The sequence below is a fragment of the Medicago sativa genome, chromosome 7 (assembly GCF_051527215.1).
Source record: "Medicago sativa cultivar Bolivia chromosome 7, Bolivia_mono, whole genome shotgun sequence".
NCBI lineage: Eukaryota > Viridiplantae > Streptophyta > Magnoliopsida > Fabales > Fabaceae > Medicago > Medicago sativa.
In genome coordinates, this window is record NC_140755.1 from 25,996,623 (window position 1) to 26,068,711 (window position 72,089).

General features: G+C 34.9%; 5 protein-coding genes, 1 long non-coding RNA gene and 3 pseudogenes across 7 annotated transcripts; 6 read left to right on the forward strand and 3 right to left on the reverse strand.

The window, feature by feature from the left end:
* Nucleotides 1-1,114: 1,114 nt before the first annotated feature.
* Nucleotides 1,115-5,965, forward strand: LOC146905189 (uncharacterized; annotated as a pseudogene).
* A 1,308-nt stretch (nucleotides 5,966-7,273) lies between these two features.
* LOC146905190 (uncharacterized) lies at nucleotides 7,274-8,160 on the forward strand. The gene is made up of 3 exons (XM_085728478.1): nucleotides 7,274-7,382; nucleotides 7,476-7,826; nucleotides 7,912-8,160. The coding sequence occupies exons 1-3, from the start codon at nucleotides 7,314-7,316 to the stop codon at nucleotides 8,158-8,160; spliced, it is 669 nt and encodes a 222-aa protein (XP_085584604.1). The 5' UTR covers nucleotides 7,274-7,313.
* A 10,129-nt stretch (nucleotides 8,161-18,289) lies between these two features.
* LOC146905191 (heat shock 70 kDa protein 4-like) lies at nucleotides 18,290-20,532 on the reverse strand. The gene is made up of 2 exons (XM_085725822.1): nucleotides 20,309-20,532; nucleotides 18,290-20,055 (listed from the first exon to the last, which is right to left on the reverse strand). The coding sequence occupies exons 1-2, from the start codon at nucleotides 20,526-20,528 to the stop codon at nucleotides 18,428-18,430; spliced, it is 1,848 nt and encodes a 615-aa protein (XP_085581948.1). The 5' UTR covers nucleotides 20,529-20,532; the 3' UTR covers nucleotides 18,290-18,427.
* A 3,126-nt stretch (nucleotides 20,533-23,658) lies between these two features.
* Nucleotides 23,659-24,645, forward strand: LOC146905192 (uncharacterized). Its single transcript, XM_085727855.1, has 2 exons — nucleotides 23,659-23,972; nucleotides 24,132-24,645. Exons 1-2 carry the CDS (start codon nucleotides 23,759-23,761, stop codon nucleotides 24,557-24,559), a joined length of 642 nt encoding a protein of 213 aa, XP_085583981.1. The 5' UTR covers nucleotides 23,659-23,758; the 3' UTR covers nucleotides 24,560-24,645.
* Nucleotides 24,646-33,521: 8,876 nt separating this feature from the next.
* On the forward strand, nucleotides 33,522-34,337 carry LOC146905193 (uncharacterized; annotated as a pseudogene).
* A 2,772-nt stretch (nucleotides 34,338-37,109) lies between these two features.
* LOC146905194 (uncharacterized) lies at nucleotides 37,110-40,228 on the forward strand. Its single transcript, XM_085728479.1, has 2 exons — nucleotides 37,110-37,734; nucleotides 37,806-40,228. The coding sequence occupies exons 1-2, from the start codon at nucleotides 37,110-37,112 to the stop codon at nucleotides 40,226-40,228; spliced, it is 3,048 nt and encodes a 1,015-aa protein (XP_085584605.1).
* A 792-nt stretch (nucleotides 40,229-41,020) lies between these two features.
* Nucleotides 41,021-41,655, forward strand: LOC146905195 (uncharacterized). Its single transcript, XM_085728480.1, has 2 exons — nucleotides 41,021-41,504; nucleotides 41,570-41,655. The coding sequence occupies exons 1-2, from the start codon at nucleotides 41,021-41,023 to the stop codon at nucleotides 41,653-41,655; spliced, it is 570 nt and encodes a 189-aa protein (XP_085584606.1).
* Nucleotides 41,656-57,910: 16,255 nt separating this feature from the next.
* Nucleotides 57,911-70,415, reverse strand: LOC146905196 (heat shock cognate 70 kDa protein-like; annotated as a pseudogene).
* LOC146905197 (uncharacterized) lies at nucleotides 60,685-63,481 on the reverse strand. Of its 2 annotated transcripts, none has more exons than XR_015018215.1 (6): nucleotides 62,956-63,481; nucleotides 62,744-62,853; nucleotides 62,411-62,496; nucleotides 61,712-61,781; nucleotides 61,525-61,592; nucleotides 60,685-60,791 (listed from the first exon to the last, which is right to left on the reverse strand). It is a non-coding gene; the product is annotated as an uncharacterized LOC146905197 (long non-coding RNA). The 2 variants fall into 2 exon arrangements; XR_015018216.1 differs by having other exon boundaries at nucleotides 61,676-61,781.
* Nucleotides 70,416-72,089: the final 1,674 nt, after the last annotated feature.

A 72,089-nucleotide genomic window follows, 5' to 3' on the forward strand; every position in this document is an offset into this window, starting at 1 on the left:
AATGTTGATGCTCAAATTAAGAGGAAAAAAATCATGCTTGACAAGTCAATCCCTCAACCAGACAACACTCAGGTTCACAATAATACTGACTTGCCTGCTGTGCATTTTACTCGCCCAAGTTCTCATGATACTGGTCGTAGAAGGGTATCTGGCACCAATCTGCTGAATCCTCTATCAAGTCTCAATCAACCAGGTCTTAATTTTTTTACATCCGATCAGCTTCAAACCAAGCTCGATGTGGCTTCTACTGTTGCAAACAAGGGAGGAAAAAAGGCAAAAAAAATTCCAGATATCTCACCTCTAACCAAGCATACTCCCAATTCTCCTGTTCATAAAAAGAGAGGAACAAATACATCCAAAATAACGTTGGATTCTGGTCAAAATCAGCACAATGTGGAATCTTCTCAAACTTCCAACACTCAATGGACATCAAATAACGAGCCTGCAAAATTTACATCATTGCTAGATTCTATTCGAAAGTCTGCTGCACATACCAATCCCAATTATAGAAACAATAAATCAGATCAATTTGATCAAGGACAAACTTCAGCTCAACATACACCAGTTGTTGTTTTAGAACCTCAGGTTCAAAAGAAACACTAACGAATTCAAACAGATGCTGAATACTTTTCTGCTATGTCAATCAATATTCCACCAACATCTCCGGAAGAACAAGATGAAGATGAAAGTTCATATGATAATGACTCTATTCAATCTGACGATACACGGTCAGATAGCAACAGTGATGAAGAGAATGAGGATATTGATGAGGATTATATGCAGGGTATGTGGTTTTTGTATAGTATCCATGTAATTTTTAAATAATTGTCTATTTACATTCATTACTAACAGGTTCTCTGTCTGTAATGGTTGAACTGTACTTTCAGTCTACGGTGATATAGGTTATCCTACATGGGAATGTTCAAAATGTGGAGCCTTAATGTGGTATCAAGAAAGAAAAGAGAAATCAAGGAATACCTCAATCCCCAAATTCCAATTATGTTGTGGTAATGGAAAGGTACAACTTCCTTTGTTAGAACAACCTCCACAACTTCTTCAGGATCTATTATTTCAAAATCAAACTAAAGCTAGCAAGAATTATCAGGCAAATGCTAGAACATACAATGCGATGTTTTCATTTACATCTCCGGGTATGAACTTAGACCAAACCACCAACAAAGGGGGAGGTCCACCTACACTAAGGTTACAAGGACAAGTTTGTCACAGGATTGGCAGTATGTTACCACTACCAGGTGTACGTCCTAAGTTTGCTCAACTTTATATATATGACACGGACAATGAGATTGCAAACAGGATGGATAGTTTCAGGTAAACACCGACACACATTTTTATTATTTGAGTTGCAAATTAGAAGTATGCAAATGTTATCTTTATAACTTATCTTCATCTAATTAAAACAGGGACAACAAGAATATTGATGAGAACTTAGTCCGACAGTTTAAAGAAATGGTTGATGAGAATAATGTTCATGCCAAGGCATTCAGAATGGCCAGGGATCTGTTCAAGAATGGTCCTGTTCAAGATGTCAGATTGAAGCTTCTCTCAGATAGAAACACAGATGGTCGAGTTTACAACAAACCAACCGTTTCAGAGGTAGCTGCACTCATTGTGGGCGATATTGACTCTGCAGCCAGGAGAGATATTATTATGCAAAGCCAATCTGGGAATTTGCAAAGAATAGATGAATTTCATGCAAGTTATCTAGCCTACCAATATCCATTACTTTTTCCTTATGGTGAGGATGGATACCGACCAGACATTTTGCATCGCTACAGAGAAGATATTGTTGTCACAAGCAAGAACAGATTAACAATTAAAGCTTGGTGTTTATTTCGATTACAAGGTCGATTGAATGAGCCGATGACTTTGCTATGTTCTAGGAGACTTTTTCAACAATTTTTGGTCGATTGTTATGCAATGATGGAGTCAGAAAGACTGAATTGGCTCAGGAGGAATCAATCAAAGTTGAGAGTTGGCAAATATAGGCAACTAAGTGATTCAAATAATGCCAACAACCAAAACCAACCTACAATTCAAGGAAAAAGAGTTGTTTTACCATCAACCTTTGTAGGAAGCAAAAGATACATGGATCAATTGTATTTTGATGGTATGGCCATTTCTTCTGTTGTTGGATTTCCTGATTTGTTTATAACATTTACATGCAACCCAAACTGGCCGGAGATCACCAGGGAATTGAAAAAGAACAATTTGAAGCCACATGATCGGCCAGATATCATTTCAAGGGTATTTAAAATAAAGTTTGATGAGCTAATGAAAGACCTTACCAAAAGACATGTTCTTGGGAAAGTCTTAGCATGTAAGTATTATATACTAAGCCGAATCCACTTCTAACGATACAATTCAATTGTTCATTCCTTTGTATGCATATTAATTAGCTTCCTTATTTTCAACAGATATGTATACAATTGAATTTCAAAAAAGAGGCTTACCACATGCCCACATTTTGATTTTCCTACAACCATCAAACAAGTATCCAAAACCAGAGGATATTGACAAAATCATATCTGCCGAAATCCCAAATCCAGCAAGGCATGTTGAGTTATACAACTTGGTAAAGAGTCACATGATGCATGGTCCATGTGGTCTTGCTAGATTATCATCACCCTGCATGAAAAATAATAAATGTTCAAAATACTTTCCAAAAAAGTTTATTGAACGTACTGTTGTTGATCAAGATGGTTATCCAATTTACAAGAGAAGTGCTAAAAGTCATACTATTGTCAAAAATGGTATTACATTAGACAATCGACATGTTGTTCCATATAACACAAGATTGTTATTGAAATATCAGGCTCATATCAACATGGAATGGTGTAATCAGAGCACTTCCATAAAGTACTTATTCAAATATATCCACAAGGGGTATGATCGAATAACAGCAAGACTTCTTCCATCAGGAAACCATACCAGATTATTACAACAGCCTATAGATGAGATTAAACAGTATCTAGACTGTAGGTATATCTCTCCAAGTGAAGCATGTTGGCGAATGTTCTCCTTCTCTATTCATGGCCGAAAACCAGCTGTTGAACGCATGTTTTTCCATTTAGTTGGAGAAAAAGTCATTTACTTCACTGATCATTCTAGCATGGAGAATGTACTTGAGAAAGCAAGTGTCACCGAGTCAATGTTTACAGCTTGGCTACAAGCAAACAAGGATTATGAGGCAGCAAGACTACTCACATACGCACAATTTGTAACCAGATTTGTGTATAAAAAAAAGGATAGAGTTTGGAAACCAAGGAAAAGGGGTTTCACTATTGGGAGACTGATATGGGTTCCCCCAACAACTGGAGATTGTTCTTTCTGAGGTTAATGTTAACTGCTGTTAAAGGACCTAGATCGTATGAGGAAATACGTAAAGTAGGTGATATGCAATACATGAGTTTCAGAGATGCTTGTTTTGCTATGGGGTTCCTTGATGATGACAAAGAATTCATTGGAGCCATTAGAGAAGCATTTCAATGGCGATCGGGTTATTTCTTAAGAAGGTTATTTGTTGTTATGCTACTCTCTGGCACAATGAATAGACCAAGACATGTATGGCACAACACTGTCCAATGGTTGTCTGACGGGATATTGCACAATCAACGTGTTCTAACAAACAATAAAGGCATGTTGCATAATATCCCAATACTCTCATCATGGTCTATATTAATGTTGGCATATTTTCTTTAAATTCATTAATTTTCTTCAATTCTATGGTCAACAGATTTACTCCTCACTGAAGAGGAACTCCAAAATTATACTTTTCTTGATATTGAGAAGTTAATGCAATCAAGTAGGAGGACATTGAAAGATTTTCCTTCTATACCTTATCCAAAAGGATATATTCTCGAACAATTGGGCAATAGGCTGATTTTAGATGAGCGTAGTTATGACACTGCAAGCCTAAAAATTGAGTTCCAGCAATTGTTTTCCTCACTTACAGGTACAAATAATTCTCCTAATATTCCTTCACTAAAGTTCCTACTATCAATAGACAATAATGTTGCTCATGTCCAAATTATTTATAATGTTCCTATTTTCCTTTCCAATATTTTACAAGATGAACAAAGAATTATATATGACAAGATCATGCTGTCTGTTACAAATCAAAAAAGAGGAGTTTTCTTTTTGCATGGTTATGGAGGTACAGACAAAACTTTTATGTGGCGTACACTTGCAAGTGCTTTAAGGTCTCAACATGAAATTGTTTTAACAGTCGCCACCAGTGGTATTGCATCTCTACTTTTACCTGGAGGCCGAACTGCACATTCTAAGTTTAAAATGCATGTGCCCACTTTAGATAACTCTACCTGCAACATTGATTATGACAGTGATCTGGCTGAACTTTTACGGCAGACAAAGTTAATCATTTGGGATGAAGCACCAATGGCCCATAGATATACCTTTGAATGTCTAGACAGAACTTTGAAAGACATTATGAGTGAAGAAGACAAACCTTGTACAACTATTTTTGGGGGAAAGGTCGTTGTTTTTGGAGGAGATTTTAGACAAATACTACCGGTTATACCCAGAGGTGATCGATCTGATATAGTACATGCTTCAATCAATTCTTCATATATCTGGGATCATTGTCAGGTTCTTACCTTGACAAAAAACATGAGATTGAAGCAAGGTTCTGATGATCAGGAAAACCAAGAAGTATCTAAGTTTTCAGAATGGCTTCTGAAGGTTGGTGAGGGAAAGATTTGCGAACCAAATGATGGCTATGCTGAAATCCCCATCCCATCCGAAATGTTGATCACTAATTATGTTGATCCAATTCTTGCCATTATAGAGAGCACTTATCCTAATTTTTTGGAACAGTTCAGTTCTTATGAATACTTGAAAAGCATAGCAATATTGGCATCAACGATTGAAGTGGTTGATCAAATCAACGACCATGTCCTTAGTCTAATGCCAGGTAAACTACACCTAATTAATATGGTTCTAACATTATACGTATCTATTTTTATATTAATTCTGTTATATGTTAAAGCAATCATATCTACAACTACTTATTATGGTTACTAACATTACACTTATATATTTTTATTTTAATTCTGGTCTATACTATATTAAATATATAGGTGATGAAAGAATTTATTTCAGTGCCAACTCAGTTGATAGATCAGAGATTCATGATAACAATATTGTTGATGTGCTTACACCGGAATTATTAAGTACACTACGCACTTCAGGGCTACCAAACCATCAAATCAAATTGAAAGTTGGTTGCCCTATTATGCTACTTAGGAATATAGACCAATCTGAAGGGTTGTGCAATGGAACAAGATTGATTGTCACAAAAATGGCCAACCATGTTTTAGAAGCTAAAATAATGGGTGGCAAACATCATGGTAATATTATTTATATCCCAAGGATGGACATGTCACCTTCACAGTCTCCTTGGCCTTTCAAATTGACTAGAAGACAATTCCCAATTGTTGTTTCTTATGCAATGACAATTAACAAATCACAAGGTCAGTCATTGGATTGGGTTGGATTATATTTACCAAAGGATGTTTTTAGCCATGGTCAGATCTACGTTGCAATTTCTTGAGTCACAAGCAAAAAGGGTATTAAAATTCTAATTCATGATGATAATAAGTTGCCAAAGAACACCACGACTAATGTGGTATACAAAGAAGTTTTTGGAAATGTTTGTTAGGTAAGTATTATACGAACTGTTCTTTTTTGTTTATCAAATCATTATATAACCATTTTCATCGTCTTAACTTACAGTCTGAATTTGACAACATCTGCAGGATTCAAGTGACCAACTGTAGTAGCATTGCAACCGTTTTGAGGTTCAACCTGAAATTGTTCAACATTGCAAACTGTTAACCTTTATACAAACCTGTTTTCATTTTATGTTTAGTAACCTTCAGATTTTAACTCATGTTTGCAACAACTTTAATGCACTTAATTTATTGACCTTTTATTTATATATCTATTACGCATTCCTATGAATTTGTTTTTAAACTCATGGCTTCATTTATGCCTGTGGCCATAAGAGCTTAACCCAACTAATTGTTAATCAAAAACTTCTGGATCTAATTATGCAGAAATATATAGCTTACTCAGGATCTAATGTTTCATTGCAACCTACACATGCGTTTAATCAGGTTTCATTCACCACAACATACTTACATAATATTGAATGAACAAATTATTGTCTTATTACCTGCATGACGAACACATCACAGATCTGCACCACCTTCAACTTCATCAATGATTCGGTTTATACATGCAATAATTGATAGTGGTTTATGTATCATCATGTTAGTTGCTTAAATAAGATGATAAAAGATAGTTCAACTACAAATTTTTTTTTTGGGGACTATAAACGATACATGTGTAGTGGAAAGGGACAAAACCAAATAAAGTCATGCATGTGCTAAGTAAAGTGATAAATGTGCTTTTTGAATACAACAACTACTTAGATCAAATCAATTTAAGATTCTCTCTATACAGTCAACACACAAATTATTGTCTTTATTATTGTCCTTTATAAGATAGAATTTGTTGCACCCACTCCTTTTCACAATAATAACATTATACATTATGTAACATTCGGTCAATAATTAATTCATAATTTTCTTATATGAATTCACCTGTTTACATGATTTAATTATATCTTTTGTATTTTTAGATATATATATATATATATATATATATATATATATATATATATCAACATGAACTACTATAATCTGATATACAATATTGCTAACGAATACCTTCAGTCACAAGTTATGAAGCCTGTTCTATAATCTTAATTCTACCCATAATTCATTACATGTCTTATAATGTATCAACATTTATTAATGCTATGGAAGACTATTATTTTATTTAATTTATTATTTCATTAACTTATACTATATAGGCAAATTAATGTTCACAATTAAATACATGATTCACAGTATCAAGTTTAATAAAACTATTGACTAAAAATAAGTGTAGAATCTCGAGATTGTTATGCTTGTGCACTAAATAGTTGAGATTCCTGCAAAAGCATTATATTCCTGCTAATCTTTTTTACACGCTACACGTTATATAAAACAACAATTTTGGGAGATGCTACACGTTATGGTCCACGGACTACTACCTTTGAAAATATTTCAAACCAACCACTTTTACAACATGCATGTTACATTGCGTGGTATTTAGGTCTTTCTGCTATAATAATATGCCAACATAAATAACCTTTCCCATAACATATGCTTATTCATCCTCTTCTTACAACATCATCATATATTGTTACACAAACTTCAATCACAACTATGTCTATCAAACTTCTGCTCCAAAAGGATCCAATGTTTACCTTTTCAGTCATTAAATTGGCATTTCAGGTTAGCTTTTGTGTTGTAATATGGATGTTTTTTATCATTTTTGTTAACATTATGTATTATCAGTTTTTAAAGCCAACTTCCATTTATCATTAGTCGCATGCAGAAATTGATCCCACTGTTTTAGAAAAGTTTGATAACAATGTCAGAGATCAATGGAACATTATCAATGAAGATGGTGGTGTCCATCCAATGATATTTGATGCTAATGTCTTTAATCCAACATTGTCCTACGGTTGGACACAACTTCAAAAATATAACAAATTTCATGACAATGTTGAAGTTGTTTTTGGATACTATGGTAACAATCTATTTGGGGTGGTCATGTTCAGAGAAGTTGGTTGTTGTACGGAAATTCCAAGTTTTCATAGTCGTAGTCTAAAGGGAGATGAAACAAAGACTTTTGACATCAAACTCACCTACAACGACTTCACATCTGAAATAGTGGTATGTTTTTTATACTTAATTCCCTTATCATTTTGCTACTAAATTTTTAATTCTTTTTTTTGTCTACATGTGTTATTTAATTCAGATTTTGCCACATGATTTTGGTACGTTTGTGAGGCAAAATTTGTTGCACACCATTAGACTATGCTGTGATGATGGGAAGAACCACCTCTTCCATTTCTTTTTGAGGAATGATTCAAATTTCACTACTACCTTGGGACTAAAGTGGATGGATTTTCGCAAGACCAATTACTACCAACCTGGACAAACAATTAGATTCAAATTCTGCATTTCCAATACAAAAATGTGTCACGTTTTCCCTGTTGCTATGTAATTCGAACTTTAGATTTGTAATATTTTCCATATTTCTACTATTTCCATTGCTGCTACTTATTGTATGACTTAAATAGTTTTATCTATATATTTTTATTATGTGTCATATTGTTTTTCATATTGTCAGTTTTAATCTCTCATGATTCTCTACATTTATTATTAATCAAATCATGATACACAGATTATACACACTATAGATCTGTATGTATCTTATATATAGGGGGGTTTTAATTAAGGATATTTAAAATGAACTATCAATAGACCCATATATATTATTATGCTCAAACCATTATATTTAAATGGATCATATCATCCGAACCAATTCAGGTTTACATGTCGTTGTGCATGATTGGGTTTAAATTTTCCAAAACATCATTTTCAAATATATTACGCCGATATAGCAGACAACAGGAACTCAATTTAGGTTACCTTTTCTAAATTTCAAATAATCTAAACTATTTTTACAAATCAATTTATACAAACTTATATGTGGTGGTTCCTATCAGCCTAACTTATTTATTTTCAATTCTATTTTATATAATGAATAAATGGAACTGATAGATTCTACATAGGTTGTTGATGGCACATTTTTTCTCTGACCCTCACCCTCAATTACACATTTTTTCTCAAATTACCATCAACAATATATATTACCACACTGGACTTTATTAATTTCAATGAAGTTTTTTATATTTATCCGTATGTTTTTTAAACATTTTACTTTAACATAATAATCCCTCCGTCCCGCAATAGATGAAACATTTGAAAATGTGTAATTTTGACCTAAATTGCTTTGATCATCTTTTTCTACTAATGTACAAAAATAAATCATATCATATAAGATGTCGTTAGATTTGTTTCGATGAGTATTTTCAAAATATCAAATCTTCGTATTTTTTTCTAATGTATTATTCAAGATATTTAAACTCAAAATTATGCATTCACATGTGTAATAATGTGAACTATGTCAAGTATTAAAAGATGTAGGAAGTATGAAGTTTAATCACAGTATATGTGTACAAATTTCAATTAAGCATTAGTCTAATTTCAATATTAATTAATATTGTGTACATTCCTACATGTTCAAAATCAAGTCAAAGTATATGTCATCATTGCTTTATGTTTGGCAACTACACGACAACACTACATACAACAAAACCAATGTTCATTTGTTCCCCACCAATACAAATTTCAACTGCCCAATGATTCACGCTACATTACAGATTTATGCGAATCTAATTATTCAAATACTCAAAACTGAATAAAAAAATTATTGCACCAACTTGTGAAGCATGTGGGAGCATCGATAGAAGAATATTCCCAACCAAGACACAAGACTTTTTTTATATAAACAAATTTAACACTAATGTGGTAGTGCATATTGAATATAAATACTCATCCTTATCCTCAATAATTGCAAAAACCAGATAGACTACCACATTGTAGTAATTCCATCATGAACACCAACAGACCTTATTTCATCACTGTATGCCAGAAAGATCAAGTATTTGTTTCATCCATTTCCATTTTATGACTTTCTATAATTCACCCCAATATTTATTACTATATACCTTGTGCAGATCATTGCAGAGTTAGATCCAATTTTTATTGCAGAATTTTACAACGAATTAGATGAACAATGGCTCTTGGTTGATGAAAATGGAAATCAACACATTGTTGAATTTAACCAATGTCTAACAATGCCTCATCTTACTACTAGTTGGGGACCATTAGGAAATTACTATCAAATAATCAATTATGGGCTCATTTCCTTTACATATTTAGGGGAAAGCAAGTTTCAGATACATATCTTCCATGGTCCAATCCAAACAAATGAATTCCCACGATTTCATCGATCAACAACTTCTATCGCCCGCAACCCAATTTTTGTGGTTTTTATGCCAGATATTGATGCATTTGATACAAAATTGGTTAGTACATGTAAATATATTTATGTTTTAAAACTTGTCCCCATCCGCCCCATTATCATGTCTAATTGTATCTTCTATACACTTTTTTACAAATATGATCTCACGTCAAATTACCTTTTATTTATGTACTTTCAGATATTACCACCTGACTTTGGATCATTCTTGAAAAGGAAAAACCACACTCACTTAAGATTATGTGGATCATCAAATACTATAACTACTTGCAAATTGTATTTCACAGCTAATGAACATCAAACAGAAACTATTGTTAAGATCGGCCGAAGCTGGACTACATTTATGCTAAACAATAATATATATCCTAATGATATATTGGAATTCAAATGTGACTCAATCATAGCAACCAACATTGTGATTGTATTAAAGTATGATGAAAGTTTAAGACACCATTTTTAATTGTTATGTATTGTTGTGATATTTCCTTATATTATATTCAAATATCAATATAAATACACTATTATCATCAAACAGAGTTGTCATTCATTTACCACGATGGGATAGATCTTAAATTATACATTTAATTATTCATACTTAACCCTGCCGAATTTCTTTCAAACCTCTACTGTCGTGTTGTACCAAACACAGTTCAGATTCGATTCTTTTATTTCCCATGCGAAGACTGGGCATCAGCTTTTAAATATATACCACAACCATATATTGTCTAATACACTACACATACTTTATCAAACTTTCATTCCACTTAGTAAGTCTACTTAATATTCAATTGCAAAGATGGCATACTTGATTAGTATATTTTGCATTAAGTACTACTTGTACAAGCCTTAATAACACGATGGGATGGATCAACCATACGCTTGAAATTTTTGAGCTATTACAACAAGCTTATCTAATAACTACATGTACAATCCATTAAAAAACGATGGGATGGTTCAAACATAGGCTTAGAAACTGTGAGATATTACATCAAGCTTATCTATTTACCTCTACTGCCGAGCTACACAAATTAGAGCTGCGATTATGGTTTCGATAATAAGTAAAGTTTTTGTAAACCATACATGAATTGCGCTCAGCTTTAATAACCTGCACAACATAAATGAATAAGTGAAGTAATATGGACTATTACTATATATACATCTTTTTGTTACACAATATCTACTACTTCACTTCATAATTTTATCTAATTATAACTAAGACGAACACATAATGGCAGCACAACAAATTATGATTGAGAAGGGGCCGCTACAATACTTTTCAGCAATTAAACTAGCCTTCCAGGTTTTAATCTTTTATTATCTTGCACACTATATCATATATTTGAAATCACAGTTTGTATTTTACATGGACTTTTGATATTACTATGGATCATGGAATATTGATATTAACTATTATGACATACAGCCAAATGCAGAAGTAGACCCAATGTTTATAGAGAAGTTTACTTCAGATTTCATCAATCAGTGGAACATTGTCATTGAAGATGGATCTATTTTGCTTCTTGCTTTAAAAAAAAACTTCTACAATCCAACATTAACAAATGGTTGGAATGCACTACAACAACACTACCATTTACCCAGTAATGTTGAAGTCATTTTTGCTTATTATGGAATGAATCTATTCAAATTAGCAATGTTTACTGAAGTATTTTCTCCAACTCAAATTCCAATTTTCCACAGCCGTAGTTTAATCGAAAATGAAATTAAGTTTTTTGATATGAAGCTATGGAGCAATGACTTAAAAAACACAAACTTGGTAAAGTCAACTATAGTTCTACTACTATATATATTACTACCTCATTTTTTTTAATCCAACCTTTTTTTCCTTTATTATATTATTCATTTTATTCCTTTTTCAATGCAGAGACTACCAAGGGGCTTTGCTAATTTCCTCAAATTCAACGTATGCAACAATATCATTTTCTGTGGAGACAATGGAGAAAATCAATCTTTCAATCTCATTTTATTACAATGATGGAAAAAATTCTACACATATAGGGCCTATGTGGAATTTTTTTTTGCCAAAACAATGCATTTCTACCCGGATGCACTGTTAGGTTCAAATTTTCTATATATAATTGTTATGTTTGTCATGTATTTTGTGTAAAATAGGTATTCTGTCATACCTATTATGTTATAAACTTATGTTAGTTCTGTTTGATGTTAGTTATGTTTCTTAGTTATGCCATAGCTATTATGTTATAAACTTATGTTAGTTTTGTTAGTAATGTCATAGGTATTATGTTTGAAGTTATGTACTAAATATTATGAACTACTTTGCCTACTTTACTTAATTTAATTTACTGATTGATATCTAAATACAAAATTCCACCTCTCTACCATTTTTTTAACAATTCAATGATAATAAGTCCTCGTGAGCTTAACTAAGTTGGTTGCGACAATGTCATGAAATATGTAATGTCCGGGGTTCAAACCCCGACCATTACCAACAAAATTTAATGACAATATACAAAATTCATTTTCAATCCAATCAAATGTTAATTAATTTTTTAGTCCCTATCAATATTAACAGTTTGGTTTTTAATCCCTATAAAATCAAATATTGTTTAAACAACAAACCGTTACTGTACCCGTGCGTTAGCACGGGTATGTTACTAGTTATATTTTATATTAATAGTCATATAATTTTTGAGGTGTAATAGTTATATTAATATACATATATACATTATTTAATTTTTTTTTTGAAAGATATACACATTATTTAATTATAAATATAAATGCATATATTTTTTTTAGGGGATGAATGTGTATATTTATTGACATATACATACAGACATTTCATATTATACTAGTTTAGAGACCCGGCGTTGCCCGGGTTAGATATTAAATAGTAAGTTTTATAAGTTTTTGTGCACGAATACACATGTAAGTATATTAGATTGAATTTATTTAAATTTACAATTATAATAATATCTTAAAAATATATATAAATGATGAGATGAATGTCTAATGCAAGAATAAAAAGTGTAATAAAATCAATAATGAATTAGTCCAAGTAGTAAGAGTTTTGGGTCCCTTTAAACATGTGGTCATAGGTTTGTTTCGTGGCTCATGCGTATGAGAGAAAAAAATCGATTGAAAGAGAATAAAATTGGTGTTTGGTAAACCTGAAAAAGGAAAAATGTTAGATGAAAAGAAGGTTTGGAGTTTCTGCTTGTGCTCAAAATATGTAAATATGTGATTAACAAAATTTATTTATAATTAAAATTTGCAATAGAATATGCCGCTAAAAGATAACATAATAACTAATCGAACCTTTTTTTTTTTATCAAAAATAAAAACTAATCAAACCCTTTTTTCCTCAAACATAAAAACTAATTGAATGATACAGTGCTAAAAGATTAGTAATAACTAATTGAAGTTTCTTTTCCTAAAAACAAATAAACAAATTGAAGTCTTTTAATCATAAAATAAGATCATACATGTAAACTTTGTTGAAAGTATTATGTGTAGTTTGTTGAGATATTTCTGCAACATAAAATATTAGAAATTCAAAAAAATTTTAAAGAAAATAATGAGTGGATAAGATCAAAATGTTGTTGAGATATCTATGTTAAATAAAATATTGGTTTTTAAAAATAGAAAAAATAATAGAAATATTGAGAATGAATGTGGAAATGACACGTGGCATAAAAAAACCTTACTTTATATATATACTATTGATAAGAATATTTTTCTCTCACCTTCATATTATATTTTATTTTACTCAAGGGCATGTATGTCATTTTATAAATATACTTCTTTCTTTCCTCTCACTTTCTATGCACTTTCACTTCAACCAAACAACCATAAAATCATATCACTTTCCACTCACATTCCACTCACTTTCATTCCTTGAACATTCTTTCCTCATACCTTATTTCCTTTCACTTTCTCTTCTCATCCAAACAGACCCTAAGAGTACTGGTAAGGTTAGCTGCATATAATTGAATAGTTAGAAGAAGAAAAAAAATCATACTTTAAGCATTCAATTTACGTATTTTAACTGAATCGTGTTTGGTTTCAATCTTGCATCTCTACTTAAGATGTTCACTTCATTTTTCTTGCTATAAAAAATTGGTCTTTCACTTCATTTTTGCTGCAATCTTGCATCTCTACTTAAGATGTTCATGCTACTATTAGATCACATTGATTCAGATAAAATTGAAAGAGAAGGAAATGATCAATGCATTGAACTGGTCATCAAGAGTGAAAGTTATGTTTACATGATTGCAAGTTCTTACTTATTCTTCATTTTTGATTGAAGTTGTTTTGAAATGAGATTTTTGAAAGTCTATCAAATGTGATTTGTTTTTAACTATGATTGTGCACATGTATTGGTGTCCAGACTTTGTTTAAGGTATGGCGCGCTTATCTGAAACCAAATGTTTTTAACTAGGGAAATGTTAACTAGTGCCCCAACTAGTGCCCCTGGGGCACTAGTTAAGGATTTAGGCGGCATTATAGTGCAATTAGGTGGCAATTATCTTGCTTTAATATATTAAGGATAAGGATTAAGGATAAGGATAAGGATCGGTGTTCGGATTGAAGGGAGGGAAATGCTTGATTTTACTTCATAGTTTCAACTTTTTAACAAGGTAAGGGATTATTTTGTCAAAAAAAAAAGAAAAAAAAACAAGGTAAGGGATTGTTAGTTTTGTCACAATTTGAATATTGTTAATATTTTCTTTCATGCAAGCATTGGTAGATATTACATTTCTTTATGCATAATGTTAGGTTGGGTCATTTTTTTTTTCCCAACTGTTAATTCTAAGAGTGTCACAGTGGCATTGGATATGATCTTTCTCTTGAATTTGCAGGTATTATTGACTCATCTAACAATATAAAAAAAGGACATTGTATTTATTTTATAGAAAAAGTGAAGGAGCCAAGAAACTAATAGAATGCATTTATCAAATAGCACATATTCTTCATAAGGATGCCAAGTAGTAAGAAAGGCTATATGAACCGAGAATGATTGCAATTTATGTTGAAATATATTAAGTTTTCATGTACTTCAAATGTCATCCCACTGGAATATTACTTGATCGTGTTTGCTAATAGCACAATAAAAACAAACATGAATGTTAATAATTTGGTAATAATCAAGAATTTTTAAAATTTTATCACATCAACGTTCTTAAGTATATATATATATATATATATATATATATATATATATATATATATATATATATATATATATATATATATATATATTGCAGATATAAGCATATAAAATCATCAACAAGTTTGATACAAATATTTAACAGTGTTTTGAATGTAATAATCAAGTAATTTAATAGAAAAACTACATTAACGTTGATATTTTAAAAAAAATCATGAGTTTTAGAAAATTTATCATATAAACTTTCTCAAATTGGTACGTAAAAATTTGCTTCCGCAAATAGAAACAAATAAAATTTGCAACTGGTGCGGTGCATAAAAGTTTGTTTTTGCAAATATACGAAAATTGAATTTGTAAAAGACACAGTTCAAATATTTAACAAATTTTTGCATATAAAAAAATATTTTAAAAAAAACATTACATTAATTTTCATTGAATATTAATATCTTTAGGTATTTCACAACATGTTTAATGTTATATTTTTTATATAACTACCACATTGTAACGCGACCTGTGCGAATGCACGGGTCTTTTACTAATTTTATTAAAAGAAAGTGACCGGCAAATGATAGGAGTCCCAGTGGGGTGCCAACCTTGTTGGGATGTCTCTGGGTTCCTTGATGTCTAATCTACTTCTTGCCTTACCAAAAAAAGAGGTAAATTGTTTATTACTCACTCAATGTTATAGGGTCTGTTTGTTATAGTTTTTTTAAAAATAGATTTTATAGTGTAATATTTTTGCTATAATTTTTTTAACAAGAATTTTTTAAAAGTAAGTTTAAAATGAAAAATTTGTTTGAATAACTTATCTCAAAATGTCATTATAAGTATTTCATCATTTTACTATAATTTTTTTATACTAAAGTTTTGTAAAAACCTCTAAAAAAAAGATATTTCCAATAGATTTTTATAAAAATCAGTTTTTTTTTTAAGATTTTCTTTTACAATGTGACTTTTACTATGTAAGATCTCTAACAATAAATATTTAAGTTAGTGAGTGTCAAAATCACTTTTTTAAAAAATGAGTTTGAAATTAATTCTACTATTTTTGAGTAAATTTAAAAAAAAATGTTTTTGGAAAAAAAAAACTATTTTTTTTTTAAAATCTATAACAAACGGGCCAAAGGTGACAACCATTACAGACGATAGTAATTACTAACCCTACTCGTAAAACTACTAACCCTAACCCTAAATCTATTAACCCTATTTTATGGAATTATGTTTTATGAAAGTTGAGTTTTATTTATGAAATTAATATTTTTAATCATTTTTTGTTTATTTAATTATTATTTTTTATAGTGTACAGATTAATACATTAGCGCGTACCGCGAATCAAAATAGCGTACCGACTATGTATACCCCCACGTACTCGATTCTTTGAAGGTTGCACACCGCGTACCCGAACCCGTACCACGTACCGAAACGAACCACAAATTATGTGACTATGATCATAACCATTTGTTTTTATATAAATCATGTAATAGCTTCAATTATTAATGAGAATCATTTGTTTTCATTCAATTCCCTCTTCATCTTCATAACAGTAATAATTGCCACCAAAGAAATTTTTTCTCACTTGCAACCATTCTCTTACCCTCATAAACTTCAATTGAGACACTGAGTTGGTCATCATAGCATGTTCGGTATACCTCTTTCTTTTTTACGGAAATGATCGAATTCTTAGGAATCTTTACACTCATGATATCTCCTTTACTGTCGTACCAAGAGACAATGAAGTAACATCCAGCACCAAATTAGGAACATTCTTAATACCTTCGCAAAGCAAAGAAGCCTGAACAGCTGCACCAGTATCATTTGTTTTTTTTGGAGAATTAAGGTACTTACAAAATTGGTTTTTCAAAACTACGTATAGACATTGCCCACACAACCTAATACTTGGGTTGTCCCTGAATAAAGGTTAGTCATACCAACTACTTCCTTTCACAATGCTTAATTTGTTTCGAAAACATGGTTTAAAAGGTAAAGAGAGTGCAAAACTGTTATGAACAAGGTCACTTGCAACAAAAAAGCAACAATGGTCCAGCACAAAATAATCATCATTAAAAATTGGAATGACTATGTTGCCTATATAAGATCTAGTACTTTATCTATTACAATCATCAACGAGATTAAGTCTATTCCCTCTTCTTAAATTCTTTCTTATGAGGTTTTCCTCTGGCGTTACAAATAAGAGTGAGTTTATCGTTATCAAGAACTTTCTAATTAGGATGTACCAGCTAACAGGTGATAACTGATAACAGTCATGCCTCTACAGGTTTGGACTTATGGTTAAGAGGTTCTTTAACTTGATCGATCATTCATTGACTAAATAAGAGCAGAGTGGAAGCAATCATTTTGAGACATTATAATGCAAACTGCAATTCGAAAAAACATGTTCTATATGTATGTAGTTTTGAAGCTAAAGTTTTGGAACCTAAATAAGCTATAAAGACAAATCAGACTTCCAACTACATTTAAAGCTAGATGGACAACCAAAAAATCTTGTTTAGTGATTTGAAATTTGCACGCTATGCAATCATGAAAATAGGTACGATAGAGAGGTCGAGGGGATTATTCGATGACATAAATTATCATCTGCCCTCTGTACTAACACATTTTGCCAATAATATGTATAAATTATCGAGTGGTACTAAAGGCGCTATATTTTGAATCTCAACCAGAATCTGAAGTTTTCGAAGGTGCAGAAATTTCTAAAGATTTCATAGAATAAGAGAGGAATAACACAGCTATTGTAAATTTTTAATTTGAAACCCTAGCTCAGATCAGTGTGTATGTTCCTTAACATATAATAAAATTTGTGTGTATGTCCCTTAACAAACATATCATTATTTCAAAGAATAAAAATAACCAAGGGACTAAATTGATCAAGATATAGATAAGTCGGAAACTATTCTAAAATGTTTACAAAGTAAGGGACTAAGTTGATACGAGTGTATGTCCCTTAGTAGCACTGCATCTTGCAACCAATCAATTTATAAGTATTATAAGTTCAATTCAGAAATTTAGATCAACTTTTACTAATGTATTTCTCCAATCAATTCATGAAACCAGAAGATAAATGTTTATGAAAAAGGATGATAGAATAAGAGGAGGCATTTCATAACTAATAATAATAAAAGAAACAACGTACTTATAAACTAACTGAAATGAAAAAATAAGCACCTAAGTGATGGTTCCAACGCAGCAATTTAAAAAACCAACTGTCAAAACTAAAAACTAGACATATCTGCCTATTATTTGATGGAATATACTCTCAAGTTCTTTCAGATGATTTTCCAGAACATCTATTTCACTTGGTTTGTCACTGTCAAGCAAATTTGTGGCCTTGGTAATTGCATGATCGATCTTGTCATGTTCCGTAGATGAGAGCTTTAATTTAACATCCTTCCTCTTTAGAGCATTCTTCAGCTTGTAAATGCAACGGTCTAATCCATTCATTACATTGGCCTTCCTTAGGAATTTCTCATCTTCAAGACGGTAGTTTTCAGCTTCTCTAGTCATTTCTTTAATTTGTTGAGATGACAATCTTTCTTTATCATTAGTTATTGGAATCTCAGTCGTACTACCAGTAGATTTTTCACTAGCAGAAACGACTAAGATGCCGTTTTCATTGATGTCAAAGCATACCTCTAGTGGAAGACCACGAGGAGCAGCTGGGAGCCAAAGATTAAAAGAACCAAGCAGATTGTTGTCACTTGCTCTTGCTCTCTCACCCTCATAAACAATAATAACAGCAGAATCTTGGTTATCTTCCGTTGTCTGATATGTCTTTGTTTTCTTGACAGGAATGGACGTGTTCTTAGGAATCACAATAGTCATGAGATCTCCTTTTATTGCCATTCCTAGAGACAATGGGGTGACATCTTGAAACACCAAGTTTGGAGCATTCTTAAAGCCATCACATAATAAAGCAGCCTGAACAGCTGCACCATAAGCAACGGCCTCATCAGGGTTGATACTCTCGCATAATTCCTTCTCATTGAAAAACTCCTTCAGCAGCTGTTGTACTTTTGGAATTCTAGAGGAGCCACCGACAAGAACAACATCATGGATAGAACTCTTGTCCATCTTGGCATCAATAAGACAATTCTCAACAGTTTCCAAACATTCGTTGAAAAGATCCATATTGATTGCGTCAAATTTGGCACGAGTGATTGATGAAATAAAGTCAATGCCATTAAATAAAGAATCTACCTCAATGGTGGTGCAAGAAGCAAAAGATAGTGTCCTTTTTGCTCTCTCGCATGCCGTTCTCAACCTCCTTAAGGCTCTTGAGTTTCCAGTAATGTCCACCTTGTTCTTCTTCTTAAATTCTTGTACAAAGTGGTCCACCATTCTACTATCAAAGTCCTCTCCTCCGAGGTGAGTGTTTCCAGCGGTGGCTTTAACATGGAAGACCTTATCCTTAATTGTAAGGAGAGACACATCAAAAGTTCCACCACCAAGGTCGAAGATGAATATATTTCGTTCTCCGACGCAATTTGTTCTCTTGTCAAGGCCATATGCGAGAGCAGCAGCTGTTGGTTCGTTGATTATCCGGATGATATTAAGGCCAGCAATGGTCCCGGCATCTATAGTGGCTTTTCGCTGATAATCATTGAAGTAAGCAGGCACAGTAACAACTGCATTCTTTACGGGGGACATTAAATATTTCTCTGCAACCTCTCGCATCTTTGTGAGGATCATAGATGATATTTCCTCAGCACAATAACGCTTCTCTTCACCCTTGTATTTAACAATAATCATGGGTTTGTCATTCACCCCAATGACCTTGAATGGCCACAACTTCTTATCATTCTGAACAACAGAATCAAAAAACTTCCTACCGATTAACCTCTTAGCATCTGGAAAAAAGAATTATTAAGTATTAATAAATTAACAATCATATAATAACCAGGGTCTTAAATATAGGTTGTGATTACGATTTGGACCTAGACAACGACATCATACTTTTGATGCCGTTTTAATCACAACATACACAAACTTGATACTACAAAAACATCCAATATAAAAATTTGCGGCATAACTGCAACCGCTTTTAAAACTATGATAATAACATTAATTAACTAAAGTATATACAAAAGAATAGAAATTTACCAAAGACAGTGTTGGTAGGGTTAGAAGAAGCCTGATTTTTAGCGGCTTCACCAATCAACCTTTGATCATCGTTGAAAGCAACAAAAGAAGGCGTAGTTCGGTTTCCTTGATCATTGTGAATAATCTCAACTCTATTCTGTTCATCAAGCCACACAGCAACACACGAATACGTTGTGCCAAGGTCTATTCCCACTGCAAGTCCTTCGTGTTTTATTGCCATGATCTTTCAAGTAAACTAAAAAACTCAACAAAAAAAAGAAGCTAAAGTATGAACCCTAACGAGTAACGAGTACCGTGTTATAGGATTTATTCACCAGAAAGCTCACAGAAACGCTAACTTATAAGATGTCTTCAAAACCAGAAAACTCCTTTTATTTTGGAAACAATATTCCGTCCATCGCCTATTTAGGTTCGTTTGTTATATCCCTCAAAAAAAAAAAAAAAAGGTTTGTTATATATTCGAAAAACAAAACAAAAAAATAAAAATTAATTCTTTGATACCTAAAGTTTTTTTTTTGATTAGTCAAAACTAATTTAAAATAGATTTAATTAATTGGTAGATCTTGAAACTTGAGAATTTTTAAATACGTCTCTACTCTAAAAATATTATAATAATTTTTTAAAATTATTTTATATTTTTCAATAAGGCCATTTTGTTAAAACACTTTTAGGCGATGATTAGTTAACACCGACCTAAATGATTACATGTCAACAAATTTTACACATTATCCATCTAATATATGTATACTATTACTATTACTATAAGAAAATTGTACTTTAGAAAAATTTTATAACCATCTTTGGTTAAACTCATAATCTTATAAATTTTATGGGTCAACACATCTTGTCTTTACCGACCATGATCCATCCAGAGTACCAACATATGACCATGATCCATCCAGAGTACCAACATATGTCTCGAAAAGGCGCAGGTCTCGCCGAGACTCATACTGCCTCCAGATGACATTAGGATGCTCCATCAAATCAATTGCGCTTCTGTAGTGCCCAGGATTAGAAAAGTCGCTGGGAGGTTTCCATCTACCCACAAGCGGGTCAGCACGCTGGTAATCTAACTCAAGCTTCCTCGGAACGAGCTGCTTGAAGTGCGTCAATACCCATCCATGCAAACACAAAGAGACAAATTTATATCAGCATAAGTATCATACAAACAACTATACATTTATGATGCAGTAAAAAAATAAGAAAAAAAAATATTACCACAACCACAAGCAAGGTCATGTAACCACCAACGTCTTTAACAACTGAGTCAGCGGTAAGAGAAAAGTTCTCATACAATAAAACAAGTGCCATCCCGCCACATGACTAGTCGCCTAACTTGTCGAAATCCTGAAACGGAAGAAACCATAGTTGATTAACGCTTCTGCTGTTCTTTCCGGCAAAAATGGTGTAGCCAAGCAAGAGCAACAAAAACACCTTAATGCAGGTGGTCATAACAACACTTTGCTCCACCTCCTCATCCTCTGATGCAGGCACCAACAACTGATTACACCTATTCAACAGTGATTCGTAACGCCTATTCAGTTTAGTGTAACTGACATGAGGACCACTCTTTTTTTCACCGCAGCCCTCGCCTCCGCCTCTGTAAAACATAGCTTTTCCTGCAGCAGCTCTACGCCTTGGTCATGATCTAACTCCTCCTCCTCAATGAGCCTCCCAGTGATGGGGATGCTAGAAAACACGCTAAATCATCTAATGTGACGGTCATCTCCCCACAGGCAGATGGAAGCCGCTGGTGTCCTCATGCCATCTCTCTGTCAAGGCACAAATGAGTTCATGACTGATGTTGTCGTACCTAGTCTTAAGGAGGGGGGCAAAGACCAGAATCATTCTCAGGCCCCCAGAACCAGTCATTTCCTTCTCCCGACAACGACACTGTCAAGTGACTAAGCCTAAGCTTCTTCCCGTGCGAGACACCGGTCACTGTATGCGACAATTGAAATTGAAATAAAAAAAAATAAAAACAAACAACAAAATAATAAGTAAAATAAACATGAAATATTCTAACATAAATTTTAATTCTTAAGTAAAATATTAAAGCAATAATATAATCATTAAAATAAGTAAATTTTAATACTCTAACATAAACATGAAATAAGTAAAATAATCATTAAATTAAGTAAATTTTAATATTCTAACAAAAACATGAAATAAATAAAATAAGTAAAAGAATCATTAAAATAAGTAAATTTTAATATTCTAACATAAAAATGAAATAAGTAAAATAATAAGTAACATATCATTAAAATAAAATAAAACAATTATACTTACTTCGGGATCGACTCATAGCTTGCATGCCACGTGTTTATGCTGATCGGGTTCACTATCTGGGATGCACCTTCCGACTGGCTGATACACCTCATGCTGATGTTGATGCTGATCGGGTTCACTATCTGGGATGCACCCGCCTGTGACGATGATCCCTCCGCATCATCAGCCCTACCAAACCTCGTGCCCCCACCTCTCCTTTGACCAGCCTGATGAGAGCGTTGTGCTTCCTTTTCTCTCCGTGCACTACTTGTAGCGGACTTCCTCCCCCTAACTCTGTCAGGCCTCTGAGACATATCTGCACAACATTTCAAAAAGAAAAAAAAATAATGATTTATTTCATATGGACATTGTGTCATTTCTAACAATTTAACAACAACACTTAAATTTTGGCAGTGTTATTTCAGTCCGTAAACTACCACATTGCAGTCAAACTAACTATAATCAACAATAACAAACCAATAATCTAACTAATTTCATCATTAACAATAAAAAATCAAACAAAATTTCATCGAGACATTTTATCAAATTACACCTAGAGTTCAACAAAATTTCTAACAATTCCTAAACTCTAACCTAACTCTAACCTACCACATTTCAATCAAACTTACTCTAATCAACTTCTAAACTACAATTTATAACTTAATGCATCAAAAAAACAAACATGCAAACCAAATTTATATAAACCTAAAATTGAAAATTTCTCCAAAAATACGAAAATTTAAACCAAAAAAAGGCAATGCAAATACTTACTTGATTTTGTGGGTGAAATTGAGTTTAAATGACTTAAGAATGATGAAAAACGCACTTGAAGGTGAAAAAATCGAAATTGGAGATGTTTTTGAAATGTTTTGCAAACGACTGTTATGTTTCTCACTTGCTATGTTATAATAGCACGCAGCGTAACTTAAGTCACGCTGGATTTATAACTTGCGTCACGTGGAAAGTACGGTGTGACTTAAGTCACGCAGGGTACTTTTGTCCATTCAGTTGGGAGGGAGTGTTTTTTTTTATGGGAGAAGAGCAATTTTCTAATCCTCGTCCAAATAAAAGAGGTCATCGGTTATTCATTCATTCATTTCGACAACAAAAAATAGGGTTTGCGATCTGGAATTGGAAGAGATTGCGGCAAAGAACAAAAAACAAAAACGAGGGTTGGGAGAGATGGCGGCTCAGGGTTGCGATCTGGAATTGGAAGAGATGGCGGCTCAGGGTTGCGATCTGTTGGAAGAGATGGAGAGAGAAACAGCATACGTTATGGCAGAATTGGCAACTAGAAAGAGCGAAATACGGCCCACGAAAAACTTATCAAACCTTGATCTGGATTGGAAGAAGATCAGGGAAAAACAGCTTTGCGCTTTGAAAAAGCTCAATCCTGGTATCTCTCTCTCTCTCTCTCTCTCTGGTTTTGTTTATGCTTTTCTATTATCTCCAATATCAAATTATTATTCCTTTTTTTTTTGTAGCGATTTTACCTTTCACTTGAATTAAATTTGCAAACCCTAACAATAACAATATCCTTTATTATTATCTACAGAAATCTTCGAAGATGTTGATGATCTTGCTGATTATTATCGTAGTTCCATTTTCCTTGGGACTTCGAAGTTTATTGTACCTCCATACCTGAAATCTCGTGTGATGGATATGATTAATAGTGCCTCCAAAGGGAAGAATATTCTCATGGTATCCCAACTCCGGCAGCCCGAACTAACGGACCTGACTGACCTTTTCAGTACTTATGGTAAAGTCACTTATTCTGAGGTTATTTATGATCCAAAGAAAAAACAATTTCTGGACTATGGCTTTGTTGAATTTCTCAACAAGGAAGATGCTTCAAATGCTATTAACAATCTCAATAAGTATGGCACCACCAAATGGTATGAATATGATCCCAATGCCATTCAAGTTGAATGGCTCTCAGAAGTTCCTGTACGTTATTGGCCCCCCCCTGAAGATTATAAGTAAGGTCTTTTAATATTTGTAATCCTGGACCAGCTGCTATTTCTTTTTCTTCAAAATATACATTTTCTCCTACTGGTATTTCAGTTAAACGACCGTTGTTGTTGATTGTTGTGTAGTTAATTACTTTTCATTTTTAGTTCATAATGATGGGATGATGTGCTTTTTTTCTTTTCTTTCTTTTTTTCTATTTGATTCTGCGTGTGTAGAATTGATTGATTCTTGACATATTAAGGCTGCGTTTGTTTTGGATTTTTTCATTTTGAAGTGTTTGTTTATGATTTTTAGAAAAAAAAAATAAAATTATTTTGACCCTAAAATGAAAAGCTATTAGTATTAGCTTTTCTTAAAATCTTTTTTTTCTTTTCAACAACAAATTTTATGGGTAGTAGACAAACAAACAAAAACTTCAGATTTTTTTTTTAAAATCTCTAAAATTTAATTCCTAGATTCCTTTAACACAAAATCTATTTTTTTAAAGCTAAAACAAAAGCACCCTCTCTGCTTTTGAGTAGAATTGATTCTAGTTTTTGATTTTAGAATTGATTTGAAACGATGGAATGTCTTCTTGCACTTTATAGCTCATTCAATTCAATAAATATAACACTGACTTACATAATATGAGTGATATGATAAATGTGCTAAGTTGGTGACAGAGAGATAGAGAGAAAATGAGTTGTTGAATGAATGTTTTGAAATGACTTCACTGTTGATTTTCTTTTCTATGACTTGCTGCTTTTAAGTGCACGACTATTCAATTTTCTCCATTTAACTAGGCAAGGGATCATGGGATTTATAGATCACGAGAGCTTTTGAAATTCTTGTTTAACTACTTCCTCTGTCCCAAATTAACTGAGCCGTTTTCTCATATCACACATATTAAGAAAAATGTATAAATGATTGAGAGAGAAAAATGGTTTTAAGTGCTTTTGTTAAGTATTGGTGGATTCTTCACTACATAAATGCAAAGTGGAATATATTGAATTGGGAGTGATGAAAGTAGTATTAATTAGAATTATATTTGTAAAAAATTAATGTTATATTGAAAAGTGAAATTGATCAATTTTTTTCGGACAATATTTTTTTTCAAATGGTTCAGTTATTATGGAACGGAGGAAGTACTGTTTTATTTGATGATTTTCTGCATATAACAATAATTGGCTAGTAGAACCTTTATTCATGAAACTCTGTTAACAATATTATGGGGAGCCTCAACAAAAATCTAATTATTTTATTGGATGCTTTTGAGTTTTCTTTTTGAAGGTTATTCATTATATTTTTAATTTCTAATAATATAATAGTAGTTATTTACATTTTGTTGATTATTATAAAATCTAACCATCTGTCTCCTTTTTTGTTGATTTCTTCTTCAAAAGTGTATATACATAGCGGTTATATATGCGTTTCATTTAAATGACAGTCGTTTGTTTTTTTTTTTTTTTTGGTTACAAAAAGTTTAGGCAGGTTCGGCTCCGGTCACCACCAGGGTCAGGGCACGCCTCCGGCCCAAAGGGCACTTATAGAGGTACTTACAGATCACCCACCAACACTGCCCTCACATCGGCAGAGGGAATCGAACACACAACCTTCTGCAAGGAAGTGGCCCGTTCCTTGCCAACTGAGCCAACGTGTGTTGGTACAGTCGTTCGTTCCTTTTGCTTCCATAGTTATTTACTTGCAATATTTATTTTAGTTAACAATGAAATGGTGTGTTGTGTGTTTCTTTGTCCTTGAGATGTTGTGAAATGTGGGACCATCATTTGGGATTGGCTAAAGTGTACTTTTGGCCCCCTAACTTTTAAAAGCTTGCGATTTTGGCCCCCCAAGAAAAAAAATATCAATTTTGGCCATCTATGTTTTCCCCCTTTTGCACTATTCGTCCAAATGGCCAATTTTGACCGGTCAACGCCTGCGTGGCATGCCACGCGTGTAATTACTTAATTAAAAATAAATAAAAAATCCAGATAATCATCTTCTAAATTAAAAATAAAAATAAAAAACAGAAAATTAATTTTCAAAAATTTAAAAATTTTAAAAAATAAAAATTATTTTTCAAAATTTTAAAAAAAAATCAGAAAAACAGAATTTTTTTTTAAAATTAAAAAAATCAGAGAAAACAATTTAAAATAGAAAAAAAATCTGATTGTTTTCAAAATTAAGAAGATATTTAAAAATCTAGAAAATAATTTTCAAAATAAAATAAATTTCAGATTTTTTATGATCATTTAGAAAATTTAAAATTCAGAAAAGCTCAAATATAATTTTTTTTAAAATTTTTAAATTTAGAAAAAATTCAGATTTTTTTTTTGTGAAAATTTTTTCTTGAATTTTTATAAAATCTGGAATTATTAGTCCAGAATTCAGATTTTACGTAATTATGAAGATATTTTAATTTTTTGAAGGAAGATATTTTAATTTTTTAAAATTTGAATATAATTTTTTTTAATTCAAATCAAAATCTAAATTTCAGTTTTTTAAAAAAATTAATTAATTTAGAAAAGAATTCAGATTTTTTTTTCAAAAATTTTAAAAAAAAGTTATATCCAGATTTTTAAAAGTTAAAATATTTTCCAGAATTTTTATTTTTTGTAGAAAAAATCTGATATTTTTTTTATTTTGAAAATTTGACACCATAATTTAAAATATATTCTTAATTTGGAAAAAATAATCAGAACTTTTTTCTATTTTTAAAATTTCGAAAAAAAACTAATTGTTTTTTCTGATTTTTTTTACCTTTTTAAAAAATCTAATTTTTTTTTACTTTTTAAATTTTAATTTTTTTCTGATTTTTTGGATTTTTTTAATTTTTGAAAATTAATTTTCTGATTTTTAATTTAAAAGATGATTATCTGGCTTTTTTTATTTATTTTTAATTAAGTAATTACACGCGTGGCATGCCACGCAGGCGTTGACCGGTCAAAATTGGCCATTTGGACGAATAGTGCAAAAGGGGGAAAACATAGATGGCCAAAATTGATATTTTTTTTCTTGGGGGGCCAAAATCGCAAGCTTTTAAAAGTTAGGGGGCCAAAAGTACACTTTAGCCTTTGGGATTTGGATCCTCTCATTCTCTCCTTCTCCCTCCTTCTCATAGTTTTAAAACTCGGCTTGGACCGGCCAGTGCGACCGGTTCACTATGGAACCAGACCCCTCATCAGTTCGATCATATTTTTCGATCGATTATGTATTTTCACCAACATGATGTCATCAACTAGACAATAAACTGGTGAAAACCGTTTGACTTGGATGAACCGGGGAATGTAATTTCAATATTATTGATTATTATTTAATGCGGATTCAATTCATATGAAGGAGGCACGTTGCTAGCCGCAGCTGTCACGTTTAAAAGTTTGAAAAATATTGAATTTCGAAAAAAATAAGATAAAAGGGAATCTGGGACTTTTGTTGTGTTTAATCACGTATAATTGGATTTGCTATGACACAACCATTAGTTTTTTTGTGAGAGTGCTTTTAGCAAATTAATTATAACTAAAAATTAGATGATAAATACACCTTCTAAAAAATAAGTTGGTGTATGTTAACAAGTCCTAAGGTGTAACTTGCTAAAACCTTTCAACATTAGTTGGTATATCTATTTTCTCAAAAGGAAAATGTTAATCAATGTCCCAGACACCATTAATTAAAGAAACTAATATACTCCCTCCGGTCCTTAATATACTACTCCCTCCCAATCACAATATATGTCTTTATTATTTTTATTTGTCTCGTTTACAATATTGATCAATACAACATTTTTTTTTCATCCACATACTATTACTTATTGTATTTCAATCATGTAGCTATTCCATTAACTATAATTAACAAGAGTGTTTTAGTAAATTAGACATATACCATTAAAATCAACAAAGTCAATCAGTTGTCGGGTCACACGTATCTCGAATTTGCACCTGTCGATGCCCACTGTTTGCCGTTTCTGTTGTTGCAGAAACATATGTTTCTCAAGGCTAGAGAAGAAAGGCTATATCTGTTGTTTTTTTTTGTCAAGTAGCCTAATGGCTAGAGCTCACACAATTTAATTGTGGAGAAGTGGAGTGTCCGGGGTTCGAACCTCAACCCCTGCATATAAAATGTAATATCCCTACAGACTGAGCTAAGCTCATGGGGATATATCTGTTTCTAATGCCCACCCATTATTTTTTAATGTTTTTTTTTCGTAAAATGAAAATTAAAAATAACGTGTTTTATTTGACAAAATTTGGGTTAAACTCTCGTACCCAAAAATGAGGAAGAAAATTAAGCGTTTATACCTTTCAAATAAAAAATTTGAATTTATTTGACACAATTTCAATTGATAATGAAACTCATACTTTTTTTTTTATTTTTTTATTTTATTTTTATAAACTCAGACTTGCATATCTTTTGTTTTATACGAAATACTTATATAATTTAATAATACATCGTTAAAATTTCCAAAAAAAAAAATACATCATTAAAAAATGATTATATAAAATGTAAATGAAAGAAAATTGAATAAAAATAGCGGTAAAATTTGGGTTGTATTTGTATGTAGTATTATTTTTTCAAGAGAATAAAATTATTTAAACAATTATATTTTATTACCTTTTTTTTAATAAATTGTATTTTATTACTTAAACTTAAATACTTATCTAAAATTGAATAAAAAACGATTCAGAAATATATACACATACAAATACACATGTTAAAACTTATTTCGGTCATTTACACATCAAAAAAAAATTTGACACAAGATTTCAAAGAATATTTTTCATAAAAATTATTTCTTTTATGAAAGTATCCAAATATAAACAATTTTACATTAAATTCACTTTTAACTAAAATACATTCTATCTAAATCAGTTGTCCCCACATGGCCAAACACATTCTAAGTCTATAAAACTGTAATATCCCGCTTATTAGGAATTGACGTAATATCTGAAAACGATAAAATGCACGCGTTTAAGACAAAGGGAATTTGTGGTATTTCGCATGGAGAGGATATTTAAGTGGTTTAGAACCAAAATTCATCACAATTCTTATGTCTTTCTCTCACTAGGTTTTCTTGCAAAGACATATGCTCTCCCTTCTCTCTAGAAACTTTGCTTTCTCTACTCATCTCTACCCAAACTCTTCACTCAAACTTCTCTTAATCCTCCAACAAGTTAAGAACTAAGCAAGAATAGAGTTTTGCTAAGGGTGTTGGTAAGGAAGCTAGAAGCAAACTTCTCAAAACATTTTCTTTCCATCTAGGGTTTTGTTCTTAGGGTTTGTCTTCAAGGACTTGAAGTTGTGAGCCATGTTCAGATTATTTTTTTTAAGGTGAGTTCTTAGTTAGATTCCACCTTTGGGTTTGTGTGATCATGCTTGCAAGAAAATATATTTTTCTAGGGTTTATACATAGTGTAATTGTACCCCTTTTCATGCCATGCTTACTTAACTTGTTAATACTTGCTAGATGAAGGTTTTACAGGTATTTTATGGTCCTTACAGACATGATACACTTTGGGATACTTGGATTTAAGGTTTTTCGGTCAAAAATACCAATTTTGAGGGTGCTGGACTGTCATAACTCGCCACGGCGAGTAACTACTCGCCACAGCGAGCTAGACCTCCAGAACAGGGGGTTTACTTGCCCCCAACTAGCCACAGCGAGCAACTGCTTGCCTCCCTAGCAATTCACTCGCCATGGCGATTCGCGATGCGGTTTTCTCCGTTGTGTCTTTTTACAAAAGTGAACCCCTCAATCCAAGGTTCCATTGAACATATTTTGAAAAGATTTTCTTGATTGTGAAACAAGTATTTAACTAATCAAGTAATGCATGGTATGCGAGAGAAGTTATAGGTGTAGAATCGGGTATTGAACTATATATTAAGTATGGGAATGAACGTAGAGCCTCGACATAGCTTGTCGAGAAATAGATAGTTAGGCATGAATTTTATGTATGCTAAGACATGAACGATTATCATCTTTTTGCACGTAAGATAAGCAAGTAAGTAAGACAAGAATCTTTTTTTATATGGTCAAGACCATTAAGTAAGAGTAGGTGTCGTCTCTTTTGTATTCCTTCCATGGGTGGATACAAGAGGATCTCCAAGGGGGGCGTTATAAGCCGTAAGGGACCCGCACGCCACTGAGGGAGTCCAGTGTGCCTTAGCTAGGTAATTTTTCACCGGTAGTAAGGGATTAACTTTCGGGATTACTCCACCCGGAATTAATCCTTAAAATGAACTCAAATTTATTATTTGTTTGTTCGACGCTAACTTCTAATTTAATCATGTTTTTGGTTATAATTGTTGTTAGAGATGTTCAAGATTAAGAAGTGAAGCAAGTAAAGAAAGTTATGATAATGACGAGTTAGGTTTAACCTAATCGTTGACTTAGGGTCGTGTCTTGAAATATAGATCTTGATACATAGAGTGTATCTTGATATAGCGGTCTTAGATTTTCCCCTTGACCGCCATGACACGTATAGTGAAGCAAGACCTTAAGTAAGTTAAGAAAAACCTATAACGGATCTAGTAAGCACTACCATCTAGAAGAGCAAACCACCCACGTATAGTCAACCGGCAGGTTGTATCTTAGACATGTGATAACCGTAGGTTTTTCCCCAAGGGTTATCACTAGCATAGGGTTAGAAGAACTCACTGAGGCATTATGTCTCATCCCCCTCATTATTTGTTCAGGTTCACAGGTTACTCAAGGAAAAGGTAACGAAAAAGTCTTGGATTGATCTTGCTGTCATGGAGCCAGCCTGATGTGGATTAGAGATGCATATGTTATATTATGAGATGTGTTATATGATGACACTCTGTCATCCTAGTTTTTCTTAGGCATGTTTATGTCATTTTGGGTCATATTCATTGCAATGCATGGAGTTACAAGCTACAAAAGGAAAGAAATTGAAGATTTTGAAAACTGGAAATCGGCCACCGATTTGTAAAATCGGCCACCGATTTGTAAAATCGGCCACCGATTTTTGCTGCAGTTTTAGGCCATCAGCTACGGAAAAAATCGGCCACCGATGGGGTAAAATCGGCCACCGATTTTAGCACTTCTGGCATGCGTTTTGGAAAATCGGCCACCGATTTCTGGAGCACGGTGGCCGATTTTAGCTCCTTATAAATATAAAAGAGGTGTTGTAACATCCCAGACTGCTTACAGGACTGCCGACTAACCCCACAAACCAACACGAGTCTTTTCAGCATGCTTTGTCCTCACTCACATGCTTACCGGGAAACTTCCCGGTAGGTCACCCATCCTAGTACTACTCCAAGCCAAGCACGCTTAACTGTGGAGTTCCTATGGATTGAGCTCCTGAAAAGAAGATGCATCTTGTTGATATGGGTAGTACCTAACAATTCTTATAAGCCTTCCTTCAACCATGTAGTCCCATACCTACACGGCCTCCGGATCCCTCTCATTCCGATGTGTTTCGGTTCCTACTATTGTCGTGGGGGTCCCTTGCGGCTTAAACCGTTCCCCTTAGGTCGGGAACCTTTCGTATCCACCTAGCGGGATATCGAAAGCCACGACGTGGGTGTTACATGCCCACCAGCTTCCGCCTGGTTCGTCCCCGAACCACACCGTACTGGGAGAGGCCTGCTCTGATACCAAGTGTAACATCCCAGACTGCTTACAGGACTGCCGACTAACCCCACAAACCAACACGAGTCTTTTCAGCATGCTTTGTCCTCACTCACATGCTTACCGGGAAACTTCCCGGTAGGTCACCCATCCTAGTACTACTCCAAGCCAAGCACGCTTAACTGTGGAGTTCCTATGGATTGAGCTCCCGAAAAGAAGATGCATCTTGTTGATATGGGTAGTACCTAACAATTCTTATAAGCCTTCCTTCAACCATGTAGTCCCATACCTACACGGCCTCCGGATCCCTCTCATTCCGATGTGTTTCGGTTCCTACTATTGTCGTGGGGGTCCCTTGCGGCTTAAACCGTTCCCCTTAGGTCGGGAACCTTTCGTATCCACCTAGCGGGATATCGAAAGCCACGACGTGGGTGTTACAGGTGTTTCTGAAAACAATCACGATTTTTGGAGATCAAAAGGCCTAGAAACACATAGGAGAGCGATTTGGAGCAACTTGGAACATCATTGAAGGAGTTTTAACAAGGTTTATTCATGAATTCATCTTGTAATTCTTCTTTTATTGTTTATTGCTCAATTATGTGTAACTAAACCCTCTTTTGTTGGGGATGAATAGACCTAGATGAACATGTTTGTTATAACCTAGTTTATATTATTGATTGAAGTTCATATGATTGTTTCTCTTATTTCCGTTCTTAATGCTTTTTATTGTGTCGGCCGCCTTTAAATTGATTTACGGTTTATTTTGTGATACGGAAGTGGAATTGATAAACGCTTTGAAATAAGAGATCCTTGCCTTTGTAATCTAGGAATAGATACAAACCCTTGGAATCATTAAGAGAATTCTTGTTCGTTAATGCTTAACCCTAATCTTCAAATTCACTAAGGAATTAGGTCTTTAGTTTAGGTTTAAAGTTTTTGTCACTAAGGAATTAGGGCAAGAATAAATTAGATAATTCGGTAATAATCATATGAGTCGATTCAATGGTTGAGACTAAGTTATTAGCTTTTCAGGGTCATCTAGTGAAATTCATCCCTAGCATCTTTCTCCAATTAATCTTAATCACTTTACTTTCTCGTACCTTTTTGTTCAATTAAGTCTTAAATACAATTCGATAGTATAACGCGATCCTCGAGTTCGACACTCGGTCTTACCGTTTTAACTTTACTACTTGAACGGTTTCGTACACTTGCGAAATACGCCATCAAGTTTTTGGCGCCGTTGCCGGGGATTGCTAAATCACTGTTGAATTTTATTTTTGCTTAATTGAAATTTTTTGCGCTGCAATAAAAAAAATTTATTTTATTTTTATTTGTTAAGTTTTCTAATGTCGAGTTCTAGTGATTTTTTTTGTTCTCCGTTGAGATAACTAACCACCGCATAGTATGGAAGAATTTGATGATTATCTTCTTCTACAACTTTCGGAAGAAACTGAGACTTGTCTTCTAACTGCACAATGTCGTATATTAGAGGGGCAAATCATGAGAGATACATTTGAAAGGGACCTCCTTCGGTTTTTACCTCATAGATTTGATTTTTGTATAGAAGGGCATAAGAGTGACACTTTTGATTGTTATGTCCCACCACCAGAAGGTGAAGATCTATTGGTTTTGGAAGCACAAGATGAGTTTCTCAATGAAAAAATTAATTGGGAGCAAATGCTACCTATTCAAATTCTTCCCAACGAATCATATGACAGGAAATTTCACATCAAGAATATTTTGATTGAATTCATGAATAATAATCGTGGTTCAATTGAAAGATTTGAGAGTCAATGTGAAAGGTTATTTGAGCAAGTGGTTGAGTTTGAGAAGCTGAAGATTGAAGATAAATTCAGTGTTGTGGAAAAGAAAGAAGATGAGGGGGAATCGGTAAACATTAAGGATGGTCTTGTTGGTAAGGAAACTTAAAAGTCCCAACTTTGGAGAGATTTAGGTGTCCAACCAAAAATTCCTCAACAAAACATTTCTCCAAATTTTTTTAGCAACAAGGCAGGGAAAAAGGAAGAGATTGATGAAGTCCTAGATGCCATTTATGCCTTGTTCATTGTTGTCCACTTGAAAAGGATATGGAAGCAACATCATCTATTTTTCAAGTTCATGGAGTTCTTACCCAACAAAAGGAAGAAGAAGGATGATGTGTTCTTTGTATCATATATGCCACCTTAACAGTGGTTGATGCGTCAAGCTAATGACATTAAAAAAGCGCTTTGTGGGAGGCAACCCACGTCAGTAAGCAATTTTCTAGTATTTTTTTTGTTATGTCAGTTATTTGCTTCTGTACTTTGCTTCAGTTGTATTTGAGTCAAACTTGAGTAGTGTCTTGGTGCTTATGTATTTGTTCCCCTATTTTGTAATGCATCTGCGTTTGTTTATTATTAATGAATTCACTTTTCTTGAAATATACCAGTTTAGTAACAAAGATTCCGCCAAATGGTTTGTCAAAAGTTCAAAGGAGGTGGTTGCTTGATTGGATCTTTCAATGGGAAGTGTACGGCCGGACGGAATGCTTAAGTAGACACAACTTCCAGAAACCTCATCTTGTAAGGTCATAGCCAAATTTTATTTTTCAATTTTTACAAATATGAGTGTTTCCATGTGAATGCTATTTCTAGGGCTTGCGATTTTTCTCTGCTATTGATTGGTTATATTGTGTGCACACTAAGGCAAATTGCTTGTACCTTGAGCCTTTGAAGCCAACCTGAGTTTATATTGAATTATTCTTTTGTTTAAGCCAAGTTGAGCCATTAGGATTAGACCCCTTGTTTCGGTGACGAACCACATTACAAGCCTAGAGACCATAGGATTATCCCAATAATTTTGTTGGAGTTAGGCATAGTTTGTGTTTCAATGTTATAAAAAATTCAAGTTTGGGGTTGCTCATGGAACTAGCAACACTCTAAGTTTGGGGTAGGGGTACTAGAGAATTGAAGATCATCTTGTGTTGTCTTATAAAAAAAAAAGAGAAGAAAAGCATGTTAAAAATAAGCTGGAACGTCAAAAATTCAGCTCAAAAAAAAAATATGAATGAATGCATAATGACAACAAGTGATCAACTATTTTTAATGAATGTTGATGATCTCTAGTCCCTGAATTTTGTTGTGGAATGAACTTTATTTTCAATTTTTAGAACCGTAGGATGATGCTTAACTCCAAGTCATTTTTCTTAAGCCTACTTTCCAAATTATCCCACCTCGAACCTAAGCCCCGTTATAACCGAAAAAGTCCTTACAAGTGTGTGCATGATGTTGACTTTGATTGATGCTTAGAAACTTTTCAAGTCTTGGTAATATAGTAGTTTGCATGTCGACTGTGTGAACCTTCTTTCAATATTGTTGCGAGAAGTTGTGGATTGGATGTGTTGCCAAGCAAGTTAGCTCATCAATTGCTAACAAAGGAGTGAACTTTTGACATGACCCTTGGTGGAGTAAGTGTTATTTTACTGTTATTTTTCATTTTTAGTGTGTTCCTTGAGGACAAGCAACAATGCAAGTTTGGGGTTGTGATGACACTCTGTCATCCTAGTTTTTCGTAGGAATTTTTATGTCATTATGGGTCATATTCATTGCAATGCATGGAGTTACAAGCTACAAAAGGAAAGAAATTGAAGATTTTGAAAACTGGAAATCGGCCACCGATTTGTAAAATCGGCCACCGATTTTTGCTGCAGTTTTAGGCCATCAGCTACGGAAAAAATCGGCCACCGATGGGGTAAAATCGGCCACCGATTTTAGCACTTCTGGCACGCGTTTTGGAAAATCGGCCACCGATTTCTGGAGCACGGTGGCCGATTTTAGATCCTTATAAATATAAAAGAGGTGTTTCTGAAAACAATCACGATTTTTGGAGATCAAAAGGCCTAGAAACACATAGGAGAGCGATTTGGAGCAACTTGGAACATCATTGAAGGAGTTTTAACAAGGTTTATTCATGAATTCATCTTGTAATTCTTCTTTTATTGTTTATTGCTCAATTATGTGTAACTAAACCCTCTTTTGTTGGGGATGAATAGACCTAGATGAACATGTTTGTTATAACCTAGTTTATATTATTGATTGAAGTTCATATGATTGTTTCTCTTATTTCCGTTCTTAATGCTTTTTATTGTGTCGGCCGCCTTTAAATTGATTTACGGTTTATTTTGTGACACGGAAGTGGAATTGATAAACGCTTTGAAATAAGAGATCCTTGCCTTTGTAATCTAGGAATAGATACAAACCCTTGGATTCATTAAGAGAATTCTTCTTCGTTAATGCTTAACCCTAATCTTCAAATTCACTAAGGAATTAGGTCTTTAGTTTAGGTTTAAAGTTTTTGTCACTAAGGAATTAGGGCAAGAATAAATTAGATAATTCGGTAATAATCATATGAGTCGATTCAATGGTTGAGACTAAGTTATTAGCTTTTCTGGGTCATCTAGTGAAATTCATCCCTAGCATCTTTCTCCAATTAATCTTAATCACTTTACTTTCCGTCATTTTCATTATTGCACTAAAAACAAATCTCGTACCTTTTTGTTCAATTAAGTCTTAAATACAATTCGATAGTATAACGCGATCCTCGAGTTCGACACTCGGTCTTACCGTTTTAACTTTACTACTTGAACGGTTTCGTACACTTGCGAAATACGCCATCATTATACACACTTTGTATTTGTACTACGTTTAGCAAACTTTGGTGTAATAATGTAACATAACAACTTTGGGATGTGAATGTATCTAAACACGCGGCTTGATGTTGTACTTCTTATTGTATTATTAATGTATCCAATATCAGTTTTAGCGCACATTTGAATATTCTAGACACTTTCAAAATGGGCGTTATAATTTGGGAGCAGGTCGATTCAGATTGTGCCTTGGGTCATTAGTATCACAATCCAAGTAGTTGTTCCTTTTGAGTTTAGGATAATTGTCCTCATTGTTATATTTGGTTGAAATTGATCACTTTGACTTAAATATGACAGTTTGAGCGATAATGTCTGGAGCACAAAGAGGACGAGGCCGGCCAACAGTTAATCAGAATGTGGAGGAGAATGTGAATCCTGACGCTCAGATGTGGGCACAGATGATGCAACAGAACCAACAGATGATGCAATTGATGCAACAACAGATTCAGCAGAGTGCACAGTCCCAGCAACAGTGGGCTGCGGCTATGCAACAAGGCACTGGAGTGCATCAGCAGCCTCCACCACCTTCGGTTGTAGGAAATCTAGCTTTCCGAGAGTACAATCAGAATCATCCTCCGGAATTTGATGGTCGTGGTGAATCACATGATGCAAGGAGATGGATTAAGCATATGGAAAAGATCTTCCATATGGCTGATTGTTCTGAACAAGATAAAGTGATTTTTGCGACTACTCAATTCCATGGTCCAGCGGAATATTGGTGGGAGACTGCTCGACGCCGCATGGTAACTAGTGGCATAGAGATAAATTGGGACAACTTCAAACAAGTGATGTTAGAGAAGTATCCCTCAGTGACATACAAAGTCCGTAAGGAGCAGGAATTTCTTCATTTAAAGCAAGGGAGTATGTCAGTGACGAATTTCACCAAAAAGTTTGAAGATTTATCTCATTACTGTACTCACAATGAGTACGCAGGTAATGAGATGTGGAAGATGAACCAGTATAAGCATGCCTTGAGGGGTGAACTTTATGCCGAGGTTAGTCAGCAAAGGTTGAAAGAGGGTTTGGCAAAGCTGTTAAGGAGGGTACCACGTCTTTTGATGGAAGAAGGGGAAATTTTGTTGACAGGCATCATGATAAGTTAAAGCCAAAGGGGTCCCCTCAGAAAGGGAAGCAGACGAGTTCACCCAGATCTTTTGTAGTTTTCAAGAAGTGTGGAAGGACTCATCCTGGGGAATGCAGATCTGGAGACAATTCATGTTATGCTTATGGCCAAAAAGGAAACTTTATGGCAGATTGTCCAACTAGAGCGAACAAGGGTAAGGGTGTAAGTACTACGATGAGAAAAGGAAGGGTGTACTCATTGGACGGTAAGAAGGCACAAGCTAATGAAGACTTGATTGGTGGTACATGTTTTCTTGGCCAGAATCCTATTAATGTTTTATTTGATTGTGGTGCATCATGTTCTTTCATTTCCTTTCAATGTGTCGAAGCTCTTCAGTTATCTGTTTCGTTATTAAAACCCCCAATGATGGTAACTACGGCCACTGATGGAGGAATAGTAGCAAATTATGTATGTGAGAACTGTCCAATCACCGTATCTAGCAAGACATACTATATAGATTTAGTATGTCTTCCGATGAAGCAACTTGATGTAATATTGGGCATGGATTGGTTATCCACAAATCATGTATATATAGGGTGTGCAGAGAAAAGTATTTATATGCCAACTAGTAATACGGTGGAAGGAGTGGCCTTGTCAAAATTACTTAAGCACACATACCAGATGGTTCAATTTATTTGGGCTCAAGATAAGGGTTTTCATGTTATGCTCATTGTGACTTCAGAGTCAGATTTAAGTCCCAGCGACATTTCAATTGTCAGTGAGTACCTGGATGTTTTCCCGGCATACATTACAAATTTACCACCAGAAAGGGAAATCGAGTTTTCAATTGATCTAATTCCAGGAGCGGAACCAGTGTCAGTAGCGCCTTATAGAATGTCTCCTTTGGAACTCAAGGAATTGAAATCTCAACTGGAAGAGCTTATTCAGAAACATTTCATCTGGCCCAGTGTGTCGCCTTGGGGTGTACCAGTTTTGCTAGTTAAGAAGAAAGATGGCAGCATGAGACTGTGTATTGATTATCGTCAGCTGAATAAGGTGACCATCAAAAACAAGTATGCTTTGCCAAGGATTGATGATCTACTTGATCAGCTTAAGGGAGCGTCTATGTTTTCGAAAATTGACGTTAGATCGGGTTATCATCAAATTCGTATCAAATCTTCAGATGTGTCCGAAACGGCTTTCAGAACGCGTTACGGGCACTATGAATTTTTGGTCATGCCTTTTGGTGTATCCAATGCTCCAGCAGTTTTTATGGATTACATGAATCGGATTTTTCAGCCCTATCTAGATCAATTTGTCATTATCTTCATTGATGACATATTGGTTTATTCTAAGAATCCACAGGAGCATGCCCAACATTTGAGGGTAGAGCTGGACATTCTTCGGGAAAAGCAGTTATATGAAAAGTTTAGCAAGTGTGAGTTTTGGTTGTCAGAAGTCAAGTTTCTGGAGCATGTAATCTCTCAAGGAGGTGTGGTGGTTGATCAGTCAAAAGTAGAAGCTGTTCAAAATTGGACTAGACCGAAGAATGTTGCAGAAGTTCGAAGCTTTTTGGGATTAGCTGGTTATTATCGGCGATTCATCATGAAGTTTTCCCAATTCGCTTTGCCTTTAACCCGACTCACAAGAAAAGATGTGCCTTTTGTGTGGGATGAAGAATGTGAGAAGAGTTTTAGAACTCTGAACAAGAAATTAACTCAGGCACCAGTTTTAACTATTCTAGACCTGGAGAAGAGGTATGTTGTGTTTTGTGATGCATCGTCTAAGGGACTCGGAGGAGTACTTATGCAAGAAAACAATGTAATAGCTTATGCATCTAGACAGCTTAAGACGCATGGAGGAAACTATCCCACTCAAGATTTAGAGTTGGCGGCCATAGTATTTGTATTAAAGATATGGAGACATCACTTGTATGGGGCTCAATTTGAACTGTTCAGTGATCATAAAAGTTTGAAGTATTTAGTTGATCAAAGGGATTTGAATATGAGACAAAGACGCTGGTTGCAGTATTTAAAGGACTTCGACTTTGATTTGAAGTACCACGCAGGAAAGGCCAATGTTGTAGCGGATGCTTTGAGTCGCAAGGCCATAGCTCAAGCTGAGGTTATGATGCACGTTTTTAAAGTGTATGAGAAGGTTAGAGACCTTAACCTTGAAGCCACAGAGGATGATGATGGTATATGGTTGCACCAATTGGAAGTTTCATGCGATTTACGGTCAAGAATCGTACAGGCACAAGGTGTTGATTTAGAACTTCAGAAAAGAAGTGGTTACCTAGAATTTTCTAGGGATTCTGATGGAGCAATTTTGTTCGAAGGAAGAATATGTATCCCAAGTGATTAAGAGCTTAGAAGATTGATCTTGGAAGAAGCTCACAAGAGTAGTTTCTCAATTCATCCTGGTGCTACCAAGATGTGCCAATATCTGAAAAGGGAATACTGGTGGCCTGGCATGAAAACGGACATTTCTGAATTTGTAGCAAGATGCATTGTGTGTTAACAAGTCAAAATTGAACATCAGAGACCAGCGGGTTTACTTCAACCGTTTTAGATTCCTCAGTGGAAATGGGAACACATTACTATGGACTTTGTAGGAGGTTTACCCCGTACTCAGAAGGGTCATGATTCGATTTGGGTAATTGTGGATAGATTAACAAAATCAGCTCATTTTTTACCGGATAAGTCTACCTACAGGACACCGCAGTATGCAGAGTTATTCATCTCAGAGATAGTTAAGTTGCACGGCGTACCAGTGAGTATCGTGTCAGATAGGGATCCCATTTTCACTTCACACTTTTGGAAAGCTTTTCAGAGAGCTTTAAGGACTCGTTTGAAACTAAGCACCTCTCACCATTCGCAAACTGATGGTCAATCCGAGAGAACTATTCAGACCTTGGAGGACATGTTACGTGCATGTATTCTAGAAGATGGTGGAAGTTGGAATTATCACCTACCTTTGATAGAACTTTCCTACAACAACAACTATCACTCTAGTATTAGAATGGCACCTTATGAGGGGTTGTATGGTAGGAAGTGCAGAACTCCTTTGTGTTTGGCTGAAGTGGGTGATAAAAGTATTATTGGACCAGAAATCATTCAAGAGACAACTCTAAAAATTAAGTGAATCCAGGAAAAGATGAGAACAGCTCAGAGTTGTCTGAAAAGTTACGCGGATAAGAGACGAAGACCTTTAGAGTTTAATGAAGGTGATCATGTATTCCTAAAGGTTACTCCTAAATTGGGTTTAAGAGGTATTTTCAGAACTAAGAAGTTGTGTCCAAGGTTTGTGGGACCGTTTTTGATACTCAAGCGTATCGGACCAGTGGCTTACCAGTTAGCTTTACCTCCAGCTATGTCGGGATCACATGATGTGTTTCATGTATCTCAACTGAAAAAGTACATTCCGGATCCTTTCCAACCAGTTGAGTTAGATTCCATAGAATTGGGATCAGATTTGACATTCCAACCGGAACCAGAAAGGATTGAAGATCGTGACGTCAAATCCCTTAGGAACAAAGAGATTCCTATAGTGAAAGTAATATGGAAGGGTTCGCCAGATGGTGAAGCTACATGGGAACTTGAATCAGAAATGCTAAATCAGTATCCGCATTTGTTTTCAGGTATGTTCTAAACTTCGAGGACGAAATTTTTTAAAGGGGGTAGGATGTAATATCCTGCTTATTAGGAATTGACGTAATATCTGAAAACGATAAAATGCACGCGTTTAAGACAAAGGGCATTTGTGGTATTTCGCATGGAGAGGATATTTAAGTGGTTTAGAACCAAAATTCATCACAATTCTTATGTCTTTCTCTCACTATGTTTTCTGCAAAGACATATGCTCTCCCTTCTCTCTAGAAACTTTGCTTTCTCTACTCATCTCTACCCAAACTCTTCACTCAAACTTCTCTTAATCCTCCAACAAGTTAAGAACTAAGCAAGAATAGAGTTTTGCTAAGGGTGTTCGTAAGGAAGCTAGAAGCAAACTTCTGCAAACATTTTCTTTCCATCTAGGGTTTTGTTCTTAGGGTTTGTCTTCAAGGACTTGAAGTTGTGAGCCATCTTCAGATTATTTTTTTTAAGGTGAGTTCTTAGTTAGATTCCACCTTTGGGTTTGTGTGATCATGCTTGCAAGAAGATATATTTTCTAGGGTTTATACATAGTGTAATTGTACCCCTTTGTTGGAACAAAATGTGTTTAACAATGAACCTTAAAGAGTTTTGATGATAACAAGGTATTAAAAATTGTAAATTGGACTAGCTAATATTTGTTCAAGTGTACAAGACCATAATTAAAAAGTTACATCATCATTGGTTCTGAATGAGCAAATAAAGAGCAAAGGAAACAACAAAATTTGAAGCTTGGACGCTCCTGAAGGCAACTTGCTACTGAAGAGAAAAAGCGCTCCTGAAGTTAAGTCGCTTCTGAAGTAAGAATAGTGCTCCTGAAGAATAGTGCTCCTGAAGACAAGAGGTCCAGAAGTCATATCATCAGAAGCTGCATCATCAGAAGCTGCAGAAGCTGCCTTATCAGAAGCTATTTCACCAGAAGCTGAATATCAACTGGATTTGCAAAGATTCAAGAATTGAAGAATTATCACTGCAAAAGCTGTCTATTGGATTCGAAAACACAACAAAGGATTAGTGGAATTTTGCAACGGTCATTTCAAAGGTGTTTGAAGGCATGTGCTTGCAATTTGGACGAAAGCGTTGACATTTGTACGAATTGTACAACCACGTTCTCCACTACTCTGTTTTGTGTCCAAGCTACAAGACAAGAAAACAGCTTCAGAATACGGCTTCGCCTGCATAGATGTTCCTTTGGATAAGGAATGGATTTCAAATTAGTTCTTCATAGGACAACAACCAAATCAGGCAAAAGATCAAAGGTGAAAGATCAAGCTTCAACAACGACTCTTTGGAGTGCTGACAATTTCACAACGTCTCTTTCACACCTTTATATAAAGGAGTGAAGACTTAGAGTTTTGGTAATGCAAGAACGCTGAACGAAAGACTCACAACATTTTTACAAGTGCCAAACCTCTGCTGAAATTGTTCTGCATTCACTTAGAATTTCTGTGTCTCAAAGTCATATCTTAGAAATTCTTAAGTCCATTGAGTCTGTATCTGATTTTTATTGTGAGCACCTCTGATTGTATATCAAGTGTTCAACCTTAAACAATTTTCTGTGTAATTTTGTTTAGTTAGGAAGTCTCTTGCAGTTGTGCTTGAGCAGGAAGTCTCTTGATTGTGTTCTTGAGCAAAGGAAGTCTCTAGCTTGTGTGCTTGAGCAAAGGAAGTCTCTTACTTGTGTGCTTGAGCAATTGTAATCAGATATTACTCTTAGTGAAATCTCCTTGGAAGTGCAAGGGGGACTGGACTACTTCCGGATTGTGGAAGGAACCAGTATAATTGCTTTGTGTCGTTCTTCTTCTCTCTCTCTCTCTGTTTTATTCCGGTGCATTTAGATTCTGACCATCACTTCAGAAGCTGTCTCACTTAGCTTCTGATCAGTGTGTTCAGTTTTTAGGAGAAACGAAGAATTTTTCAAAACACAATTCAACCCCCCTTCTTGTGTTTTTCTCACCTTCAATTGGTATCTAGAGCCTTGGTCTGTTGTGTAACACTTAACCGTGCAACAGTCAAAGATCTGAGAAAAACATGTCTACTCCTCCTCCTACTGGTTCTAGTGATACTAGCTATAAAAATGTCTCAGATGATTATAGTGATAGTAAGAAATCCAGTGTTGGGAAGATTCCAAAATTCAATGGAGATGCTGAAGAATTCTCTTGGTGGAAGACCAACTTTTACAGTTACATCATGAGCCTAGATGAAGAATTATGGGATATTCTGGAAGATGGTGTTGGTGATTTAGTCCTTGATGAAGAAGGAGCTGCTGTGGATAGAAAGAAACATACTCCAGAACTGAGGAAACTCTACAAGAAGCATCATATTATCAGAGGAGCTCTTGTCACTGCCATACCCAAAGCAGAATACATGAAGATGAGTGACAAGTCCACTGCCAAAGCTATGTTTGCTTCTCTCTGTTCAAACTATGAAGGTAGCAAGAAGGTCAAAGAAGCAAAGGCTCTCCTGCTTGTACATCAGTATGAGTTATTCAAGATGAAGGATGATGAAACTATTGAGGAGATGTACTCAAGGTTTCAAACCTTAGTTTCTGGGCTACAGATTCTAAAGAAGAGCTATGTTGCTTCTGATCATGTAAGCAAGATACTCAGAAGCTTACCTGCCAGATGGAGACCAAAGGTGACTGCCATTGAGGAAGCTAAAGATTTAAACACTTTAAGTGTCGAAGATCTTGTTAGGTCTCTCAAAGTTCATGAGTTAAGTCTTAATGAACATGAGTCTACTAAGAAGAGTAAATCAATAGCTCTTCCATCCAAAGGCAAGTCATCAAAAGCTCTCAAAGTGGTTGAATCTGAAGAGGAAGAACAGTCAAGTTCAGATTCTGAACCAGATGCTGCTGAAATGGCCATGCTCTCAAACAGACTTCAATATCTGGCCAAGAAGAACAGAAAGTTTCTCGCCAGAAGGGGTAACTCCAGAAGCTCAAGGAAAGAAGATCAGAAGGGATGCTTCAACTGTAAGAAGCCTGGACACTTCATTGCTGAATGCCCTGATCTTCAAAGAGAAAAGTCAAAGGACAAGTCAAAGAGGTCTACATTCAAACCAAGCAAATTCAAGAAGCAGATTAAGCAGAGTTTAATGGCAACCTGGGATGATTTGGGTAGTGAATCTGGATCTGATAAAGAGGAAGCTGATGAAGATGCAAAGGTAGCTGTTGGGTTGGTAGCAACAGCAACTTCAGAAGCTGGATCAGATTCAGACTCAGAAGATGAAAACGAGGTATATTCCAAAATTCCTAGAGATGAACTTGTTGAGTCACTTAAAGAACTCCTTACACATTTTGAAGTAAGAACCAATGAGTTGAAGGATTTAAAAGAAAAATATGCTGATTTGGTAAAACAGCAAAAATCAACTCTATTGGATCTGAAAGCTTCTGAACAAGGACTTAGGGGCTTTGACTTCATGTGTAAAACGTATGAAGATCAGCTCAGGTTCTTATGTCAGAAGCTACAAGATAAGTGTAATGAAAAATCTTTAAGTAATCATGAAATTGCTCTGGAAGATTTTATTATATCTGGCATTGACAGAAGCAGAGTGGCTTCTATGATTTATAGCATTTACAAGAACAATGGCAGAGGAATTGGTTTTCCAGAAGTGAAACTTGAGAAAACCAATCTAAAATCTTGTTGTGAATGCATCAAGGAAGGTCTGAAAACCTTCTTTGTACCAGAAGGGGCTGAGTTGGAAACTGTTGTTCAATCAGAACCTGAAGCTTCTAGTTCTAAGGCTAAGATTACTTCAAAGCCAAAGAACTCTAAGTCAAAGGCTATGATCAAATCTGATTCCAAGATTTCAAAGGTTAGGATCCTGAAAAGATCAGAACCTATTCCTCAGAGTCTGGTGAAACCAAAATATGAGGTTCTGAAGTCTAAGTTTCAGAAGAAGACAGTTACTGCTTCTGAAGTACCAAAACCTAAGGTGATGGTTAATCAGAAGCAATCCAACTCACAGCACAAGGTACAGGAAGTGAAGAGTAAAGCCTCAAGTACTAACCTTCCAGGACCCATAGGACAATGGGTACCTAAATCTAAAAATGTCAATAATGCAGGTATGTCTAAGAGCAGTGCCAAAGCAAAGATCATGGTACCTAGACAGCGGTTGCTCAAGACACATAACAGGAGACAAGTCCATGTTCCTCAGCCTAACAATGAAAGAGGGAGGAAATGTGAAGTTTGGAGGCAACCAGACAGGCAAGATCATAGGTACAGGAACTATTGGTAATTCCTCTACCTCAATTAATAATGTATGGTTGGTAGATGGTCTTGAACATAACCTTTTGAGCATTAGTCAATTTTGTGATAATGGTTATGATGTGCTTTTTGAGAAACCCAACTGTACAGTAAGCAACAAGGAAGACAAATCCATTGTGTTCAAGGGAAAAAGAGTTGACAATGTCTATAAAATCAATTTTTCTGAACTGGCTAATCAGAAGGTGATTTGCCTACTATCAGTGAATGATAAGAAATGGATGTGGCACAGAAGGTTGGGACATGCTAACTGGAGGTTAATCTCTGAGCTTAGTAAGTTACAACTTGTGAAAGGGCTACCAGACATTGACTATCATTCAGATGCACTCTGTGGTGCATGTCAGAGAGGGAAAATTGTGAAATCATCTTTTAAAACCAAAGACATTGTTTCAACCTTAAGACCTTTAGAATTACTCCATATTGATTTATTTGGACCAGTGAGTACTGCATCCTTATATGGAAGTAAATATAGATTAGTCATTGTTGATGATTACAGCAGATGGACTTGGGTGAAATTCCTGAAAAGTAAGGATTATGCATATGAGGTATTCAGTAACTTCTGCACACAAATTCAAACTGAAAAAGAGTCAAAGATTTTGAAAATCAGAAGTGATCATGGTGGAGAATTTGAAAATGAGCCATTTGAAGCTTTTTGTGAAAAACATGGAATTATCCATGAATTCTCTTCTCCTAGAACTCCACAACAAAATGGGGTTGTAGAGAGAAAGAATAGAACTTTACAAGAAATGGCCAGAACCATGATCCATGAAAACAATTTGGCTAAACATTTTTGGGCAGAAGCAGTGAATACAACATGTTATGTTCAAAACAGGATCTATATTAGACCTATTTTGGAGAAAACTGCATATGAACTCTTTAAAGGAAGAAAACCCAATATCTCTTACTTTCATCAATTTGGATGTACATGTTACATTCTGAACAACAAGCTCTACCTAAAGAAATTTGATGCCAAGGCCTAAAGAGGAATCTTTTTAGGTTACTCTGAAAGGTCAAAGGCATACAGAGTGTATAATTCAGAAACACTCTGTGTTGAAGAATCTATGCACGTTAAATTTGATGACAAGGAGCTTGAAGATAAAACTTCAAAGCAAGATGAAAGTTTTGCAGAGATACAGGTTCCTGAAGTTACTCCAGAACCTGATCAGATAGCTGAATCTGAAGATAGTCCAGAAGCTGAACCCACATCAGAAGCGCAAGATGAAACTGCTTCTGATGAAGCACAAGATGGCTCACATCAAGCAGATCCTCCCAGAAACACATTCAAACACAAGTCTTCACATCCTGAGGAGCTAATCATTGGAAACAAAGATAGTCCAAGGAGAACAAGATCACATTTCAGACAAGTATAGTCAATGATTGGACTAATCTCAATGATTGAACCTACAAAAGTTGATGAAGCACTTTCAGATGATGGATGGATCCTAGCTATGCAAGAAGAGTTGAATCAATTCCAAAGAAATGATGTGTGGGATCTGGTACCCAAACCTCAGCACAAGAACATTATTGGAACAAAATGGGTATTCAGAAACAAGCTGAATGAGCAAGGTGAAGTAACAAGAAACAAAGCCAGGCTTGTTGCACAAGGGTATAGTCAACAAGAAGGCATTGATTACACTGAAACGTTTGCTCCAGTTGCAAAATTGGAAGCAATCAGGTTACTTCTTTCCTATGCAGTTAATCATGACATAATATTATATCAAATGGATGTCAAGAGTGCATTTCTAAATGGTGTCATAGAAGAAGAAGTGTATGTCAAGCAACCTCCTGGATTTGAGGATATTAAATATCCTGACCATGTTTTTAAACTGAAGAAATCACTATATGGCTTGAAACAAGCTCCCAGAGCTTGGTATGACAGACTAAGTAATTTCTTAATCAAGAATGATGTTAAAAGAGGACAGGTTGATACAACACTCTTCAGAAGGACCCTTGGGAAAGATATTCTTGTTGTGCAAATATATGTTGATGATATAATATTTGGTTCTACTAATGCATCTCTTTGCAAGGAATTTTCTAAGTTAATGCAGGATGAATTTGAAATGAGCATGATGGGAGAGCTGAAGTTCTTCCTGGGCATTCAAATTAATCAATGCAAAGATGGAGTCTATGTTCATCAGTCTAAGTATACAAAGGAGCTTCTGAAGAAGTTCAAGCTTGAAGATTGTAAAGTGATGAACACTCCAATGCACCCTACGTGCACCTTAAGCAAAGAAGATGAAGGAGCTAAAGTTGACCAGAAGCTGTATAGAGGTATGATTGGTTCTCTGTTATACCTCACTGCATCTAGGCAAGATATTTTATTCAGTGTATGCTTGTGTGCAAGATTCCAATCAGATCCTAGAGAATCTCATATGACTGCTGTCAAGAGAATCTTCAGGTATTTGAAAGGAACAACTAATCTTGGACTCCTTTATAAGAAATCCTTAGATTATAAGCTAATTGGATTCTGTGATGCTGATTATGCTGGTGATAGGATTGAAAGAAAGTCAACCAGTGGCAATTGACAATTTCTGGGTGATAATCTTATACCCTGGGCTAGCAAAAGACAAACAACTATTGCTATGTCTACAGCAGAAGCAGAATACATTTCAGCTGCAAGTTGTTGTACACAACTACTTTGGATGAAACATCAGTTGGAAGATTATCAGATAATTGCTAACAGTATTCCCATTTATTGTGATAATACTGCTGCTATTTGTTTGTCTAAAAATCCAATTTTGCATTCAAGAGCTAAGCACATTGAAATCAAACACCATTTTATCAGAGATTATGTTCAAAAAGGAATTTTAGATATACAATTCATTGATACTGAAAATCAGTGGGCTGATATATTTACTAAGCCTTTAACTGTTGAAAGATTTGATTTTATAAAGAAAAATTTGAACATGCACTACGTGTCTGATTAAAGTTTGCTTGCTCCTGAATAGGATTTTAGGTTCTGAAGTTAGTTCAGAAGCAGGAGTCCATCAGAAGCTCTGTATTGAGGTTCTGCGGAAAACTCGCTTCTGATGATGACGTCAGCATCTGAAGTCCAGAAGCTGGATTTATTGCTTCTAAATAGTTGAATTAGTGGAAACGTTGGGAGTTACTTTTTAAAGTAACTTCTGGCCCACTAACTTGGTAGTTACTCTGTGAACTTCTGACGTGGCCTGAATGTGTTGGTGTATAACTAAAAGGGCAATGATGATTTAATAGCTTTGAAAGTACTTTTCACGCGCCCCCAATTTTGTCATTAATGTTATGTTTGTTTGTCTCTTTTGAATTGCAATCGTTTTACTTTTAACACTTTGTCAATTCACACACTACTCACTCACAACAAACACATTTGCTCTCAAACCTGTTAGTGCGAAGTAAGCGCATTCTCTCAACCCTAGAACCCTAAAATCTTCATCTTCTTCAAATCTTCTTCAATCATCAATGGCATCATCAAGCTCAAAAGTTTCAGAATCTACATCAAACATGCAAAGCGCATCAGAATCTGGGTCAGTCTACAAAGAAAAGACTATGGATATTCCATGGAAATCCTTAATAGTTCAAGTAGAATCACCGGTGGATTTTGCTTCACTCAAGAAGTACGAAGTGAAAATGGAAGGATTGATAGAAACTCAAAAGCTGTCTGAGTATTTCAAGATGCAAAATGGGCCAACGTATGTGAACTTGGTCAAGGACTTTTGGTTAAAAGCTGAAGTGTACAATGAAAAGCCTGCAAAAGTCGTAAGCAAACAAGCTGGGTCAAAGAAAGGGAAAATGACCATGGATATGAATCCTACATCATTTGATAGCTTAGAGATAAGGTCTGAAGTGATGGACATTCCTATAACCATCACTGAGGGCGTTATAGCTAAAGCTTGTAGAATGAATGTAGAAGGAAGATTCCAAGAGATAGTCAAGAAGGAAGATGTCCTGCTAAAAGGCTACTACAGCACTCTTCTGGGTGGAAAGAAAGATGCCAAGCAGTCAGAAATGGAGATTCACAACAGGATGTTGGTGAAATTCAGTAATGATTGCTTCTTTCAAAGAGCAGGAGGGTCTGATCAACCTAACAACCAACAGAAGCTAGCAATTTACTTCATGGCTATTCTGGAAAAGATAAACTTCCCAAGATATGTAATGGATCATCTCTGCTGGGCTAAATGAAAGCACTATCAGAGGTAGGAAGCAAGTGCCTTATGGAAGATTATTGTCTGAGATCTTTCATCAAGGAAGAGTGCTGGACTTCTTGAGAAATACAAGGAGTGCTTCTGATAAATGCTTCGAAGTGTCTACTGCTGAAAGGACTATCAGTAGCAGGAGCCTATTCTCTATGAAGTTTATCAAGAAAGCCCGTGAAGATGAAAAGTGGTTGGAGATGACCACAGAAGAAACTGAGATTATCAGGAACTTTCCTTCAATCTTTGAGGAAAGTAATCCTAAAATCTTGGCTAAATCAGTAGCTGAGTATGTCTTGGAAGAAGATGCAAGCACTCAGGAGGAAGCTGTTCCTGCTAAAGTGAAGAAGGTTAAGAGTGCTACTGCATCAGAAGCAGCTACTAATAAGGGCAAGCAAAAGAAGGACGTTAAAAGAAAGAGGGGAAAAGCTGAAACAGTTTATCACAAGGAAAAACTGGATGAAGCTTTGGATGAAATAGAAAAGGAAGAAGCTGAGCCTAAGCTGAAAAGAAAGAAGGCTCCACTTGATATGAAAAGCTCTATGGTTCAAGTGACTCCAGCCATGAAGAAAATGGCTAAGGAACATTCTGATGATTTCCTAGCAAATATGCAAGAAGCAAAAGCTCTGAAGGATTTTGAAAGAGAAGAGCAAGGACAGATGGATCAGAATGAGAATCCTAGAACTCCAGAAGCTGATGCTTCAGGATCTGTTCCTTCAGCTGGTGCACCAGATGCTACCATATCAATAGCTGGCTCTTCAGACAAGGTAATTCAGATTCCAGGTACCTCACCCCTCATTTCACCCTCTTCATCACAACCACCCGCACCTGAACCTTCAGAAGACACTTCTGTCTTAGACAGCCTTGCTCTCCACTACTCAGGTGAGTTACCTATAGACAAACCCACCTCAGAAAAAGCCTCTGAAACAACTCCAGAAGCAGATGCTTCTGAAAATGTTGTTTCAGAAAACCCCCATCAACAAACACCTGAACCACACAAACCCACAACACCCCCACAATCACCATTAGAAACCATTGACCTCCAACTCAACAATCAACCATCAACTTCACCACAACAACCACCAACTGAAACTGACTTTCAACATTTACCTGAACACTCCCCAGAACCAACTCCCATGGATATTGACAACTCTCAAGTCATTGTCCAAGACCTAACCTCTACCGCACACATTGCTTCTGACCAGCCTTCATCCTCAACCACACAAACACACATTACCATTCCAGTTCCTAACCCTGTTCAGGACCTTACTCACAGTGATTCTGATCTTGAAACCCTTGAACAACCACCCACAAACATCCTGGAATCTGGATATATTAACGCTGAGCTTCTCACAATCCTAAGTCAAGTGCATAATCTGGTGGATCAAAGAAGGTCAATTGATCTCACCAGTGCATATGAAGATTCCTGGGCATCACTTCAGAACCGGGCAGCTGAGCTTATTGAAGACATAAAGGCTAAGTGCATCAGAGTCAAGCAAGCTTCAGTCAGAAGGCTTATGGATAATCTGAATCAGAGTCTCAGAGTTAGAAATCCTACACTGCTCCTGGAAAACCAGCCCTTCTTCTTAGAAATGGACTACTTGACCAGAGAAGCAAGGTTGTGTAAGCTTCTAAAGAAACAGATGGCACAGCAGCAGCAAGAGGCAAGAGAAAGGGAACAGGCTCTTCTCCAAAGGAAACAATTTCTTGAAGAACAGTTGCAGAAGAAAATTGAAGAAATGGAGAAGATGAAGAAACAACAACAAACCAACCCTTAGTTGCACAACTTAGTGTTATCTTTTGTTTGTTGTGTGTTTTAAATTCTTAGTCCTTGCTTCTGAAACCATCTTGTTTTATTTCTCTATGCTTCTGAATGCTTAATGGTTCTGACTGCTTAGCTGCTTCTGATTTATGTATAATGCTTGAATATTCCTGTTCATATACATTGCTCTGCTTGACTTAGTTATTTTCCTATTATACTCTCTTCATGTTTGAATTTTTTTTCTCAAATCTTTTTGTCTTTTATGCTTATTTTTTTTTTAAATTTTTTTTTGATAATGACAAAAGGGGGAGTATATGTGACAAGTATTTAAAGGCACTGAGCCCCATTAATGGCATTTGAAATTTTTGAAAAACTTCTATCATTTTTCTTACCGTATTGGTATAAGCTATGAACGAAAGAAGGAGTATCAAAATTCAAGTAAAATTAATTGAACCATTCTTCTTATCTATAAGTTAATTCTTTCAATGATTCATTTTTTAAAGCTCTGATAATTTTATTGTGCGAAAAATGAATTTAATTAACCTGGATAGAACTTAGGGGGAGCTTACAAACCTCACCTTAAAGACTATCAGACTCAGGGGGAGTTTGAGCTTACAAACCTCAGATTCTGAGCTTACAAACCTCAGAACCCCAAAGTCAACTTGTTAATTAGATTAACAACAATTGATCAATTTTTAAATACTTTTGTTTGTCATCATCAAAAAGGGGGAGATTGTTGGAACAAAATGTGTTTAACAATGAACCTTAAAGAGTTTTGATGATAACAAGGTATTAAAAATTGTAAATTGGACTAGCTAATATTTGTTCAAGTGTACAGGACCATAATTAAAAAGTTACATCATCATTGGTTCTGAATGAGCAAATAAAGAGCAAAGGAAACTACAAAATTTGAAGCTTGGACGCTCCTGAAGGCAACTTGCTACTGAAGAGAAAAAGCGCTCCTGAAGTTAAGTCGCTTCTGAAGTAAGAATAGTGCTCCTGAAGAATAGTGCTCCTGAAGACAAGAGGTCCAGAAGTCATATCATCAGAAGCTGCATCATCAGAAGCTGCAGAAGCTGCCTCATCAGAAGCTATTTCACCAGAAGCTGAATATCAACTGGATTTGCAAAGATTCAAGAATTGAAGAATTATCACTGCAAAAGCTGTCTATTGGATTCGAAAACACAACAAAGGATTAGTGGAATTTTGCAACGGTCATTTCAAAGGTGTTTGAAGGCATGTGCTTGCAATTTGGACGAAAGCGTTGACATTTGTACGAATTGTACAACCACGTTCTCCACTACTCTGTTTTGTGTCCACGCTACAAGACAAGAAAACAGCTCCAGAATACGGCTTCGCCTGCATAAATGTTCCTTTGGATAAGGAATGGATTTCAAATTTGTTCTTCATAGGACAACAACCAAATCAGGCAAAAGATCAAAGGTGAAAGATCAAGCTTCAACAACGACTCTTTGGAGTGCTGGCAATTTCACAACGTCTCTTTCACACCTCTATATCAAGGAGTGAAGACTTAGAGTTTTGGTAATGCAAGAACGCTGAACGAAAGACTCACAACATTTTTACAAGTGCCAAACCTCTGCTGAAATTGTTCTGCATTCACTTAGAATTTCTGTGTCTCAAAGTCATATCTTAGAAATTCTTAAGTCCATTGAGTCTGTATCTGATTTTTATTGTGAGCACCTCTGATTGTATATCAAGTGTTCAACCTTAAACAATTTTCTGTGTAATTTTGTTTAGTTAGGAAGTCTCTTGCAGTTGTGCTTGAGCAGGAAGTCTCTTGATTGTGTTCTTGAGCAAAGGAAGTCTCTAGCTTGTGTGCTTGAGCAAAGGAAATCTCTTGCTTGTGTGCTTGAGCAATTGTAATCAGATATTACTCTTAGTGAAATCTCCTTGGAAGTGCAAGGGGGACTGGACTACTTCCGGATTGTGGAAGGAACCAGTATAATTGCTTTGTGTCGTTCTTCTTCTCTCTCTCTGTTTTATTCCGCTGCATTTAGATTCTGACCATCACTTCAGAAGCTGTCTCACTTAGCTTCTGATCAGTGTGTTCAGTTTTTAGGAGAAACGAAGAATTTTTCAAAACAAAATTCAACCCCCCTTCTTGTGTTTTTCTCACCTTCACCCTTTTCATGCCATGCTTACTTAACTTGTTAATACTTGCTAGATGAAGGTTTTACAGGTATTTTATGGTCCTTAGAGACATGATACACTTTGGGATACTTGGATTTGAGGTTTTTGGGTCAAAAATACCAATTTTGAGGGTGATGGACTGTCATAACTCGCCACGACGAGTAACTACTCGCCACAGTGATCTAGACCTCCAGAACAGGAGGTTTACTCGCCCCCAACTCGCCACAGCGAGCAACTGCTCGCCTCCCCAGCAATTCACTCGCCATGGCGATTCGCGGGGCGGTTTTTTCCGTTGTGTCTTCTTACAAAAGTGAACCCCTCAAACCAAGGTTCCATTGAACATATTTTGAAAAGATTTTCTTGATTGTGAAACAAGTATTTAACTAATCAAGTAATGCATGGTATGCGAGAGAAGTTATAGGTGTAGAATCAGGTATTGAACTATATATTAAGTATGGGAATGAACGTAGAGCCTCGACATAGCTTGTCGAGAAATAGATAGTTAGGCATGAATTTTATGTATGCTAAGACATGAACGATTATCATCTTTTCGCACGTAAGATAAGCAAGTAAGTAAGACAAGAATCTTTTTTATATGGTCAGGACCATTAAGTAAGAGTAGGTGTCGTGTCTTTTGTATTCCTTCCACGGGTGGATACAAGAGGTTCTCCAAGGGGGACGGGATAACCGTAAGGGACCCGCACGCCACTGAGGGAGTCCGGTGTGCCTTAGCTAGGTAATTTTTCACCGGTAGTAAGGGATTAACTTTCGGGATTACTCCACCCGGAATTAATTCGTAAAATAAACTCAGATTTATTATTTGTTTGTTCGACGCTAACTTCCAATTTAATCATGTTTTTGGTTATAATTGTTGTTAGAGATGTTCAAGATTAAGAAGTGAATCAAGTAAAGAAAGTTATGATAATGACGAGTTAGGTTTAACCTAATCGTTTGACTTAGGGTCGTGTCTTGAAATATAGATCTTGATACATAGAGCGTATATTGATATAGCGGTCTTAGATTTTCCCCTTGACCGCCATGACACGCATAGTGAAGCACGACCTTAAGTAAGTTAAGAAGAACCTATGACGGATCTAGTAAGCACTACCGTCTAGAAGAGCAAATCACCCACGTATAGTCAACCGGCAGGTTGTATCTTAGACACGTGATAAACGTAGGTTTTTCCCCAAGGGTTATCACTAGCATAGGGTTAGAAGAACTCACTGAGGCATTATGTCTCATCCCCCTCATTTTTTGTTCAGGTTTACAGGTTACTCGAGGAAAAGGTAAAGAAAAAGTCTTGGATTGATCTTGCTATCATGGAGCCAGCCTGATGTGGATTAGAGATGCATATGTTATATTATGAGATGTGTTGTACACACTTTGTATTTGTACTACGTTTAGCAAACTTTGGTGTAATAATGTAGCATAACAACTTTGGGATGTGAATGTATCTAAACACGTGGCTTGATGTTGTACTTCTTATTGTATTATTAATGTATCCAATATCAGTTTTAGCGCACATTTGAATATTGTAGACACTTTCAAAATGCGCGTTATAAAAGCTCATCAAATACATTTTTTGGGCGTAAATACAGTTTTTCCCCATTATGTTTCAAAACGTTCTATACAAGAAAACTCGCCTTTAGTGACCGATTTTTGTCTCTGATTGACTAAAATCGGTCACTAATTAATTAAGCGACGAATGACCAACTGAAAACAATCGTTAAAATGCTGGTCGCTAATCTATAGTGACGTTTTTTGGCTCCTTAATAAATAATTTTTTTTTTGCCCTCTATCTTTTGGGAAATATTCTCTCCTGACCTTTTATCGTTAGGGCAGTATTCTTTTTGGTCCTCTATCTTTAAGGAAATAAGATCTTTTGGCCCTTTATCTTTATAAAAAGTTTCGATTTTGGCCCCTTGTTTTGGGACACGTGGTGTGTTCTCAACAGCTTTGTAACATTTTGTAAAATTAAGGGGCAAAATTTTTTATTTTTTTTGTCAGGGGCCAAAATCGCAACTTTTTAAAGTTTAGGAGTCCCAAATGCACTTAAGATTTTAATTTTTTTAATTTTACTCGTATGGTTTTTTTTTTTTTGTTCGCGGGCTTCAGAAGAAGATGCTGAAGCGTGCAATGGCGCAACCATTATCATCTTTCTACCCTCGCTCCGAAAACCACCAACTCCGCCAGTTACCCATGACTTGGTAAACAAATCCACTCACAAATGATCAGAAACGATTCAGACTCCTGAACCGCTCCAAAAACCGCATTGCTTGGAACACTTTGCTTTCATGTTTCTTGCGGTGCAGGAAACCACGTGAGGCGATTGATGTTTTGACGAAGATGGGCAGGGATAATGTTGAGATGAGTGAGTTTACTTTGTGTTCTGTTCTGAAGTGTTGTGTGTAACACCCTTAAATCCCCTTATGCAATATTTAATAATAAATCAACCAAAACATGCATAATTGATTTTCAAAATTCATAAAACAGTCGCAGCGAATTTATAAAATAAAACAACATAACAACAACATCTCAAGATATATCATCATACACATCATAGTTTCTCAAAATAATCCAACAAATATAAATAAACAAGAATCCCGACAAAGTCCTAAATCAGAACCTACAACTAGACTCCAAAAGCAAGCATAAAAGCGAGGAACCGTCAAACTATCCCCGAGAACTCCCACGATCACGCGTCCTCAATCCTGCACATCTACACCACAAAATAGAATGACATAGCCGGAAACCCGGAAAAGGGTGAGAAATACTCAACATAGAATATCATGAACATACGAATAAATTCAAGGCAACAATAATGAAATATTCAACAATTCTCTCAAGTACCATTCTCATGTAAATAGGCATATCAATTCTCAAATTATAAATTCAAGATGTATCAAGTATTTACATCGTCATCTTATCACCAAATCAATTCACACCATTCACAAACGCCATCATTACAAATGCACAAGATCTTGAAGTACTCACATAATCATGTACACACCATCACATATAATCACATCATTGAATACAATGACTCTCAACACAATCCATATGCATGCAATGTTCTAGACACGAATCTACATGCATGTGGGTACCATTTGGAGGTCGAAGTTCTTTTACCAATTGATCCGTCAACCCTCATCGACACTCATCAACACTCAACATCAACACTTGAACTTGGCCATATATGCATGAACATATGACTCAAAGGAGGAACCTTCCCTAAAAAAGTATTTTTTATATGGAAAAAGGTATTTAAAAGTATTTTTTATATGGAAAAAGGTATTTTTGTTTGTTTATTATAAAGATTGTTTTTTCCAATGTTATGTACCGGGCTACCGGCTCTGAGAATACTTGATCTTTTCTATGGGTTAATATGGACGCAATCCTCTTTCTTATGCACCAAACAGACCTTAAATATGTTAACTTAAATTGTTACCCAGCACAATCCGAATGAAAATTTTGTTACCAGCTTTCCCAATTCTTCTTCCTTCCCCATCCATCCCCTATTTAATGTTATTTATTCTTGCTCACTCTTACATATGAGTCTAAAAAAACTTCTTAAAAAAACATTATTCTAGAAAAATGAATAAAAAACAATTTCTTTAAATTCTCTCATGTATAGTTGTATGCGTATCGAAACAAACTAAATTATATATGTATAGTTGATGTTCAGTTTTTTATAATAAGAGAATGAATTAATGTTGAGCACAAGTTTCATGTTTCAACCACATATCATAATAAATCACAAAGATTATTTACTCAACTGAGGAATCAAAAAGATTAACTAGAGCAATGAAGCCTTGTTATGTTGAGCACAAGAGTCCGAGAGGGATCTGGAAGCAAAGTTTCAAAGATGCTATACTAAAACTAGAATAAAATAAACATGATTATGTTGGTTTATAAGACAGGAAACATAAACAATTTTGAGTAACATGTTCAGCACAAACATTATCATAAACTTCAATAATATTAGATAATGATAATAAAGTTATAGGTTTGCACACAGAACTATCAAAAGCAAGACATGACTTAAAATACTAACAAAGAAAAATAAAATTATCAGACTTGGCTATAAAGTTGTTTCAACATGCTCTCCAACTCCTTCAGATGATCCTCAAGAACACACTACTACAAAATACCCCCTTTAATAGCACTCATTTTGGGCGTTAATAGCGCTTGTCAAGCGCTAAGAAAGCCCCCGCTATTATAGGTCAGAACCCCTATAATAGCGCTTTCAAAACGCTATTAAATTGCAGCGTTTCAATAGCGCTTTCCGAAAAGCGCTAATATAGCCTTAGTTTTGTGCTATTTTTAAACAGATGTTTCTTAGCATTTCATTGAAAGCGCTATCTTAACTATCCCCGTTTAATAGCACTTTTAGAAAAGCGCTAATAAAAGTCCTGATTTTTTTATTTTTTAAATTTAAATCTGCAACCAAAAGCATCCTAATAAGAAACTAACCAGACAAAAAATATATATACGAGATCAGAAACACTAGTAATCCATTAATATAAATAAACATAAATAATATGTTGATCAGAAACTTAATCTAGAAAAATGACATCTAAAGTACACTTGCATAAAAATGCAAAGTCTGTGAACAGTAAAATGAAATAATAAATTCATACCCATGGTATTATACTATTTTACCTTACTGCCTATACTGATAATAATACAAAGATAAAACAAACTACTACCACTAATTCAAAGTAAAACAAAATTATTTACATTGCAGGCATAAGATAATCTTTATTTCTTGAGGGGGCCACATAAGGGAAAATGAATTAAAATCTCCAGCAAGTGGGATACAATGCAAGTGACAAATCAAATCCAAATGAAACAATAATCAAACCATTATCATAAAAACTAGTAAGCCATAGATGAAAATCATAAAAATGAATAGTCAATAACAATGACAAATCTTACTAAAGCCAGACCAGTCATATAAATTATAATTGTTGCTAAGATTTATTAACTGTAATAAGTGACAAAAGCTTTGAGAATGTATTAACATATAGAAACAAATAGATTTATAAGTCAAATACTATGTTCAGTCTCTAAAGTTTCCTAAACTAACTAACCACTAGTAAGTTCATATTTCTCAATAGGATTAAGATATGGTCTAGATATAAAATTCTAAAAATGACAACTACCATTCAGAGAAAGCACGTAGCTATTTAAAATGACACAAGAAACTAAGTGCAATATTCCTGAAGGCCAAAAAGATGAAGATAGCCTAGTAATAAAAATAACATGAAAAACAACTTTAATTCATAATTCCTAAAGACCTGCACAATTTGCCCCCTCATTTCTTATATACATGAAACTAACTACATGAATAAAACATAATCATACATCAAATCACTTGTATAATATGAAGCACGGACACAATACGGACACCGACATGCCGACACTGCTAATAATATAAAAAAATCACATAATTCAGTGCAGTGACGGATCCAGAAATTTTAACAAGTGGGGTCAAGTTATATCATAAAAATTTATATAAAACTTTATAAACGCGTAAACGTGCAAAAATTATACAAGTTATATTTATAATTGCCCTAAAATGTTGATTTTTTAAAATATATTTGTCCATTTTTAGCAGAGTATAAAAAATATAACCATGATTAATTATTTTTTCACCACCAACGTAGCGTCAGCCACAACCTTTTTCAACAAATATAAGAATAGTTTATATTATAATAGTAGTTGTATGGTTTTGCCAACGATATGCTCTGAGATAATTGGTTAAAGATTTCATAAAAGAAAATTTTATCTTAAAAATAAGCATTATTTGTATCGATATAATAATTATAACAACTTTTTATAAAAAAATACTTCTTTTGATTTATTAACTAGTGCTCTTAGAACACTCATCAAGATACTTCTTAGTTTTTGTAATTTTTATAATGTAATAAATAGACTATGTGAAGACAATAATACTATATAAAAAGAGGTTTAACTAAATATATATCTAATTTTGAGTTAAAAATACAATACACGTGTGGAGGCAAGTGGGGTCGCTTGACCCCATTGTCCCCACACTAGATCCGTGCCTGATTCAGTGTAATCATATATGTCGGTGACGTGTCGGTGTCGTACATTTGTGTGATCCATAGGGAAAGACCATGAATAATATTCTCCTCTGTATATTTGTGTGATCCAGTAGAGAAAGCACTGACGTTCTAACACGAGTTATAATTAAACTAGACTCTTAATCCTAATTGTTTAAGGAAAATGTAACTTTGGAGAAGAGATTATATTGTTTTTTTGCTCGAGTCATACATTGCTAGAATATAAAGCATAGTTGGTTAAGCAGTGTTAATATTTATGTAAATAATATATTTTGTTTATAGTAATATTAAGTAATTAAGATAGAAACAATATCGTAATTATTATGTAATTAATACTGAGATTGCATAAACAACCACTCTACTACAATTAGGGAAAAATACGAAGGAGGAAATAACATGATTCAGGGCTGAATCAAATGATTTGGATCTTATCCTATTCTCAAATCTATTGGATATTTTGGTTCTTATCCTAAGTCAAACTATCTTTCCTAACTGTCCCAAGTCTTGACAGGATGTGAAATTGAAGAAAACACTCACACGATCGTATTATTCCTTGGGCATCAAAATTTGTGAAATAGAAGCTACAAGAGAGTGATTTGTAACTTAAAGACAATTCATTGGCATATTTCATCAAAAAATATTCAAAGGCATTCACAACAAGAGGAAGGAAAAGAAATGCAAAGGTACAAGATCAGGTACTTTTTTCTATATCCAGTAATGGAGAAAAATATGTACCTTGAAGTGGCTGCAATCACCTCCTTGACAGTACATATTACACGTTTTGGAACTGTTGCAGATATAGGTTTGTCATCGTAAAATTGTACCTTAACTTTCATTTCATCTGTCAACCGAGCAACAATATAATAATTAATTAGTAATAGTTCTATTACTAATCATATTCATGAAATAAAAGTTTGCTACTCGACGACTATCAGAGGGTAAAATAAAACATAACATTACAGTTTGCTAATCATATTTATGAACATAGGAAAAATCACAGTAAGAAGGTAGAACAAGGTCGGAGGGGGGTACAAGCCTTGAAGACAAAAAAACTGGTTATCCCATAAGTGCAGAATGACAGAGAGAAGTTACAAATGCAGAATGACACCATATACATAACAGAAGAGAACGCTATACTGACTAGAATAAAGCTTGAATTGTTATGCAACATCAGTCATGAATGCATCAGATAAATAAACCCACTGAGGAGATACTTAGACTTAAGCAGCTATGAGAAGGAGATGCAGCACTGATCACCTAATCAGCTAGAGTAAACTACAAATGAGAAAGGTTAAGTAGAAATGAAAATTCAGGGAAATACTCAGGCACCAGTCATGACATTGATTATGTAGGGAATTCACAGTAACACATATCAATAACAATATCAGAATTGATGACAAAACTAGAAAATGATTGGTAACAGGCTAGTAGTTTATTGAGACAAGGATGCTGAGTATGATCATTAAGTGCAGTTGAAAATGTCTTAATTTTCCATATAATAGCTGATAGGAATCTCTAAAGATTCTTAATTTTAACTGTAAAAGAATAGTGATCAAGGGTAAAATTTAACACACCTTGTATGTATAAACAATTCTTGCCAAACAACTCTTTGGAAACTTCAATTTGATCCAACGTATCAGTGCTGAGCAAAAATAAATGGAGAAACCGCATTAAATAGCTATGCTCCCCGAGAGTTTCTTGTACGCAACAGCTAGAATGACATACCGACAGCGAAACAGGATGAAAGATGTAGGAACTCACTCCATTAATACTACAGTACCATCTTGATCCGTGCACATGTACATGAAAATCTTTTCCTGAATATAGGCCTCTGCAACAATTTGAGAATTGTAAGCACGGAAAAGGATACTGGTCAGCTATCAGCAGGTGTGAAATGTCCTAGCATGCCACTAATCAGAAAGAGAACAAATTGTCCCAAATCTTATCATTCAAATTAAAAGATGTAATTGTAGAATATGTATAAATGTATAGCCTTCATACAAATTCATTTGGATCCACAGAACGGAGACACACGCTGTTACAAACCCCAAAACAAAGTCCAAAATGTTGCGAAATATTTCATTTGAGCACACCAAATAAAACAGACAGAAAAAACACTTCTGTATTGAATGACTGAATCACAGACAAAGAATAAAGAAGGGAATACTTTCAAGGGTTTCCCACTCAGTAAAAGGCTTTCCATTTTACAATCAATACCATGGAACTCAGATTTATGGAATATGATGATAATATATGAAAAAATTGTAGCAACAGAACATTCTAAAGTCTCTAATTCTTGTATAGGAAAACAAAAAACCAACAATATATAAACACTAAATCCTAAAAACTTTAAAATACAAGCATGGCAATTAAAAGGATGGCCATCAAACTTCACATAATGAGAAAATTAAATAAGAAGGAATAATTTACAATTATTAATCACACAGATCAGAGACTCACGTATAATAGAAATCAAATGGAGCTTTCCTTTTTAATATTGTTCGTGTTGCACGGGTCAAAGTTGTAGAAGAGAACTCAACAAGGACCTGCAATTGTTACCCAAAACAAGTTAATAAGCTGGACCATAACAATCTTTCGTCACCGAAAACAAGTTAACAAGGACCTGGTCCTTACCACTTATACAAACCCAATTTAACTAATCTCACAGATAAAGATGCAAGCAAATGGGTACAACCAAATACTTCAGAAAACCACATAAACAATATATCCATCGTTAATAAAAAAACCACAATCATTTTATTCAAATCTGAAAAATCAAACCAACAATAGTACTAGTCTTTAAATTAGAAAGGTGTTTAAGACCCTTCTTTTGGAGAAATGAATCACCACCAAACGCCGCCGCCGCCGCCGTGCTTTCCAATTTGTTAGCTAGAACCCTAAATCTTAGGAAAACGAACAAAAACGAAATTAAAAATGAAGAATGATGGAGAACATAAGTGAGAAGACGAGAGAAAGAAGATTGGAAAGAAAAGAAGTGGATCTACCTTCATCGTCGCGGTCATCGTCCTTCTTCGCGAGCTGACAAGTCATCACCGAAGTTGAATTCAGGGATTTGAGAAAGATGGGTTCAACAAGGATAGCAATGAAGAGATAAAGGCTGTTAGGGTTCATGTGAGTTCGACAGGGAGAAGAAGCACGAGTTCAAGGAGCAAGAAGAGAGATGAAAGAAGAATGGTGAAAAGGGTTTGCTAGCGACCAGTTTGAGTGTGAATAAAAGTGATTCTCAAAAGCTAACAAAATAAATTAATATGCCCTTTAATTTGCCAAAAGTCATAACATAGGGTTTTATCAAAAGCGCTAACACATGCAGTAGGCTAGCATAGCGTTTTACAAAAAGCGCTAACAAAGGAGAAGGTTTCATAGCGTTTTCCTAAAAGCGCTAATAAAGGGAGAAGGTTTCATAGCGTTTTCCTAAAAGCGCTATTTATCCCCTCGTTGTGGGATTTTTAATAGCATTTTTCTATAAGCGCTATTAAATTGGCGCTATTAAAACTAAAAATTGTAGTAGTGACATCTATGTTTTTATCAAGCATTTCCATAGCCACATTAATGGCATCTTTGATCTTTTCAGTTTCTTGAGGGGTGAGCATATGATTAACATCTTTCTTCTTTAAAACATTCTTCACATTGTAAACACAAGAATCCATTGCGCTCATTAACTTGACAACCTTTCTTTCTTATTGGTTACCGTAATCTTCTTCATATTACCTGTAGATATTTCCTCGGCAGAAAAAGTAAGGATACCATTTTCACCAATGGAAAAAGCACACCTCCAAGGGCTGGCCACGAGGAGCACCTGGAAGGCATGAAAGACTAAATGAACCAAGCAGATTATTGTCATTAGCATTTGCTCTCTGTTATATATCTTGTTTGTTGGGAAGAGGCTGCTGCACTTGAAACCTGAAATGTTTAATGATTATGCATGTAAAACTCAAAGCGTATGGGGTTGCCACACTAACCTTTAGGTTCGATTCGCCCCCACCAATAACTGTAATTGGATGCAATAAGGAATGACCGGCGAATCCCCTTCAGGATACTATGAGTTCCTTGACGTGTATTGCACAACCACACCAAGCGTATCTCCTAACAGTATTTTACAGATTTATGGTTCCAGCAATTCACTCATGCATTAGAGAATTGATGGATGATTTAGAGTAAGAGAATGATGAAGAATTATGTTGTTAGTGCAACCAAATTCTGTCCAAAATTGTGTGTCAAATTAATGCCCAAATGCCAAGTATTTATAGTGCATTATATGACCCTTCACATGAGAGAAAACACCCCTTTAACTTGAATCAATGTTATGGTTCATTAAGCACCATTTTGCCAAAGGTTATGATCATTCACACTTGAACCAATGCTAAGGTTCATTAAGCACCATTTTGCCAAAGGTTATGATCATTCAGATTTGAACCAATGCTAAGGTTCATTAAGCACCCCTTTGCCAAAGGTTCTAATGTATATGAAAGCTTCTCATGAAGATTTACAACTCTTGATCTAAAGTGATTCCATTATTTTGGAAATCACCAACAATCCCCCACCATTTTCAAAATACTAAATCTCATAAATCCGGAAATTCCATGCCTTCAGATAATGGTATCTCACGATTTGAACCATTACTTAGTAAGTTAAGTTTTCGCTCATTCCCAAATAGTATGGTAGGCAAGCTTTGAACCAACTATTCATTAGAACAAGTGTGCATAACTTACACATAGAATCTCGGTACCGTTGATAAAGAGACTTGTAAAATGACACATTAAGAAGGCCTTGTGTCATATATCCCTTTTCATGAGAATTTAAGAGTCAAGCCCTTGAACTCCGTGAAGCGGCCAAACTTCATTCTCACATAGGTAGACTATATCGGGAATGCCCCATAAGTATGCATTCCAGCAAATATATGCTATATGTCCATTAAGAGGAAAACCTCATCCTACCTTTTTTCTTCTTATGGTCCAAGTACTTTTACCCTTGGGATGTATCTATTGTCAAGTACTACAATTACTCTAATAGTATACTTTCACCATTGAACCCAAGACTTGATGCTACTCAAGTGTGGGTTGAGTTTCCACTATTGGTAATCAATTAGATATGGGCTTGAGTCCCATCCCCAATGATGTCTTCAACACCATATCCTTTGTCAGACCTTTCGTCAAAGGATCTGCAAGATTCTTCTCTGTTCTTACGAACATGATGGAAATTACTCCATTAGAAATCAAGTCTCTTACATAGCTATGTCTTAAACCAATATGCCTTGATTTCCCATTATAAACTTGGCTATAAGCTTTTGATAGTGTGGATTGACTATCACAATGTATGGATACTGGCGCCATTGGCTTTTGCCAAACTGGTATGTCATACAATAAATTTCTTAGCCATTCTGCCTCTTTACTCCCTGCAGCCAATGCAATAAATTCTGCAGCCATGGTGGAGTCGGCAATGCATGTTTGTTTCTTTGAACCCCAAGAAACTGCACCTCCACCAAGGTTGAAGATCCATCCACTTGTGGAAGCATGATCTTCAACATATGTTACCCAACTAGCATCTGTGTATCCTTCCAAAACAGAAGGCTCTCCACTATATGTTAAACAATAATTCATTGTTCCCTTTAAGTATTTTAATACTCTTTTCACAGCGTGCCAGTGTTCTTTACTTGGATTGCTAGTATACCGACTTAACCTTCCAACAGCATATGCTATGTCAGGTCTAGTACAAGTCATAGCATACATCAAGCATCCGATTACTTTAGAATATTCAAGTTGTGCCACCGGACAACCTTTGTTTGGTTGCAAACTGACAGTTTGGTCAAATGGGGTAGATATCGGTTTACAATCTAAATGATTGAATTTCTGAAGCACCTTTTCTATGTAATGAGATTGGGATAAACCAATATGGTTACCATCTCTTATGATTTTAATTCCTAAAATCACATCAGCTTCTCCTAAATCTTTTATATCAAAATTTTTGGATAAGAAAGCTTTAGTTTCTTCTACCTCATTTATACTTGTACCAAAGATCAACATGTCATCTACATATAAGCAAATCATGACCCCTTTTCCATTTTGGAATTTACTGTAAATACACTTGTCAGATTCATTTATGATGTATCCGTTGGCTAACACAACTTGGTCAAACTTTTGGTGCCATTGTTTGGGTGCTTGTTTCAACCCATATAAAGACTTAGTTAATTTACACACTTTATCTTCTTGACCTTTGATCACAAACCCTTCCGGTTGTTTCATATATACCTCTTCATCCAACTCTCCATTTAGGAAAGCAGTTTTAACATCCATTTGATGGATTACAAACTTATGGATGGATGCCAGTGCAATTAGCATTCTGATTGATGCTATTCTTGCAACAGGTGCATATGTATCAAAATAATCAATGCCTTCTTTTTGTGTAAACCCTTTAGCAACTAGTCTAGCCTTGAATTTATCAATGGTACCATCCACTTTCATTTTCCTTTTAAAGATCCATTTACAACCTATCGGTTTGGATCCGGGTGGGAGATCTACCACTTTCCAAGTTTTATTACCCATAATTGAATCCATTTCTTCTTGAATAGCTTCTTTCTAAAAGGCTGAATCTTGAGATTTTATAGCCTCTTCATATGTTACCGGATCATTCTCAAGGTTAAAGCAAATTGGTCCATAACTATTTATGGATTTACCTGTTCCTTCTACAAGAAACATGAAGAAATCAGATCCAAAATCTTTCTCTTTCCGGATCCTTTTACTTCTTCTAAGTTCTGAACCATCCAATGTATCTACATTAGATTCATTGTTTTCTAAATTTTGTACATTAGAATGAACAATATCCTTGGGATAAGAAATTGAGTTAAATCTATCTTCTTGAAAAATTGCATCTCTTGACTCAATTACTGTATTAACAGAATATGAGTCATTCGATTCAATAGTCAAGAATCTGTATGCTTTGCTATTTTCTGCATAGCCTAAAAATACACATTCAATTCCTCTTTCACCCAATTTCTTTCTTTTTGGTTCAGGCACTTTCACAATTGCTCTACAACCCCAAACTTTTAAATAATTAAGAGTCGGCTTCCTTTGTTTCCAAAGTTCATATGGGGTTATTTTGTTCCTTTTGTTTGGAACCCTATTGAGGATGTAACATGCTGTTAGCATTGCTTCACCCCAATATCCTTTAGATAATCCAGAATAGGACAACATGGCATTAACCATTTCTACCAAAGTCCTATTCTTCCTTTCTGCTATTCCATTTTGTTGTGGGGTGTATGGTGCAGTTACTTGATGCACAATACCAGTGGATTCAAAATAACTCGGATGATAGAACTCTCCTCCCCTATCACTTCTAAAGCATTTAATGAAAGTTTCATGCTGAAGTTCTACTTGTGCTTTAAATATTTTGAATTTATCTAAGACTTCATCTTTTGAATGCATAAAATAAACATAACAAAATCGAGTGCAATCATCAATGAAAGTAACAAAATACTTTTTACCACCAATGGTGGGCCAACCATGTAAATCACATACATCTGAATGAATTAAATCTAGCACCCTAGAACTTCTTTTAACACTTTTAAAAGGTTGTCTTGTAATTTTAGTCAACATGCAAGTAGTACATGAATCAAAGTTTTTATCAAAATTAGGAATTAGATTTGATTTCATCATATCCTCCAATTTTCTAAAATTAACATGTCCTAATCGCATATGCCATAAATCACAAGACTCAACAATATAAGCAGAAATCATATTATTATTATTAATATTTGCAACATTACATTTGAACATATTCTCACACAAATATCCCTTACCTACAAACACACCCCCCTTTGAGAGGATAAATTTATCTCCCTCAAATACAGATTTGAACCCATTCTTATTAAGTAATGGTACAGAAATCAAGTTCTTCCTAACTTCAGGAACATAAAATACATCTTTAAGAGTAAGTGTTTTTCCAGAAGTGAATTCAATCTCAATGGTCCCTTTTCCTTGGACTTGCACAGTTGAAGCATTTCCCATGTACAAAACACTCCCATCTTCATTGATGGTCTTGAACATTTTCTTGTTTTTGCACACATGGCGAGTAGCACCAGAGTCTATCCACCAAGAATCAACATCTTCAATCATGTTGATTTCAGAAATGACCGCAACAAAATCATCATTTGTTGCTCTTGAATTCTTTTCTTTGTTCTTCTTTTTAAAGAACCTGCACTCATTCTTGAAGTGTCCTTCTTTCCCACAAAAGTAACATTCACCTTTCCTTTTCTTTTTGTTGTTATTACCATTGTGGTTTTGATGAGACTTATCATTTTCATGATTTCTCTTTTTGGAAGATTTGCTTGAATTTCCTTCTTCCATAACATGAACCTTCTCTTGAGTGACATGATTCTTAATACCTTCTTGTTTTCGGTATTCTTCTTCTAAACGAAGGTGATTGCCAAGTTGCTCAAGAGAAATGTCTTCCTTCTTATGCTTCATGGTTCGTTTGAAATCTTTCCATGAAGGAGGAAGTTTGTCAATTATGGATGATACAATAATTGTTTCATCCATATTCATGTTATGTTGTTTGTAGTTGTTAAGAATACGTTCAATCTCATATAATTGTTCCATAACAGACTTATTATCTACCATTTTGTAATTATTAAAATGAGATACAAGGAATTTCTTACTTGTTGCGTCTTCACGCATGTATCTGGTTTCCAATTTGTCCCACAAGTCTTTTGCAGAAGGGCTGCTCTGGTAGATATCGAATAGAGAGTCAGACATACCATTCAGGATATGTCCCAAGCAGATGTAATCATCGTTATCCCATTTCTGTCTATCTCTTGTCTCAGCAACAGTTTCATCATCCTTCTCTTCAGGCCTTGCCATGTTCAGAACGTATGCCACTTTCAATGTTGTAAGAAGAAACTTCATCTTCTTCTGCCAGCGGATGAAATTTCCCCCATCAAACTTTTCCAACTTAACAAAGTCAGAAGTCATTTCTTTCAATGAAGCAGCCATAGAAATCGAACCTAAAGATTGTTATATATCTTGTTTGTTGGGAAGAGGCTGCTGCACTTGAAACCTGAAATGTTTAATGATTATGCATGTAAAACTCAAAGCGTATGGGGTTGCCACACTAACCTTTAGGTTCGATTCGCCCCCACCAATAACTATAATTGGATGCAATAAGGAATGACCGGCGAATCCCCTTCAGGATACTATGAGTTCCTTGACGTGTATTGCACAACCACACCAAGCGTATCTCCTAACAGTATTTTACAGATTTATGGTTCCAGCAATTCACTCATGCATTAGAGAATTGATGGATGATTTAGAGTAAGAGAATGATGAAGAATTATGTTGTTAGTGCAACAAAATTCTGTCCAAAATTGTGTGTCAAATTAATGCCCAAATGCCAAGTATTTATAGTGCATTATATGACCCTTCACATGAGAGAAAACACCCCTTTAACTTGAATCAATGTTATGGTTCATTAAGCACCATTTTGCCAAAGGTTATGATCATTCACACTTGAACCAATGCTAAGGTTCATTAAGCACCATTTTGCCAAAGGTTATGATCATTCAGATTTGAACCAATGCTAAGGTTCATTAAGCACCCCTTTGCCAAAGGTTCTAATGTATATGAAAGCTTCTCATGAAGATTTACAACTCTTGATCTAAAGTGATTCCATTATTTTGGAAATCACCAACACTCTCTCACCCTCATAAACAACAATCGAGGCACCACAATTATCTTTAGCTGTACAATATCCTTTAGTATTTTTGACAGGGATGGAAGTGTTCCTAGGAATCACCAACATCCATGATATATTCAAATGTTGCTGCAATACCAAGTGACAATGGGGTTACATCTCGTAGCACCAAGTTTGGGACATTCTTAAATTCTTCACTCAAAATTGCAGCCTGAACAGCTGCACCATAAGCAACAGCCTCATCCGGGTTGATACTCTTGCACAAATCTTTCCTCTTGAAAAAGTTTCGCAATAGATCCTAAACTTTGGGAATCCTATACGATCCACCCACAATAACAACATCATCAATATCACTCATGTATATCTTTGAATCATTAAGACAACTGTCGACAATTGTCAGACACTCATTGAAAAGGTCCATATTAATTTCCTCAAACATGGTACAAGTGATGGAAGAAGAAAAGTCGATTCCCTGAAATAACGAATCTACCTCAACGGTGGTGCTAAAACAAAAAGGATTTTGGGTTTTGGGTTCCCACTAATGTCCACTTTGTTTTCCGCAGGCAGTTCTCAACCTCCTCAAGGATTTTGGGTTCCCACTAATGTCCACTTTGTTTTTCTTTCGAAACTCCTCTACAAAGAAGTTCACCATTCTGTTATCAAAGTCCTCTCCTCCAAGGTGGGTGTTTCCAGCAGTGGCTTTTACTTCAAAGACATCCCCCATAATTGTGAGGATGGACACATCAAAAGTACCACCACCAATTTATTTTCACTTATTTTCTCTCTCATGTTATGACACACATTTGACATCAAAATTTGACAACTCATAATCAATGAACTATGTGTGTGATTTTATCATTTTGGCGTGAGACTCTGTCACTTCGTCTGCGATCTGGGTCAGTGGTTTCGTTCTTAGGTTGTTCCAAGTTTGTTTGCATCAGGGAACTTCTCTGTGCGATTTGTGGTTTATTACACTGCGGTATGTGGGTTTCTCTGTGCGATCTCTGTGTTTGGTGGTTTGTTTACACATTGTTTGTTTCAAGATAAAATAGAGGGATGCATACCAAAATGATAGAATGTTTCTTAGATCCGGGTCATCTTATGTTTGTTTCCAACAAATTAACTGAACTATTGATTGAGGGATGAATCCCTGTATATACAATTACACGGGGCTATTATGTTGTATACCAGTTATATCAGTAAACATAAAAGAATAGTAAACTATGTATATGTTGTGAATCTAAGCTAACTACAATAAACAACTATATAAATGAGTATAAAAGAGCAGTACAATAAAATTTTGTTCTATTGTAAGAGTCCCCGTCAAGCTGGATCATGAATGTCAATAACATTCAGCTTGGAAAGGAGAATATAAAGCAAGGACATCGAACAGCCTTGGTGTGAATATCAGTCAATTGATCTTTAGAAGCAATTGACGTGAGGTGGATGAAGCCTTTTTGAACCTTTTTGCTGATTAGATAGCAATCAGCAAAAATAGCTGATTTTGAGCTATTATAGCTGATTGGTTGTCACAATTCATGTAAATTGGCAAAGCAGCAGGAATATGCATTGGTAATTTTCACAGTTTTCAGTAGTCTTGTTACATGAGAGTGGTTGTGATATACGTTCGTAATTTTCTGATTTAAATTATATTTGAGATTTCGAACAAATCGAAGAACTTTGTGCCTAGTTAAAATTCATCCATTTGACGTTTTGTTGGCAATGAAATCAACACCCAACAATGCAATGCACAAATTTATCTATTTGATGATCTGTTGGTATATGCAAATGGTTGGAAGTAAACTAACAATAAACTATATTTAGATAATTAATAATAATACGGTTCATAATATTTGCAAATTTCAAACACATATAATCGAAAATAACTAGCTAGTCAATCTGGAGAAAGGGATTTTAGATACTATGTCTCCTTCGGTTGGCTTGCATCAACTATATTTTTGCCCTTTTAAACTGCCAAGTTAATCGTGAATTCATGTTGTTTGTGAATCATAGAACTTCTATCAACATAACCATCTAGAGCATATTAATCCTTATAATTGTTCAAGAGTTACAATTGTTCACCATATTCAGATATGAATAGTTATTTATTAAAACCAAATATCTTATTCGTGAAAAGTTACACGGCTCTGCACCTATAATGTCCTATATCTATTGATCACAATATAGATATTCTAAAGCCGATCGAGATATTTACCTATATAAATCAATAGAAGATCGATACAATTCGAAATTATATATTCTAACATAGGTGAATACTTCTAATGAGTACTTAAAGTCAGAAATATAGATTAACAAGATGATTTATCAGTTCACGTCCACTCTAATGTATGCAGTCAACGAATAATTTTACTCCCTTTACAATGGTAAACATCTTTGTTATAGACTTATTTTAAAAGTTGTGGGGATAATTATACTG

Bases quoted from the DNA above. Each gene is read 5' to 3' on its own strand.
- LOC146905190 (XM_085728478.1), top strand. From the start codon at position 7,314: ATGTCTATCAAACTTCTGCTCCAAAAGGATCCAATGTTTACCTTTTCA. The intron at 7,383-7,475 runs GTTAGCTTTTGT...ATTTATCATTAG, and splicing joins TCATTAAATTGGCATTTCAG to TCGCATGCAGAAATTGATCC. The intron at 7,827-7,911 runs GTATGTTTTTTA...TATTTAATTCAG, and splicing joins ACTTCACATCTGAAATAGTG to ATTTTGCCACATGATTTTGG.
- LOC146905191 (XM_085725822.1), bottom strand. From the start codon at position 20,528: ATGGCAATAAAACACGAAGGACTTGCAGTGGGAATAGACCTTGGCACA. The intron at 20,056-20,308 runs GTAAATTTCTAT...TCTTTTTTCCAG, and splicing joins CCCTACCAACACTGTCTTTG to ATGCTAAGAGGTTAATCGGT.
- LOC146905192 (XM_085727855.1), top strand. From the start codon at position 23,759: ATGGCGGCTCAGGGTTGCGATCTGGAATTGGAAGAGATGGCGGCTCAG. The intron at 23,973-24,131 runs GTATCTCTCTCT...TATTATCTACAG, and splicing joins TTTGAAAAAGCTCAATCCTG to AAATCTTCGAAGATGTTGAT.
- LOC146905194 (XM_085728479.1), top strand. From the start codon at position 37,110: ATGTCTGGAGCACAAAGAGGACGAGGCCGGCCAACAGTTAATCAGAAT. The intron at 37,735-37,805 runs GTAATGAGATGT...GAGGTTAGTCAG, and splicing joins TACTCACAATGAGTACGCAG to CAAAGGTTGAAAGAGGGTTT.
- LOC146905195 (XM_085728480.1), top strand. From the start codon at position 41,021: ATGAGAACAGCTCAGAGTTGTCTGAAAAGTTACGCGGATAAGAGACGA. The intron at 41,505-41,569 runs GTATGTTCTAAA...CCTGCTTATTAG, and splicing joins GTATCCGCATTTGTTTTCAG to GAATTGACGTAATATCTGAA.